The 72,089-nt window shown below is 37.6% G+C and overlaps 2 protein-coding genes and 1 long non-coding RNA gene across 4 annotated transcripts; 2 read left to right on the top strand and 1 right to left on the bottom strand.

Moving 5' to 3' along the window:
* Window positions 1-12,420: 12,420 nt before the first annotated feature.
* On the bottom strand, window positions 12,421-14,785 carry LOC130220064 (uncharacterized). Its single transcript, XR_008836115.1, has 6 exons — window positions 14,576-14,785; window positions 13,551-13,595; window positions 13,311-13,458; window positions 13,026-13,173; window positions 12,713-12,806; window positions 12,421-12,510 (listed from the first exon to the last, which is right to left on the bottom strand). It is a non-coding gene; the product is annotated as an uncharacterized LOC130220064 (long non-coding RNA).
* Window positions 14,786-30,816: 16,031 nt separating this feature from the next.
* On the top strand, window positions 30,817-41,611 carry LOC130221746 (uncharacterized). The gene is made up of 3 exons (XM_056454333.1): window positions 30,817-30,990; window positions 33,098-33,403; window positions 37,486-41,611. The coding sequence occupies exons 1-3, from the start codon at window positions 30,921-30,923 to the stop codon at window positions 37,878-37,880; spliced, it is 771 nt and encodes a 256-aa protein (XP_056310308.1). The 5' UTR covers window positions 30,817-30,920; the 3' UTR covers window positions 37,881-41,611.
* Window positions 41,612-45,591: 3,980 nt separating this feature from the next.
* LOC130221733 (protein NLRC3) lies at window positions 45,592-57,565 on the top strand. 2 transcript variants are annotated; one of them, XM_056454320.1, is made up of 7 exons: window positions 45,592-45,648; window positions 47,490-47,658; window positions 49,403-51,357; window positions 53,827-53,997; window positions 54,083-54,256; window positions 54,447-54,493; window positions 56,338-57,565. In XM_056454320.1, the coding sequence occupies exons 3-7, from the start codon at window positions 49,544-49,546 to the stop codon at window positions 56,865-56,867; spliced, it is 2,736 nt and encodes a 911-aa protein (XP_056310295.1). In that variant the 5' UTR covers window positions 45,592-45,648; window positions 47,490-47,658; window positions 49,403-49,543; the 3' UTR covers window positions 56,868-57,565. The 2 variants fall into 2 exon arrangements, with proteins under 2 accessions (XP_056310295.1, XP_056310294.1); XM_056454319.1 differs by having other exon boundaries at window positions 49,400-51,357.
* Window positions 57,566-72,089: the final 14,524 nt, after the last annotated feature.

The following is a 72,089-nucleotide window of genomic DNA, read 5'->3' as shown; positions in this document are numbered from 1 at the left end:
TGTAACGATGGTTTGTTCTGTAGACCAGTGTTTCCCAACCCTGTTCCTGAAGGCACACCAACAGTCCACATTTTCAACCTCTCCCTAATCAAACACACCTGAATCATCTTATAACATCAGAAGAGACTCCAAAACCTGAAGTTAATGGGTCAGATAATGGAGACATCCAAAATATGTACTGTTGGTGTGCCTCCAGGAACAGGGTTGGGAAACACTGCTGTAAACAATCGAGAATCAATCGAGAAAAATCAAAAAATGCTTAAGGGGCTAATAATATTGACCCTAAAATAGTTTTAAAATACTTAAAAACTGCTTTTATTCTAGCTGAAATAAAACAAATAAGGCTTCTTCAATCTGGCCACATACATTTAAAAAAAGATGAATGAATTAAAATAATAATCAAAAGGATACAAACAGTTAATGTTAAACCTCATGTAAGCCTGGTTCAGGATCCAAGATCACGTATTCACTTGCATATGTTTATTAATATGTTTGATCAGGACAGCAACATGTCTTTATCTTAATGTTTTTTGGTTTTTAAAGCTAACATTAGCAAAAAAGTGTTCTCATGACTTGTTTTTGACACTTGAGTGACCTCCTTCTTACACCTCAATCGCAGGTTCCTTCTTCCCAGATCAATAGAAAAAGAAAAAGTTATGATTTTTTCCCTCTTTCTGCTTTAATAATTCATGTATTAGAGGGTTGAAAGTACTCAACTGAAGCCAAGAAGCTTGATGATATGATCAGAGAAGAAAAGTATGGTCTGTTGTTGTAGATTCCTCCCAGCATGCCTGACATCAACCCAAACCCTACACATTTACATAATAGCTTACTGTTAAAATATCTATTTAACTACAGAAAAGGCTGGCTGTCGCTGCTCAGCATGAGATATAATATTTGTCACATTATTGTTTCCTTTCCTTAAGGGTTTGACTTGATAACAAATATGGACATTCTCCAGTGCATCATGTTAACAAACACTCTTGAAGGGATATACTGTGCAAAAGACTTAGGCCTCCAGTTAGATTTGTCCTTTAAGTGAGGGCATAACAACATTACATATTATTTCCTATTCTCTTTATTAAAATACAACCATAAAATACAGGTTTTAGTTGGAGATTTTGGATCTAATTGTTTAGGACATATGAAAGAAAGAGTTAGAGAAAGATGGGAGAATGAATGAAAAACACTGGAGTTTGTGTCTTGGTTTGATCTGCTTTTCTGCCAGAGCTGTTATCAATATTGCCTGAATTGATGGGATTGTGAATGCTGAAGTGTATAGACAGGTCTTAAATCATTCATACTGAAAGATTGTGTGCATTTTGGTTCAGGTGCATTTACATTGAATGAACTCTTATGTGATCAATTCTGTGTATGTTGGGGTGACATGTGCCTCAACCCCCCCAAACTGATAAGTGAACTAAATGACCCTTTTACGATAGGTGTGACCCTTTCAGAATCTCAGTGGGTATAAGCAAAACAACAGCTGAAACATCTGATAAGAGGGTCCTGCTGAGCCCCTTAAACACAGAATGGTTTGTTTGTTGCTAGTATAAAGTACTGTCTCACAGACAGTACATTGGGTTAAGTTACTTGAAGACCGACAGGTTAACATCACTGCTGAGGAACTGCACTATTGATTGTCTTCAATAAAGTCTTCTCCCCATAAGAATTTTGGTCAGCTTACTTATTTTACGTATTAGAGTAATCTAAAACATTGGCGAGCCACCCAAGAACGGTTAAGCCAAATACAGCAAAATCTAACAAAACATTTTCCTTCAGTTTAGTCCTTTTGTTCATCAAGGGTCACCATAGCGGAATGAACCGCCAACTTATGTTTTACACAAAGGATGCCCATTTAGCTGCAAACTAGTACTGAGAAACACCCATACACACTCTTACATTCACACTCATATGCTACAGCCAATTTAGTTCAATTCACCTATATGAGTTTAGATTGGGGGAAACAGGAGCACCCAGAGGGAACCCACAACATGCCACAGAAATGCCAACTTACCCAGCCGGGACTCGAATCACCGACCTTGTTGCTGTAAGATGACAGTCTCCTGCGGGTTTTAAATCATCATGTAATTCCTACACTCTTCAGAAATAAAGGTACGCGAGCTGTGACTGGGTTGATCCTTTTCAAAAAGAACACCTTTGTACTTAAAGAGTCCATATTGGTACCTAAAAGTATTTATTAGTACCTACAAATTTTAAGAGAAACACTTCTGTACTTTTAAGGTACTAATATGGACCCCTGAGGTATTAATATGAACCTTTTAGGTACGAATTTGAACCTTTTGAAAAGTTACCACCCCAGTGACAGATCACGTACCGTTATTTCTGAGAATGTACTAGATACTAGAAAGCACCTAATTTGTAGTTTTATTTTCAGGATGATAATTATGTTAAACACACTGCTAATGTGATGAAATCATATTTGGAGAGAAAAACTGCCGATGAAACAAAGACACTCATGAAATGGCCTCCACAGAGTCCAGATCTGAATATTATATAGAATATGTATAGGCAACAATATAGGATGAAGTATGAAGGAAATGAACAACAAGAAAGAAAAGATAGAACAAGATAATTCTAAGGAAGAACTTTTAGAAATGCTGAAGATATTAAATACCACATTATTTCAGAAAAGACTCAACAAAAAGTTCATGTTTCACGCTAAAGAGGTCACGCTAAACACAAACTTTTGATGTTGTAATGTAATTTGTATTTATACAGTATATGTCCATACACCCAAAGCACTTCACAATCATGAGGGGGACTCTCCACACCGCAGACGGCAGCCACAGGACAACATAACCAGTGCGCTCACCACGCACCAGGTATAGGTGGAGTGGATAGAGCCAATTCAGTGGATGAGGATGATTGGAAGCTCATGATTGGGAAGGGCCAATGGAGGGTATTTGGACAAGACACCGGGTTTACACCCTTACTCTTTACGGGAAGTGCCATGGGATTATTATTAATGACCACAGAGAGTCAGGACCTCAGGTTAACGTCTCATCCGAAAGACGGCGCCCACTGACAGTATAGTGTCCCTTTCACTATACTGGGGCATTAGGGCTCACACAGACCACAAGCTGAGCACCCCCCTGCTGGCCTCACTAACACCACTTCCAAAAGCAACCTAGTTTTCCCATGTGATCTCCCATCCAGGTACTGACCAGGCTCAGCCCTGCTTAGCTTCAGTGAGTAACTGGTCTTCAGTCCACTAGATCCTTTCAGAGGGGCACCCAGCTCTGTGAGTTCATAAACTCCTTCAGATGGAGCTTTCAGCGGTGCTTCAGATTGAGTCGAGCCCAGTTTGATGAACTGTTGTCCGGTGTCAGCAGGAGGATTTCTCCCCGGGACACTAACAACATGCGGTCCTACAAGAGCTCCTGATTGGTTAGTATGGCGCGAATGTCCACTGTAGTTCAGATTTTCCAACTCGAGCGAGTCATTCATGCCACAGGATCTCTATTCACGTCTTTGCATCGACTTAACATGTAAATCCCTCTCGCTCGACTCTTCTTCCGCGTCTGATGTGAACGCAGCATTAGGCTCCCAAAGCTTGTGCTGGCCTAAGACAAAAAATGTAAACAAATTAATTAATTAATCATAAGAGTTCTATTTACATTTTTAAGACACATTATTAGTGATATATAATATACATCACACATTGTCCGGTGTCAGCAGGAGGATTTCTCCCCGGGACACTAACAACATGCGGTCCTACAAGAGCTCCTGATTGGTTAGTATGGCGCGAATGTCCACTGCATCGACTTAACATGTAAATCACTCTCGCTCGACTCTTCTTCCGCGTCTGATGTGAACGCAGCATTAGGCTCCCAAAGCTTGTGCTGGCCTAAGACAAAAAATTTTGACTAATTAATTAAATAATCATAAGAGTTCTATTTACATTTTTTTAAGACACATTATTAGTGATATATAATAACACATGAACATTAAATACAGAGAAATTATAAGTAAGCAGTTTTATTTACAGGGCTGTATTGAAAAATAAGAGAAAAAATACAGTCTTACTATACACTTTGTGCACTTTTACAGGTATGGGTGTTGAACATCACAGGTGCCTTCAGCAAAAACAGAATTGTTGATGTTTTCAAGCCCTGAAGAGTGTGTTTTTATTATTTTATTTTTATTGTTCGGGGCTGTTTTTATTTATTCATTTCTTCTACAATGAAAAAAAAAAAAAAAAAAAACAGAACCTAGAAACAGTGTTTTACACCTCACACAATTACTTAGATATCCAAAAACAAATAAATAATTAATTTCAATTCAAGTTTATTTGTATAGTAATAATAATTATAATAATAATTATTGTTTCAAAGCAGCTTTACAAACGTAGCACATTAGTGCATTACAATCAAAGTTAAAAAAGTCAAGGTTATTAGGCAACATAACTTTAACTAATTAACTTAAAGTTACTATACGCTACCCAACAAAAGTCTTGTCACCTATCTATGTTTAAGGAACAACAAATAATAATTTGACTTCTAGTTGATCATTTGGTATCAGAAGTGACTAATATGAAAGGCAGAGGCCTCCAGATTACGCTTAATTTTCCAGAATAAAATATGATCATGCCTTGATTTTTAATGATTTCATTAGGACAGTAAGGTCAGACTTTGCTTAGACAAAAGTCTTGTCACTTAACAGAAATAATGTCCAGTATAGAATATAAAGTCATGGTGCAGTGGAAACAGAATGAATATTGTGTCTGACTCCATCATGAGCTTGGAGGACTGCATCCATACATCTCTGTAATGACTCAAATCACTGATTAATAAAGTCATCTGGAATGGCAAAGAAAGCCTTCTTGCAGGACTCCCAGAGTTCATCAAGATTCTTTGGATTCATCCTTCATTTCACCCTAGACATGCTCAATAATGTTCATGTCTGGTGATGGGGCTGGCCAGTCCTGGAGCACCTTGATCTCTTTGCTTTCAGGATCGTTGATGTGGAGGCTGAAGTATGAGAAGGAGCGCTATCCTGCTGAAGATTTTGCCCTCTCCTGTGGTTTGTAATGTAATGGGCAGCACAAATGTCTTGATACCTCAGGCTGTTGATGTTGCCATCCACTCTGCAGATCTCTTGCACGCCCCCATACTGAATGTAACCCCAAACCAGGATTTTTCCTTCACTAAACTTGACTGATTTCTATGAGAATCTTGGGTCTATGTGGGTTCCAGTAGGTCTTCTTCAGTATTTGGTGATGTTTGGGATGCAGTTCAACAGATGATTCATCTGAAAAAAATGTATCTTCTGCCACTTTTTATCAGATGATTCCAAATGGTCAACGGGAAGTCAAGTCATTATGTGTTGCTCTTACAACTGGGATCGACAACAAGCCTTTTGTCAGGTGGTGTATGTAAACATAGTTAATCTGCAGTAATATAGTATATAGGTAATGTCTATGTGTGCATGTTCAGTGAAGTTTATTTGTGTATAAAGTGCATGTACTAGATATTCAGGACACTGTAAAGTTACACAACTGACCTTAAATCCTTGCTTATAAATCATTTATATCTTAAATAATTTCTATGATAATGTGCCAAAACTATCAGAAAAGCTTTACAGTATCTCACTTCATTTGAGCCAGAAAAAATGTGTGAGATTTTTTATTGCATATAAATAATAGCTAAAAATCCACGAACAGAATGACTTCAGAATGGGAAAACAAAAGATTGAACACAACAAACACATGCACATATACAATTAAGTCTGGTAAGCTAATAGGATTTTCCCTGAATAGCCATTAGTAGCCATTATAGCCATGAATCCAGAACATATGTTGGACAGAATTAGTGAATATGTTCCTGATTAGAAACACAGAGATGTGTGGAAAATGAACTGCGGCTCTTATGAATAACACATACAGCACTAATGAAAAGCAAGATAGCAGAAGAAGGGCAAAAAAAAAACAAAAGAGATGTAGCTGGAAGCGCTTTATATGCAAGTATCGAGATGAGAGGCAAATGAGCATTTAATGAGCAAGAGCCAAGTGTTTTCCTGAGATCCCAAGATGGTTGTGTGAGAGCCTCATTCAGAAGCTTGTCATGACAGTGGTTCGCTTCTACACTGTAAAAAGCGATCAGTTAGATTACTATAGAAAAGTGAATAAACCTGACGCCTTAAAAATGCAGCAAGATTATTTTATTTTACTATTATTTTACTTAAAGTCCACATGAACTGGAAGTTTTTTTTGTATTATGATGCAGTTTCTAGAGAAACAGAATATTCAATGAGAAAACAGTGGGTGTGGCTTTTTTCTACTGCGAGTTGATTGGATGTAGTAAACCCTGCTGAAAAATCCAGCTTAAACCAGCCTAGACTGGTTGGCTGGTTTTAGTTGGTTGATTAGACTGGTTTTAGAGGGGTTTTGGCCATTTCCAGGCTGGTTTCCAGCCATTTCCAGCCTGGTCTTAGCTGGTCAGGCTGGAAAATAACAAGCTAAATCCAGCTAACACCAGCTTGACCAGCCTGGTTTAAGCTGGACATAGCTGGTTTTGGCTGGGCTCCCAGCCTGGCTAGGTGGTCAAGCTGGTTTTAGCTGGTCATTTTCCAGCCTGACCAGTCAGTAGGGAAGTAGGCCTTTCTTTCTGAAAGATCTGGACAAGGGTTTGGGGAGAGTTATTACAACCTAACAGACTCCTCCTCCTCCTCCCCGCCATTTATGTATGTTGTCGAAACTGACAGCTTGAAGGGCGTGGTTTATTATGTTAGCCACGCCCAATACCTCAGACAGATGTAATCTGAAAATTTAACTAAAAACAAACAGGAAGTGCATTTTCAGATTTCAATTAAAGATTACAAGGGCATTTTTTTTGCTTAATGACATGCACAGATAAAATGTTCACCACAAAACTAGCAATATGAGCTAACAAAATGAATATGGTTAGTTTTGATTTCATTTGTTTAAAAAAAAAAAAGCCAGTAAACCTATTGACTTTTATAATTATGCTCATAGTTTGTTTGCTAAATAATTATAACGTAACAAGCTTTCATTATTTTTTTAAGTAAGGTCAACCAATCGCTTTTTACAGTGTACTACATGTAGCCCCTACTGAAAAAAAAACTGCTTAAACCAGCCTAGGCTGGTTGGCTGGTTTTAGAGGGGTTTTGGCCATTTCCAGGCTGGTTTCCAGCCATTTCCAGTCTGGTCTTAGCTGGTCAGGCTGGAAAATGACCAGCTAAAACCAGCTTGACCAGCCTAGACAGGCTGGGAGCCCAGCCAAAACCACCCATGTCCAGCTTAAACCAGGCTGGTCAAGCTGGTTTTAGCTGGATTTAGCTGGTAATTTTCCAGCCTGGCCAGCTAAGATCAGGCTGGAAATGGCTGGAAACCAGCCTGGAAATGGCCAAAACCCCTCTAAAACCAGGCTGGTCAACCAGCTAAAACCAGCCAACCAGCCTAGAAAGGTTTAAGCTGGATTTTTCAGCAGGGGCAGCAATGAGCTAAATGCTAGCATGCTAACACACATGGGCGATTCTAGAATTGCAGGGACATTTTGCATCTCCAAGATTCATCTTTTGTTATTTTTCAAATAACAGTGATGAAACTTTTGAACAATAACTCAATCTATACTAAATAATACTCTCTAAAATGATGTTTGGATAAGTATTTAGAGACATTTTGTCTGGGAAACATTAGAAACATTTAGACCATCTCTGACATGCTGTATCATACATTGAGCTTCAATTATCATGAAATACATTCATTTGTTCATTGTCTTTCGGATTAATCAGGGGTCGCCACAGTGAAATGAACCACTAACTATTCCGGCATATGTTTTACACAGTGGATGTCCTTCCAGCTGCCACCCGGTACAGGGAAACATCCATACACTCTCACATTCAAACTCACACACATACACTAGTTACTTGGGAAAATGTAGTGATCTAAGCTATTAGTTACTCTATTTATAATGTAGCTAAACTACACTAAAAGTTACCCTCTGGGAAATGTAGCAAGCTAAGCTAAAAACTACTTGGCAAAAGTAGCGTATCTACATCTAAGCCTTCCCTGCTGAAAAATCCAGCTTAAACCAACCTAGGCTGGTTGGCTGGTTTTAGCTGGTTGACCAGCCTGGTTTTAGAGGGGTTTTGGCCATTTCCAGGCTGGTTTCCAGCCATTTCCAGCCTGGTCTTAGCTGGTCAGGCTGGAAAATGACCAGCTAAATCCAGCTAAAACCAGCTTGACCAGCCTGGTTTAAGCTGGACATAGCTGGTTTTGGCTGGGCTTCCAGCCTGGCAAGGTGGTCAAACTGGTTTTAGCTGGTCATTTTCCAGCCTGACCAGCTAAGACCAGGCTGGAAATGGCTGGAAACCAGCCTGAAAGTGGCCAAAACCCCTCTAAAACCAGGCTGGTCAACCAGCTAAAACCAGCCAACCAGCCTAGGCTGGTTTAAGCTGGTTTTTTCAGTAGGGTTTTTACTTTTAAATCAAAACAACTTCAGTCCGAGTCAATTCTGTCTTAGTGATCAACAAAATGGCCAATGCGGCAACATTGTTAAGTTCAGTTATTTACTGCAATTAATATACTGTTCAAAATTAAAAATTTACTAGAAAGCAAAAACAAAAATTCAAGAAAACCAGGAAGCAGGAGTTGCACATTTAACCTACTATAGTAATTTATAGTAAAGGGAAATATATAGGAAAGTGTTTTATATTATACAACTCTGCTAATGAATTCTACTACATAATATAGTATTATTAGTAACTATCATGAACTAATAGTATCTAATATAGTACACTTTAGCATATACTACAGTAAAAAATAAATAAATAAAACTGTAGATAATTACACATGTACAATATAAGATTATATATATAGGGTTACATTTACTATATTACTATAGTTGTTGTATTGCAACTATAAAAGGACCAAATTAATTCAAGTATTTTCCTATATTGTTTAAAATCCCTATAGTATTTAAAATATTTGATATACTGTATTTACAATAAATTACTATAGTATTTTTTTTCATGTAAGTGCATACTACATAATATACAGTAGTTGTATTATCATGAACTAATAGTAATTAACATAGTACACTTTAGCATATACTACAGTAAAAAATAAATAAATAAAACTGAAGATAATTACACATGTACAATATAGGATTATATATATATAGGGTTACATTTACTATATTACTATAGTTGTTGTATTGCAACTATAAAAGGACCAAATTAATTCAAGTATTTTCCTATATTGTTCAAAAACCCTATAGTATTTAAAATATTTGAAATACTGTATTTACAATAAATTACTATAGTATTTTTTCATGTAAGTGCACTTGGGCACATTTGCAGAACAAACAAAAGTGAATAAATGTAAATGGTCCAGCTTCAGAAATAATTACAGTAATCTAGTAAGTTTGTCATGTCACAGACCAGAGCGAGAGGTGGCAGTAATGCTCCAAAAAGTTTGTTGTCGACCACCATAAAACACGAAGAAGAAGAAATTACCACTCTATAGCGATGACATCACCTACTGATTTGTGTTTTGTAAAAGTAGCTTGTGTGGATGCTACTGCGCTACTTGCTTGAAATAATAGCTTCGCTACTGAAAAGCTATTTGATTTAGAAAGTAGCAATGCTATCGCCATGGTACTAAAAAATGTAGTTAAGATCATAGCGTCACTACTTGTCCTCACGCAAACTTGGGAAGAACATGCAAACTCCACATAGAAATGACAACTGGACCAGCTGGGGCTCGAATTTTGTGTGTTAAGTTAAATAAACATTAGCATTAAACATCAATTTCCTGTACGTTTATTTGTGATTTCAGTACTAAAAAACACATTTTATGTCTGTCCCTATGTTCAGGTCAACTCTGTTACATCGGTTATAAAAAGGCAAAAGTATCAGTAAAGCGCTAATAGAAAAAAGCATGTGACTTGCTGCAAGTGATGTTACTTTTTTTGGCGGGAAACTTTGGAAGGCATTGAGGCTTGTTATTTTTCTTCTCACATTAACTTGTACAAAACCTTATAAATCACTAGTTAATCTACACACCAATAGTAGATTAATCATATGTCAACTCTTTTATCATGTTTTTTTGGTATCATGGTCTTAAATATAATTAAAATACATAAAATTGTGTTATAAACATGCCATGTGGGAGCTGGTTTGAGGTTAGCGTCTTAAGCTAAAAAACAAAATGGTGGAAAATGTCATCTCTGTTAGTGGTTTAAAAAGTTAATAATAATCAATTAATAATCAAATGCTCCCTGTCACATTTAGGCATGTCACACTATTTTGCATCAACAATGTTTTCGGTGGTTCAGTGGTTAGCACTGTCGCCTCACAGCAAGAAGGTCACTGGTTCGAGTACCAGCTAGGCCAGTTGGCATTTCTGTGTGGAGTTTGCATGTCCTCCAGGTGCTGTGGTTTACCCCACAGCCTAAAAACAAGACATAAGCTGTAAGTGAGCTGGGTAAACAAAATTGGCTGTAGTGTGTGAATGCAAGAGTGTGTGGGTGTTTCCCAGTACTGGGTTGCGGCCGGAAGGGTAAAACATTTGCAGGAATAGTTGGTGGTTCATTCCGCTGTGGCGACCCATGATGAAATCAGAGACTAAGCCAAAGGAAAATGAATAAATGAATGTTTTTGGTTTATTGTAAATTATACATTTGTTGTGTATCATAAGATTTTTATAGAAAAATTAATCTAAAATGCCTAAATTGTTCCCATAACTCTGGATTGAGTCACATGCTTTCCTTTTGATTCTCTTGCCTGTATATTCTGGGAAAATCTTATGAAACCATTGCTCATTCCACACAATCTAACACTTTCCCATATCTGATTGTGGCCGAGTAAATAAATCATGTTTCTTTTGGGGAAATGCTCACCGTGTTTCATTTAAAAAACAAAAATCAATAGTTCTTGAAGCAGGTAAAGAAAAATCATTGAAAACTTGAAACAATCCAGGACTGTTTTGCTGAATGCCTTTGTTGTATTTCCTCAGGTCCAGGTTGAATAAATAAATGGACGGATGGATGGATGGATGAATGGATGACCACTACAGTAAACCATGTGAATTTTTATTTGTAATCTAACACTTTTGCATGTTGAACATGAATATATTTGTATGACCTGAAAAGATCATATAAGTAGCTGCACTCAAAAAAATAGCTCATTGGGTTAACTCAATTTAATTGTGTGCAGGTTTTCCATCCAATAAATATACGTAACCCTAACCTAAAGAAAGATCATTTACGTAATGAAATGTAATTGAGTTAGTCCACCTCAATTTTATCAAATATAGCTAAGCAAATAGAAATTCATTAAATTACTGTAATTGATTTACATTAGTTCAACTCAATATAAATTAATTACTTGGAAATAATTATTTTTCATTTCACCCCCATTACTACACACACACACAAGCCAAACAGATTGAGCTTTTTTTTTTTTATTGGAAAAAAAAAAAACTGTTAGAAACACTTCCACAGGTCTTGCACTTGGTGTGAACTAAATGTATCCCATGTCCCCCAAAGCCACAAACACATTAAGGGAGTAGAGGCACCAGCAAAGTATGCAAAATGAAAATATTCCAATAAATCTGAATGCTAGCTTGATCAACATTCAACTTAATTATAACCTGCATTAAAAGCACAATATATATATAGATATGTTGAACAATAGAGGCAGAAACTACTGCCTGTTTTACTTGACTAATTTAAATTGTAGTATGTCAGACCTTAAAACCAAGAGATGTAAAACCAGTCTTGCATGTTAATGCACAAAAAAAAAAAAAGAAAATCTACCTAAAACGGAGCACATTTAATGAAATGTAAAGCAGCAAACATTTTTGTAACATTTCTTAAACGGCATAACATGAGCACAGTAAGGAAATGAAAAATGTCTGGCTACTCAAGAGGTACAGCATATTCAATATGTGTAGTACAAATGGTCAATTCAAACAAAAACACAGTTAAAAAAAAAAAAAAAAACTGGCTGTGGGGACCAAATTTGGGCTATAGGAAGGTGAAAACAGACCAAGACAGTATACTTATAAGAAGGAGACCCATTGTCACCAAATCTTGTACAAACAATCTCTGAACATTTGACTAGCTGTGCGAGTATTGGTCTGGCCAGTCATAATTCAAAAATCTGTAGTGTGTTGAATCCGGTTTCAACATCAATTCAAGTCCATTTCAAAAAGTGTTGAGTCATGCAATCACCTGACAGGTACGAGAGTAATGGAGACACAATACTGTATTTGAATGAGCTATGACGTGCAGATGTTAGCATGGAAAGCTCAGGGCATTCTGGAAAGCTCAGGTCAAGGGCATAAATTAGCCCAAACAGCACGATGAAACCCATGATGACACTGCTTACGTTGGTCAGGACTTTAATGCCTTCAATCACAATTCACACATCCTCTGGCTCCCCATTGTCATAACTTCGAATAATGTAAATCCCCATGATTGTGCTTGAGATGTCCCTCTCCACATCCTCAGTGCCAGAGACCTGAAAAGACATATGGAATGATAAATAATTTGTGTGCATATGTGTAATTTATATAATAGTCACAACATTTGTGAATCTTTCTGTGTGCATCCATTTACATTCACAGTTATTCAGTTTCATAATCGTGTGCCATGGGAGAAATAACAGAGTTAAACTACAGAGTTACACTGTTAGAGACTACATTAGAAACAATCAAACTTACCAAATATGCCTTAAAAGAATAAGTCAGGATCTTCACTGAGGTAGATGACAAGGCTTCTCAGGAGGCACTCCCTTTTGGTGTTGATGTCATCACACTACAGAAGAAGGATCAATCAAGACAGGAATTTGTAAAAATGTAAGTGCACATGTAACAGAACAGAGGGTTGTGCCCATCAAAATGTCAGTCAGAGAAATGTAAAAGTTCACTACATAAGCATTATTTCCCAAAAGTGTTAAAATGAGCAGCTATGGACAAGAACCATACAATAACCACCCCAATACAGTGAAAAGATGTTTCAAGCACATCTACTTACCAAATCATTATTCGCCAGGACATCCTTGATCCTTTGCCCCTTCATTCCTCCTTTCTTCATGAAGATCTGTGTCAGAGAAGTGATCCAGCTGTGACAAGAACTTTGATTGTAGTGACTTGGTGGTGATTCGCAAGAACTCTGCATTCACCTGGAAATTAAACAAAAACAGCCATTTAAAAAGTTTATCATTTCTACCATATAGGGGTCCAGGATTATTGACAAATTAAAACTGCAATTATGTAGCTATTATTTGCAATGGACAACAAAAAAATGGTCAACACATACAGCACAAATCTACTTCATTCTCTTCAAACAGTGCAGGCCATCTGTTTTTGAACTCTTCTATCATTGGTCTCTGCTGCACAATTTTAAGACGTCTGAGAACTGCTATCTAGTTCCAAACTGCATTTTTTGCACTGCCACATACACTAACCTAAAAAGAAGATGAAATACATTTAGCATTCATTATATTAATAATAACAACAACAACAACATATAACAGCATAGAAAGACGACATTACTTACTATCACTAGGAGGTTGCCAGAAGGAACCCTGTAAAGCTGATCAAACTGCAAAGATAAAATAAATGCATTAGTAGTGTGTGTACAAGTGCAGAAATACTTAAAAGCTTACCAACAAGTCAAAATTGCATTTGAGAACCTGATAGATATATAAAAACTATAAAAAGTTAAAATTTTGACCGTTTCAGCAATTTTTAGTAGCAGTGAAGACTAACAAAATCATGAAATATTGTTTAATAAATTTTACAGTGCTATTTTAATTTAAATAAAAGCCAAATTAACAATATAATATTTTCAACTTTGTGTTTGAGGTCACACATGAAAAGCATTTTGAAATTGGTTCAAAGACCGGTCAGAAAATAACAAACATTGATTTACAGTTGAATTTTCATAGTAAATATCTTACGAGTCATCACATTTTTTTTGTGTTCAATCAACATTCACTCCGTGATCGCAACATCAGACCAATAACGTTAAATTGATTCATAGATAAAATATATTGACTCAAACAGTCTGACGTTGATTCAATTAAGGTAAAGTTGGTTTTATATTCGCACATTCCTTCATTTAACGTTCCCTATATTATCTACTATGCTAATTTGAATATTGGGTCTGAAATCACATGTAAATTTGACTTGAAAACAACATCAACACTATTTAATTAACTGTGAAAATTGATAGTCATTGGCTGATAATATTCACTATTTAGAGCTTGCAAATAATACTTTTCTGAAATGATATCAAGGAGAAAGTTTGAATGTGCAAATATAAAACCAACTTTACCTCAATGTTGATTCAACATCACCCCGAAGACCAAAAAATTATTAAATCAACGTCGGAAATATTATGATAAAAAGCGTTAACGTAACGTTTTCCCCTGCATGATGAGCGGCTGGCTAGCCAGCTAACGGTAGCCGCCAACTTTACTGAAAACCGAAGCAAAACTTATCACGCTTGTTGCACACGGTCGAGAATATAACATGCATTCATAGCAAGGTACTCGCTGAAAAAAATAAACGAATACTCACCAAAGAAATGACTTCTTGTTATCGGGGGCGTCTCATCAACTCGTCTTCAGCCACAGGTGGAAAATGGTGGATGGACAAACGGAATGCAGGTGGCAGTGAAAACGCGCGGTCTCACGCATGCGCAAAACGGGGTCACCTTATTGAACTCATTTGATTTGGTTTAATAAAGATTATAGGTGAAACGACTAATACATTTTACGTTACATCAAGTAAATGTAAATGAATATTTAAAAAATAGATATATTTAAATAAAGGGAACAGTATTTACTTGTGTCACATCTAAGAAGGGCTTGAATCATTTTTTTGAGTGTGTGCTGATATAGAGCCATATTGCACTGCTACAAATGTGATGCTGCATTTATTCAACAGTTCAATGGCAATGTTGCGAATGTGGCCAATCAGACACTTTTTTTTGCTTGATTCAACGAATAATACAGCATCCACCACTCCTACCCAGAAAAAGACTCGATGGTCAGTGTGTAATACGATTCCAAGGTATTTACAACATGAAAGGAATGCGCTCAGAAATGGACAGAAACATGGTCAAGCTCCCATATGTTCCTTGTTTAAGACTTATGCTTTTAATGTAAACCTTTATTCTCTATATGTAATCAGGTTTTTGCAACAAGTCCCTTGCTCATGTAATAATATTATGGTTTTAATCCTCCTGCAATCAATGTTTAAACACTGCCACAACAAAACAAGACTGTAGATCAGGGGTGCCCAAACTTGCTCCTGGAGGCCCGGTGTCCTGCAGAGTTTAGCTCCAACTTGCCTCAACACACCTGCACGGATGTTTCTAGAAAGCCTAGGAAGAGCTTGATTATAGCCCAGGTGTGTCTGATTGGGGATGGAACTAAACTTTTCAGGACACGAGTGTAGCCACCCCTGCTGTAGATAGTCCATGTTGGATGTCCCTGCAAAGCTTAGCTGGTGTACTGAACGATTGTTTTCATTTTATGTTTATACGAGTGCAACAAATTAACATTTTAAGAAACTTTAAATATATCAACTCACACCCAGAATGCATATGCAAATCACCAGGCTTCGGAACAAATAAAAAGCCCATAAAACTTCCCATGGGAAAATGGCTTTTCCATTGGTCAGCTCAGCTCTCGAGAGAGTTACAAGATCACTGTTATAAAACCTGGTGACTAAGGGAGAACCCCAGAGAACCCCAGAACAAGGACAGGCCCCAGGGAAAAGAGTTGTTCCCTTCCAGCTCAAGGCAGCTTCTTTTCAGCTCCAGGGAGCAGGCGGGGACCCTAACAAAAACGGGTTAACCGCACAGCTCAGAGATTCCCATCTCTGATACCTTTTTCTTTCTTTCTTTTCCGTCAAGAGTCTAGTTAAATGTAGTGCATTGCAAAACCAGAGGTTGACATAACTAATCATTTCGCCACCTCGAAAACTTCAAACAACAGACTCCACCCCACCCGACCACCAGCTGACCATGTGGGAACCCCCCGCTCGAGGGAGTACTTCACATCACACAAGGAACGCAAGTAACACATCCAGATTACCACTGAACTGGTATAAATGAAACGTTAAATAAATTATAAATAAATTAACCCTAACCCTCATAATCTTTAAACAAGTCCCATAACCCTACTTCCCCCATCAAATCGACTTTTTTTTTTCCACTTCTGGTCACATGGAATGTCTTTAGGGTGGAGCTATTCAACTTTTAGGGCGGGGCTATCAGTGCATGTCTCGTTTCTGCCCTGCTTTCACCAATCTTTCTACATTTTGTCAGTAACACCCATCTTCCAATGATCCAGTCGATTCTCAGTGGATGAAATAATGCACCACCCAACATTTTTTTTCACTTTCAGCACCATTTCAACCATATGTACATCACAATATGGCAAAAATAACAATCTTACCCTCTTTTTCATGCCAACTTTAAAAGATTCCATGTGGCCCTGAATGTTAATCATGTATTTCTAGGCTACTTCTAAGGGAAAGTATCCTAAATGTGCATTACTAGCACTTATCCGTATCAACAATTAAGAACCACATAGTTTTTTATTATTTAATTAAGGATAATCCAGAGGATGATTTGTTTAGCAAACATGCTAGGTTTGTTATCCTCGAAATATGTGGGTGTAAACAGCACTCAAACACAGTCTGAGGCCGTACGCTCCTGCTTAAGGAGGAGGATGAGTTTAAAGCTGGTGACAGGCCAAATCCTGAAGCACTTGCCAGTTTTTAAAGAAACGGTAAACAACAAGTGCTGAGCCATCAAACGCGGCACTTCTGTCAGGTCAATAAACTGCATTTTGCTGGACAGATTACCAAAGGGAATGATAATTACCCAAATACTGGATATTTTACAAAACTGTTTGTTAGATGTTTTGTTTGTTTTTTTATCAAAAACTCTAATAAAAAAAGAGTTTTGGCATGCTTGAATGAATGGATGTTTGTTTTGCTCATGAGTTTTAATTATGAAGCACTTTATTAATAAAATCCATCAAATAATAATGTTGCCAGATTTGACAAATGCCCCCTCAGTGACTAGAAAATGATCAGAAACTAAATTTGGGCCTGTTTGGGATTGATATAATACTGAAGACTCATTGTTATCCTGCATTGTCGTGTCATGTTTGTTTTCTGTGTCATACAGTATATTAGATAGCAAATAAATGGCATGAATTCAAGAAAAGAAAAATACTATTGCCCTTAGTAATGTTTTGCCTCATGTTACAGATCAGTCTGGACTCTAGGAATTATAAAATCCTCATTGCAACATGATGCAGAATCCATTATAATGAACAACCTGTTATACATTATGATAAAGACACTCTATTTCAACTTTAAAAGGCGCTCCATTTTGTTGCCAGTGCACAGAAACATAAAAACAGCAACAGTGTCATCTACTGGTTCACATATGGTATACTGGTATTTATTTTCAGTAGATTGTTAAGGCACGTTGCTGCACAAAGAATGAACTAAATAAGCTAAATAATCACAACTAGCAAAGACTTGTCAACACTAAAGTGATGCTCATAACAACAGATTGTCTCATACCTATAGAAAGCTTTAAATATTGAGCATGGGAAACATACTGTCTTGGTTTGAATGGCTGAAACGACTAACATACTGCTCTACATAACATTCTGCTCTACATGTATACAATTTTTATTATCAATTTGTACCATCAATCACATAACTAATCACTAACTTGCCTCACCTTGTAATCAATTGATTCCCCTTTAATGTTAAATTCTGTTCCGTACACAAACTTAACCCTTGTTGTTTTGAGAAAATGTAAAAAAAAAAAAAGTGTATCGTTAAATCAACGTAGGTTGATTGATTGGAAGACATCTGATACCAATAAAGTAGTGTGGTGTCATGATCTCATCCCCTTTAAGTGCACATGCGCATTAGCTTGGTCAACCTGAAAATATAAAAATAAATATACAATTAAAATTGGCATTATCTGTACATTTTAAAACAAACTTTACAAGCCGGTCATTGTTAATTTTCACTGGTAAATGTCGAATAGGAAATGTAACTGTAAGCACTGGAGTTTTGGAGAATTTGATGTTTCCTCATTCAAAGAGATGGGGGATCAAGAGGCATTTCAAAGATGCCGCAGAGCAGGGGCGATGCTAGACATAAAGCTCTACTGGGGCACGCACCCCCTTCCCCCATCTCCCCCACACACTATATATATATATATATATATATATATATATATATATATATATATATATATATATATATATATATATATATATATATAGATAGATAGATAGATAGATAGATAGATAGATAGATAGATAGATAGATAGATAGATAGATGGGGGATATATATATAGATGGGGGATCAAGAGGCATTTCAAAGATGCTGCAGAGCAGGGGCGTTTCTAGACATAAAGCTCTACTGGGGCACACACCCCCTTCCCCCATCTCCCCCACACACTATATATAATTTTTATATATACATATATATATATATATATAGTGTGTGTGTGTGTGTATATATATATATATATATATATATATATATATATATATATATAGATAGATAGATAGATAGATAGATAGATAGATAGATAGATAGATAGATAGATAGATAGATAGATAGATAGATAGATAGATAGATAGATAGATAGATAGATAGATTATATCTAGATAGGCTATATATAATATATAATAGATAGGCTATATATATAATATTTATTATAAATAAAAGTATTTTTATTATTATACAATTATTATTATAAATCATCTTAAATGTAACTTGAAAACAATGTTTAGACAACTAGAGTGATATGCTAAGATCATTTAAGAACTGATAAGATGATAAAATGATAAGAAATTGCATAAATATTAATTTCATTTAAATTAAATTCTATAGACAATTCAATAAAATACAAAATATGTTTTATAGGATTATCTGTTGTAGACTTGACACATGGCAGATAATTAGGTTTGTTAAGTCTTACCTCCCTGACTGATCCCTCCTTTTTTGCTTCAAACAAAAAAATCTATCAGGAGGCATGCTTATTAAGATCACCGTGATATTGTTTAAGCTTTAGTTTTGTCGACTCGCAAAACAAAAAAGGCTGTTACGCCAGTTTTACAATGCATGAGCAGTGCGTAACAAGCAAGTAGCCTTCCTTTTTTGATGCACACGTTAACTACCGGGACTCACACCGGCAGAAGAGCAGCGCATGCGAGACGAGGCGCACACGCAGAGATGCGTCAGTTTGCTTTTAGATTACACTGCTTTTACCAGCGTTGCTTCGGTTGCACATAGAGAATAGGGTCTTTATTTCGGAATTACCACTCTTAATTAATACACTTGCATATGAGGTAAATCATATCTCAAAGCATTTACTGGCGCACTGGAGATTTTTACTGGGGCACGTGCCCCAGTAAATTGGGTCTAGCGACACCCCTGCCGCAGAGTGAAATAATTTTGCTAACATCACACTTTGCACACATCACGGCAGAGCCAGAAAAGAAACAAAGAAGGGTTTTGTCTGAGGAAAGCAAAAAAAAAAGAAAGAGGGAAAGTGATCGAACACAAGCATGAACATGAATCGATAACAAACAGACTGACACTCAGAATAGTTTATGGCTGAACAGTTTTTCAAATAGAGAGGCTTCGTTACTCAGCATACTTATAAACTTATGACAGTTCCCGATGTATAAGGTATTACAGGGATGTCTAAACACAGTCCTGGAGGGCCAGTGTCCTGAAGAGTTTACCTCCAACCCCAATTAGACACATCTGAACAGCTAAGGTATGGTAGAAACATCATATGGACAATGCTGATAAAAGCCAATTGTAGTTTGACAATCATAAAATATTCATATTTTAGAAGCCCTATTTCTAGAATTTATAATATGAAATAATAAATCATATGTAAACGTACTGAATAAATGTACTGCCACATTTTCTGTTGTAAGTTCATGCCACAATTCATAACTCAACAAATTTCCTTTAAAATTTCCTCCCCCTTTTTTTATCAGATTTTTTTCAGATTTGAGGACAATTGAGGGGCTACACTGACGAATTTCACCTATATTTGACCCCTGACTGCTTTGAATAGTTCATTATCATCAGCAGTAGAGAGTCTGGCCTGGCAAACTTTGAATGTTGTCTTAGCAAATAATTGTCTGAAAGTTTTAACCAATTTTGAGCAAAGGCACTGGATTCTTGGAATGTTTGGGAAGAGATTAAAAGTTTTGTATTGACTATTATCACCTGTGTTTAACCCTAAGAGGCCACATAAAGAATGGTCTGAATGCTTAAATCTGCACCAGTGGACACTTAAAGTATGAATACATTCATAAGCAGTCAAACCTACACTCAAAATGTATGTATTTTTAATTTTATTACAAATTCATGTACAATTCATCTTTATTTCTATAGCGCTTTTTTTCAAAGCAGCTTAATATAGAAGTTCTAGTAAATTGAAACTGAGTCAGTCCAGTTTTCAGAGATTAAGTTCAGTTTAGTTCAGTTCAGTGTGGTTTAATTTTCACTGCTGAAAGTCTAAACACTGAAGAGCGAATCCATCGATGCGCAGCTCCACAAGTCCCAAACCAAGCAAGCCAATGGTGACAATGGCTAGGATAATGGCTCTACACTTATAGTTGTGCTCTAATGTTTGTAATGGGATACAATATATCCTTAATATGTCCCTCTGCAACTTATGAGTTATGTCATTTGTGTAGTGATATTTTGAATTCATCACAAATAATAACATTGATATCAGTATTCATATTAATATTGAATTTTCAGACTCACACGGGGTACCAATAAATGCGGTGGTAATTGCATTGGTTCATCTGAAATATTAATATTAATTACTACATTTGGGAGCTTGACAGGTAAATAAATAATGGTATTTTAGGGGTAGCACAATGGCTTAGTGGTTAGCACTGTCGCCTCATGGCAAGAAGGTCGCTGGTTCGAGTCCCGGCTGGGCCAGTTGGCATTTCTGTGTGGAGTTTGCATGTTCTCACCGTGTTAGCGTGGGTTTCCTCCATAGTCCAAACACATGTGCTATAGGTGAATTGAACAAACTAAATTGGCCATAGTGTATGAGTGTGAAAGAGTGTGTATGGGTGTTTCCCAGTGTTGGTAAAACGTATGCTGGAAAACGTATGCTGGATAAGTTGGCTGTTGGTGACCCTTGATCAATGAAGGGACTAAGCTGAAAAGAAAATGAATGAATGAATGAATAAAAGTGTTTTAGGGGTGGCACGGTGGCTCAGTGGTTAGCACCGTCACCTCATGGCAAGACGGTTGCTGGTTCGAGTGCCAGCTGGGCCAGTTGCCATTTCTGTGTGGAGTTTGCATGTTCTCCCCGTGTTGGTGTGGGTTTACTCCGAGTGCTCCGGGTTCCCCCACAGTCCAAAGACATGCGCTATGGATGAATTGAATAAACAGATATTGGCCGCATTGTTTGAGTATGGGTGTATGGGTGTTTTCCAGTACTGGGTTGCAGCTGGAAGGGCATCGGAGGGGAATGGAATAGCTGGTGGTTCATTCCACTTTGGCAACCCCTGATAAATAAGGGACTAAGCTAAAGGAACCTTAATAAATGAAAAGTATTTTAAATATAATTCCAAATACTGTTTTGTTGTTTGAAAGAATTGATTTGGAATGACATGAGGGTCAATAAATAATGGCATTGTCAGATTTATTCTTTCGACAAACAGTGTTTGAAGAAAATACCAAGAAACATCAAAGTCCGAGAATCTTCAAAGACCAAGACTTCAAAATAAAAGCTAACAAAGGACAATCTAAAAAAGCCAACATTGTTAGAAGGAAACCACACAGGCTCGTACAGTATGGAGTGACCCAGGATTACGTTTACCCAGCGTCTCTCATGCTCTCTGATCTGCCAGTTGCTTTAGTTCTTTTTTTGCAGGCTGTACAGAATAACATAACTAGATGAAAGGCATGTTAGAGCAGGGGGGGAAATAGTTTAGAACTAATCTATGCGTAGGATGAAAATGCTTTTCATTACAGCGATCTGTCTGCCTACTCTAAAATACCTGACCTCTTTTTTTGTTCGGCTGTATTATTTTGGAAATCCACAAGTTCTACAGTAGCATAAGATGATTTTGTTTTTGATTAGCCAGCAAATGGTTGAGTTTACTAAAGAAATAGCATAGAAACCCATTGCCTTTAAACACTGAAAGATTTTAGACATGTGAATTTAACGAGCCCCTATTATGCATTATTAAAGGTCATATTTTGTTTTGGGGGTCTCCAACAACAGGCTGATGCGCATGCAAGGTCAAAAAATATATATACATTTTCTTATAATATGCATTTATTTTTACAAGTCTATCTCAACGACTCCTATATGAGTTGTTCAGTGATTCATTTGTTCCAACCCCCTCCTTTGCGTGAGGCTAATCTGCCCTGATTGGTCCAATGACCCAGTTTGTTGTGATTGGTCGACAAGTGATGTTTTATAAACAGGAGGAGCACGCGCAGAAGTTTCAGTATCAAATACGTCATTGACAATTATTCTATTATCCAATCAGTTCTTGACCAAACCCCAATATATACCAAAGCTGTCTTACCTGCAGCATCTTACGACTTTAGCATCCCTCCACCACCCCGTCACCTCACCTCTTAAGCATTTCAATACCGGGGGGAGCGTTCTGGGGCCGGGCTAGATACTTCGCTCGAATCCCAATTCCTCTCTGTTTCCTGATAAGAGGAATAACTCGAGTTTGGGTGTCTTCCCCGAGCTCAGAGCCCTCTCCCCGGACAGCACGCCAGATACGCTTTATTCTGAAACTATTGCAAGTGTGAACTCGTGAATGTTCAGCATGAGATGGAGAGAAACGCTCACCATTGTTATGAAGTAGTCAGAGCACAGAGTATATGTGTGAGCCCAATACAGGAATGCAATAAACCAATGCAGTTAAACACTAGTATATTACTCTACTCTAAACTCTAACCTCAAGTAATAACAATGACACTCATTCAGTATTAATCCAAACAGTGGCAAAAGTTGAGCTATTTTGGAAATTGACTGTGTATAGGAACAGCAAATGGTGGCCAACGACAAACAGCAGGAGATCGCAAGCACAAAACACCTTTAAATAAGTCAAGGAAGAAGCCTGTCATGTTTTCAACGTGATTTTGGACGCAATATATGAATACCCCATACAGATTTAACCTGAGAAAAACCTTACAAGCACTGATCTACAATAGATATGATTTCAAGTCGTGCAGAGCGATTACAAGTTACAACACATATTAAATACATATTTTGCAAACTACAGAAAACGAGGCAACAATTTTAATCACACTTACATGTTCTGTAGGAAGGAGAAACACTTACAGGATCTGGAGGAAGAATAAACTGGTCCAAATAAACTGTGTAACAGTTATTTACAAAGTTCCATGCATTAGTAGTCCTTGCTGATCCTTCCTTTAATAACAATGGGAAAAAAAGATAGTGAACTTAATTGCAGAACAAAAAAAACATCTTTATTAAGTAGTGAGTCCCAGGGACAACACAAAACCTGCCTGAACAAAGAGGCATTTCAAAGGAGCCCCGGAGGAGAATCCAAGAAGTCCTAGTAAACACCCGGTTGGGTGAACACTGAGGCGGTCCTCGACACAAGTACAAGGTGAGTAACAAAACATCATGAACACAAATGATCAACAACACACTGATAAAAAAGTGGTATAAATAGAAGAAAAGGAAATAAGTGACAGGTAGAACTAATCAACCCAAATGACCTGTGCACCTGTGACTGAGAGCATCGGTGGCAGTGTTGCCAGATTGGGCGGTTTCCCGCCTAATTGGGCTGTTTTGAATTTGATTGTGTGTGTAAAAAATTACATAGGCAGGTAGAGAAAATTTGGGCGGTTTTGCAACGGCGCGCCCCCAGAACACCCATTCCCCAAGTGTACACTTATTACCTGCTTTCGTCCACCTCTACAGAACCAAGTCAATCCTCCTACCCTGGTCTTCACTTATAAACCACCGGTTATGATCTCCCAAAGAGATGCATCCCCCAGTCCTCAACTTTAGAGCGGGTTGTGATAGCATTCAGATTTCTGGGCGGCTGTTTTCACACTTCGACAGGTTTTGGAACGTTTTTGGGCTGTAATCTGGCAACACTGATCAGTGGTAATCTGTAACACAGCGAACAGTAGGAGAGAGGAGAAATGTGTTGTAACAACAAAACTGGGTCCTGAAGAGGATCCCAAACACAGCAAGTAAATCCACAACTTAACAGATGAAGAAGAAAATGCTAATAAAAAAAATCAAGGTGTTCAATAGTCCAAATATAGTCCAATAGTCAAAGTAGAGAGCTCATCTGGACTGAAATGAAAAAAACTTCAAAACTCCTACTGCCTATTGGCGTATCTCCAATTGAAATAACAAACTTGAGTGCACAAAAGATGTGATAGGTAAACGGCCCCTCATTACTTAGAGGTTGGCTCCTTGTGGGGTGCGGGATGTCTTTTGAAGAGCTGTATATTGACGTTTGAATATAGCAGTTGGATCAGGTAAAATAAAGAGAGATACATCACTATGCATTTCCTGTTCTCATTCTTCTGTCATTCTTACTTCTGGTAAAGTGATAAAGTCAATGGGTTGGTGACCAATGATCTACGGGATCTGTGCTACACCCATAGCTATTTTTGTTCAATAAATATACTAGAAAGGACATGCTGTGAGGTGTTAGTACGCTGTCCATACAACACCTGCATCTTTTTAACACCTGCCAAGGACCATAAAGTTTCTTTTATTATTATTATTGTGTCCTGATATGGAAAATAAACCTTGAAATTCAATAGGCTGTTCTAACTTTTACACATGACTTTATGATAATAGATAAGCCGCAGACTATTTGAAATACATTCTGCCGGTCGGACTTTGGACTTCCCTCATATAGTCATAACATTGCAGACTGTTTGTATGCAGTTGGTTCGTTTCTGCCCTTCAAATCTCCTGTTTCAATGTTCCAAATACCTCAAGGTTATGAGTAATGAATGCTTTGATTCAAGCACACCAGTTATGTCAGCTGGTAGCGGATTTCATCAAACTCTTCAGTGGGTTCCTTATGTCTGGTGTAGGTGGCGTTCTTTCATCCCCATTGAAATACTCCACGTAGTACATTTTTCTCTGTTGCCAAGGTCAATCTGGAAGCCAACATCAGTTAATCTAAATTAAACCTGCCTCTGGCTATTTATTCACTTACACTCATAGCTCTATCTGATCCTCCTTAGGGAAACTTGGTCTTATAAATCAAGATTAGGGAAAGTCGGTTTTCGGTTGCAAATAAAAAGTGTCACGCAACACCAAATCAGAAAAAAAGTTGGGTCAGTATGGAAAACACAAATAAGAAAAGAAAGAAGTCATTCCTGAATTGACTTTGACTTGTATTTAATTGCAGACAATACAACAAATATTATTTAATGTGTTCCTCATGATTTTTTATAGTTTTTCTTTTTTTAACACTTAAAATTATTCCAACTTTAGTTCTTTCAACACATTTCAAAAAAGTAGGGACAGTAACGCATTTACCACTCTGTAATGTTGCCATTCCTTTTCACAACACTTAAAAGACATTTCAAGAGTTCACACTGATGATGATCAATAAAGCGTATTTGGCATGCTGTCCCGGGAGAGAGCCCCGAGCTCGTAATATCCGCGAGCCCGGGGCTCCCTCCCGTTAGAAGGGCGAGAGCGGAGTTCGAGCTCAGGTAGGTCTCGAGGACTCCACTGCTTGTCGCCGCGTGAGAAGTGTAATCTAGTGTTGTTTTCGGTGATAATTTGGTTTAGTCGATTGGCTATTGTTTATGTTTTTGGACGGTGGAAGGAAACCGGGGTACCCGGAGGAAACCCACGCGGGGAGAACATGTAAACTCCGCACAGAAACACCAACCAGCCCGATAGGAGGTTGGACCAGCGGTGTTCTTGCTGTGAGGCCACAGTGCTAGCCACTGGGCCACCGTGTCGCCCTATCGGAAAAGGGGGAGGAAGTAGGGGTGGAAGGCGGGGAAGCTTCAAGACGAAGAGAACTGGAGTGAAAAACTCTGGTTATTTATAATGCTTCCGTAATTATCTAATGGGTCAGATTACGGAGCTAATGAGGAGCCAGCCGTGTTGATCATAAGCACGTGATCCTCTCGAAATTAGTTTATAAATAAACCACACTTAGGGACTGAAGACACCAAGTGATGAAGAGCTTCAGGTTTAATTTTGTCCCATTCTTCCTGCAAACAAGTCTTAAGGTGGACAACAGACGGGGTCTTCGTTGTCGCATTGTGTGCTTCAACATGCACCAAAAATTCTCTATTGGAGACAGGTCGGGACTGCAGGCAGGACAGTCAAGTTTCCTCTTCCTCCGCCGCCAGGACTTTGTAATGTGTTCAGAATATGGTTTTGCATTGTCTTGTTGAAATATGCATGGGTGTCCCTGGAAAAGAAGACAGCATATTGTGCTTCAAAATCTCTCTGTACTTTTCAGCATTAATGGTGCATCACAGAAGTGCAAGTTATTTTGCCAAGGGCACTGACACAACCCAAGACCATGACAGGATTCATTTGACCACAGTACACGTTTGCACTGTGTGATGGTCCATCCCAGATGCCTCCAAGCCCAGAGAAGTCGATGGCACTTCTGGACACTGTTAACATAGGGCTTTCCTATGGCACAGTTTTCTCTGGCATTTGTGGATGTAACTATGTATTGTGGTACTTGACAAAGGATTGCCAATGTAGTCCTGAGTCCATGTGGTGATATTGCTTATAGATTAATGAGTTGATGTAGTGCCGCCTGAGGGATCTTGTCTTTTATGCACTGAAATTCCTTCAGATTCCTTGAAACTTTTAATGATGTTATGCACTGTTGAAGGTGAAATATCCACATGTGTTCCTATCGTTCTTTGAGGAACATTGTTTTTGAACATTTCAATAATTTTCTCATGTATTTTTTGGCAAATTGGTGATCATCAGCCCATCTTTGCTCCTAAATGACTAGACCTTTCTTGGATGCTGCTTTTGTACCAAATCATAATTACAATCACCTGTCGACATCACCTGTGTCAAATCACATCATTATTTAACCAATTTGCCAGATTACTAGCCCTAGATAACTGCCCCTGGTCCAACTATTTTTGTAATGTGTTGCAAGAATCAAAATTGGAATATATAATTATTTTGAAAACAAAACAAAACAAAAAAAATTAAAATCATGAGAACAATTTAAATATTGTTTGTTGTATTGTCTCCAGCGAAATAAAAGTCAAAGTGAATTTAGAAATCACTACTTTCTTTTTTTTTTTTGCGTTTTCCATAAGGTCCCACCTTGTTTTGATTTGGGGTTGTACAATAACATATACAATATAGTAAACTCTGCTACAGTATGGTTCAAACAGTGGTGTAGTCCTAAAAAAAGGTGGTGTTCTATAACACCCAACCCAAATTTACATTTACATTTAGTCATTTAGCAGACGCTTTTATCCAAAGCGACTTACAAATGAGGACAAGGAAGCAATTTACACAACTATAAGAGCAACAGTGAATAAGGGCTTTAGGCAAGTTTCAGGTGTGTAAAGTCTAAGAAGCAAAGCATTAGTAATGTTTTTTTTTTCTTTTTTGAGAGAGAGAGAACAGTTAGTGGTATAGCCAGAGAGGCAGTTAAGATTAGGAAGGAAAGTGGAGACTAAATAGTTGAGTTTTTAGTCGTTTCTTGAAGACAGCAAGTGACTCTGCTGTTCTGATGTAGTTAGGGAGTTCATTCCACCAACTGGGCAGATTGAATGTGAGAGTTCGGGAAAGTGATTTCTTCCCTCTTAGGGATGGAACCACGAGGTGACGTTCATTCACAGAATGCAAGTTTCTGGAGGGCACATAAATCTGTAGAAGTGAGAGCAGATAAGAAGGAGCAAAGCCAGAGGTCGCTTTGTAAGCAAACATCAGAGCTTTGAATTTGATGCGAGCAGCAACTGGCAGCCAGTGCAAACGGGTGAGTAGCGGAGTGACATGTGCTCTTTTGGGTTCATCAAAGACCACTCGTGCTGCTGCGTTCTGAAGCAGCTGAAGAGGTTTGATAGAGTTAGCTGGAAGCCCGGCTAGTAGAGAGTTGCAATAATCCAGTTTGGAGAGAACAAGAGCTTGAACAATGAGTTGAGCTGCATGTTCAGATAGGAAGGGTCGGACCTTTCTGATGTTATAGAGTGCGAATCTGCAAGATCGAGCAGTTCTAGAAATGTGGTCAGAGAAGTTTAGTTGGTCATCAAATTTCAAATGAACGTACGCAAAGAAACAATGAAAGTCAGTTTCTTTGATTCATTCCTTATATATATATATATATATATACATAATATCAGCTACCTGTAACTATTAACTTCCACGAAAGAAAAAAGAAATACTTTGTCAATCTTGTCAATGTAAGTCTGTGGTTCCAGGTTAAGCCTAATCAGCAAGACAAGTGAGTATACCGAGGGTATACGCAATCATTGATCCTCAAAAGTCGTAGTACCCAAACAACTCATGGAAAAAAGTAAGCATACAGAGTATACTGTACGTGCGTATAGCCCCGACTACACCACTGAAATCAAAAACATTAAAGTATTTTGTCTCTTACTGTTTAGTTGATCAATGACTTTATGACAGTAATATAAGTATTTTCCCGCAGGGTTAAGATAGTATCCAGCTTGTGTATGCGTTGGGCTGTGTGTTTCTTTTTGACTAAGAGCCAAAAGACTGTGAGTTTCACAATTCCTCCTCTATACAGTGAAGACAATTTTTGGGTACTTTCCACTTTTTGTGACACAACAGTTCAAGCTTCGTTGGGGCATTATGACATCACTCGGATATAGTAAATCGACTGTGTACAGATATATTGATGTACTGAAATGTCTAGCTGTGCCGAAAGTTCATGAAGATCTGAAGGCAGCCACCGAGTGCCAAAACATTCCATCAAGGCTCATCAGCTTTATGCGCAGCTTTGCCTAGGCTCGCCAATACAGCACTTACGGTCTGTATAAAATATCCAAACAACATTTACAGGGCTATCAAGTCTCACCCATTCACAAATGACAGTTAGCAAGGTTACAAAAAACAATTCTCACTACATACATTTTTCTAAACTTGAGAGCTCTGGCTTTTAGGTATGGAATCACATTCACACCACTGAATAAAACAAATTAAACAGGTTGTAGGGACTTTTAATCTCAGAATTGCAAGTTTTTTATCAAATAAAGTCAGAATTCTGAGAATTAAAGCAGCAAATGTGAGATATAAAGCTGGAATTCTGAGATAAAAAGTCAGATTTACATATAAGAATTATGACTATATAGCTTGCAATTTGAAAAATAAGATCACAATAGCGTGATAGAAAGTCTGAATTCTGTGATAAAATGTTGGAATTCATGCAATTGTGACTTTCTCTTAGAATTGTGAAGTTAAAGTTTGAATAAAGTTAGAAATTCTGAGAAATGAAGTCACATTAGCTTGATATAAAGTCAGATTTGTAAGATAAAAAGTTGGAATTGTCAGAATTGTGATAAAAATTCACAACTGTGAGTCATGAAGTCAGAATTCTGACTTTATATCTCGCAATTTAGAGAAATAAGATTGCAGTTATGTGATATAAAGTCAGAATTCTGACTTAGTAACTCGCAATTTTAAGAAATCAAGTCTGAAATTGTAGATAAAATGTCAAATTTGCTTGATATAAATAAAAGTCAAAATACAGAGTTAATTCAGAATTCTGACTTTATAACTAATATAATATTGAGAAATAAAGTCACAATTTTATGCTATAAAGTCAAAATTGAGAAATAAACTGTTATATAAAGTAAGAATTGAGATAAAATTCACAATTACGAGTCTGAGATATGAATTCTGAGATAAAAAGTTGGAACTGCAAATTTTTTTAAGTCAGAATTTTGACTTCATAACTCATAAATCTCAGTTTTTAGAGTTTTTTTAGAGTTTTTATCTCAGAATTCTCACTTTATATCATACAATTGTGACTATTTCTCAAAATTCTGACTTTATATCTCGCAATTCTGAGAAATAAGATTGCAGTTACTGTATGTGATATAAAGTCAGAATTCTGACTTAGTAACTCGCAATTTTAAGAAATCAAGTCTGAAATTGTAGATAAAATGTCAAATTTGCTTGATATAAATAAAAGTCAAAATACAGAGTTAATTCAGAATTCTGACTTTATAACTAATATAATATTGAGAAATAAAGTCACAATTTGATGCTATAAAGTCAAAATTTGAGAAATAAACTTGCAATTGTGTGATATAAAGTAAGAATTGAGATAAAATTCACAATTACGAGTCATGAAGTCAGAATTCTGAGATAAAAAGTTGGAACTGCAGTCAGAATTTTGACTTCATAACTCATAAATCTCAGTTTTTAGAGTTTTTTTAGAGTTTTTATCTCAGAATTCTCACTTTATATCATGCAATTGTGACTATTTCTCAAAATTCTGACTTTATATCTCGCAATTCTGAGAAATAAAGTCTCAGTTGCTTAAAATATAAGGTCAGAATTCTGAGAAATAAAGTCAGAATTGTGTGATATAAAGTCAGATTTCTGAAATAAAAAGTTATATCCGCGTTTTATACTAGTAGTTTCGTGTTATGGAGACTGACTTTAAACTTGAAGAAATGGGGGTGAACAAAACCCACAGTGTGCTTTTCAGTGGGCAAGATACTACTCGTTCGCTTCAGGAAAAGTTTCCTCTTTTTATGGTTGAAGGGTTGGAGTCAGGAGGGGTGCAGCATGAGACTTTGCCCAACACTTTCTTCTTACACTCATGAAACATTCTTACGCTCATATACAGCAACTTCTCGAAGAAGAAGACGAAAATGAAGAGGGAAATAAAGATGTTAGTCATGGCTTTTTTAATCTTTCTCCTGAATTCAGGCAACATCAAAGGTAAGAGACAGAATTGTTAACAATTAGAATTGTTAACAAAAGAAATGCCTTAGAAGTGAAACCAGTGTATTTTAAGGGAAAACAAGTTGAAAGGGTACAGGAATATAAGTATCTTGGTACAATATTTGATACCACATTAAAGTTCCAGCAGAATTCAGAAGCTGTTGCTACGAAAGTGCATCAGAGAATGTATGTTTTTAGAAAACTGAACTCTTTCTGTGTAAAAAAAACGTATACAGAGAGCTTTTTATACCACCTATATCGAGAGTTTATTACGTTTTTCCTTTTCCGTTAAAGAGAAAAATCGACTTCAAAATTTAGTCAAGACTTGCTCCAAGATTATTGGTTTACCTCTGAGGAGTCTAGTGGAGTTACATGAACAGCAAGTATTAAGGAAAACTCAAAGTGTGATAAGAGATGACTCCCATCCTCTGAAGCCTTTTTTTGTTCTGTTAACCTTCTGGAAGAATGTTAAGAAGCATTAAATGCTCTTCCAACAGATATAAATGTACCTTTGTTCCTGAGGCAATAAGGCTTTACAACATTACACTTTAGCAAGTTTTAAATGTACATTTCTAATACATGTGTTTTTCCAAGGGTTTTTTTTTTTAAACTATTTATGAAGCTATACATGAAGCATGCTGGATTGGGATTGGATTGTTTGGATTTGGGTTTTTTTAACACTGTTTGTAAGTGATTTGTCTCTTTATGTGTTCGTTGTATCATGAAATGCTATTACCCTAATCTAATTGCACCTGGTGGGATTAATAAAGTTGTTAAACCTTAATTATTTATCAGAGCAAGGAAATTTTCACAGTCTGATAATATTTTTTCTTCTGGAGAAAGTCTTTTTTGTTTTATTTAGGCTAGAATAAAAGCAGTTTTTAATTTTTTTATAAGCCATTTTTAAGATGAAAATTATTAGCCCCTTTAAGCTATATATTTTTTCGATAGTCTACAGAACAAACCATCGTTATACAATAACTTGCCTAATTACCCTAACCTGCCTAGTTAACCTAATTAACCTAGTTAAGCCTTTAAATGTCACTTTAAGCTCTACAGAAGTGTCTTGAAGAATATCTAGTCTAATATTATTTACTGTCATCATGACAAAGATAAAATAAATCAGTTATTAGAGATGAGTTATTAAAACTATTATGTTTAGAAATGTGTTGAAAAAGTCTGCTCTACGTCAAACAGAAATTGGGGGAAAAAATAAATGGGGGGGGGGTTGGGGGCGAATAATTCTGACAAAAAAATTATATATATATGTATGTGTATATAAATATATATATATATATATATATATATATATATATATATATATATATATATATATATATATATATATATATATATATATATATAAATAAAAATAATAATAATACTATATATATGTATGTATATATATATATACATACATATATATAGTATTATTATTATTTTTATTATTTATATATATATATTTATATATATATAAATAGAGATATATATATATATATATATATATATATATATATACACATACATAAATATATATATATAGTATTATTATTTTTTTAATTAATTAATTTATTTTTGCCTCAACTACAATGAATCAAGCTGAATTTGTCATTAAAATGTCATTAAAATGATTTGACAGAGTAATGACACTTTTAACGAGACATTTTAATGACAAATACAGTTTTCAAGTATAGTACAGTTGTTCAACTGACAACGTGATCAGAAAAACATTCATGACACAATAATAATGCTTCATGGCAATCATGTTTATTACAGACAAGTTATGTTGTCTTGGTAATGTCAAGTTGTGATGACAAATATACAAACAGATTGTGATGTATTTGCTTATGTGAGGTTGTCGTAACAAACAATCTTTGTATTTAAAATGATATAACTGAACAAATAACACTTAATGACAGTTGTCATAAGCATGCATAAACTCTCATTCACATTCATGATGTGTCATATCATGATTATAAACGTTGCTTGACAGTCTTATGAACACCCCTTCAAGTACGTAGTGTTACCGAAAACGGTTATTTAAAATTGTATCCTATGTTAAGTTGTCCTAATGCATAGTAACATTGTTGTGTTACACATGCAGGTGAGATGGAGCTTCGCGCTTTTCCAACCCAGAAAACCAACTGCAATGAGAGGACAGTCTTACAGTGCAACATCAGCTCATCTGTGCCTCTGAACATTGATCAAATATACTGGACCAAACATGGAGAAAACGAGTTTAAATGCGACCCCAAATCCAGCAAGAGCCCTCCAGGATATGAATGCAGCTACACAAGGGAAGCACTAACATTAACCATCCTGCATTCTACACCAGCGCAAATGGGGCAATATTTTTGCTGTGTAATGGCAGACTCCTCACACGGATTTAAGGAAATCAACGTGTCAGTAGGTCAGTTCATTCATGCATTTAACAGCTAAATTTTGTGTTTTACGGTAACAATTGAACGTGATGTTCATGTGAATGAGAGTCTATGCATGCTTATGAAAACTGTTATTAAGTGTCATTTGCTCAGTTATGATATTTAAAATGCAAAGTTGACTTGTTTCAACAACTTGACATAAGCAAATACATCCCAACCGGTCTTTATCTTTGACGTGACAACTTGACATTATCAAGATAATGTAACCAGCCTGATCTCACGAGAAAACGTAAGTATTTTACGTTTTTGTCAGTTTAGTGGCTAATTCGTACGAATTCGTACAAGTTTATTCGTACGAAATTGTACGATTTTAAAAAGGAGGCGTGGCACCTAACCCCACCCCTAAACCCAACCGTCATTGGGGGATGAGCAAATCGTACTAAATCGTACGAATTAGATCGTACGAATTCATACGAATTAGCCACTAATCAAAAAGTTACGAATTGCCGTGAGATTGTGTTGATGTAACTTGTCATAAATCCGTCATCAACATGACTGTCATGAGGCCACTATAATTGTGTCGTGAATATTTTTCTGATCAGGTTTTCAGTGGAATAAGCTGTATTTGTAATTAAAATGTCTCATTAAAAGTGTTATTACCCTTATAAATCATCTTTAAGATCGTCATTAATATTTAATGACATTTTAATGACAAATTCAGCTTCTATCACTGTAGTTGAGGACGAAATATATTAATGACATATTTATAATGGCTTTGTGACAATCATGTTTATGACAGAGTTATGACAAATTTTGTAGTCTTGTCAAGTTGTCATGACACAGACAAAAACAAGTCGTGATGTATTTGATTGTTATGACAATTTGACAGAAACAATGTCATCATTGCATTGAAAATGTCATAACTGAGCCGATGACACAATGATACATTCATGACATGATTATAAAGGTTTCATAACAGTCTTATGAACACCCCTTCAAGTAAAGCGTAACCCAGTTTTTAATGAATAAATTAGTGTTCAGTTAATGAATGAATCACTCAGAGTGTTGAAACAAATGTTGTACTTAGCCTACAAGAAGCTGCGTGAAATCAATTGTCTCGATTTACATTACATTTCTTTAGACTACTTGAAGGGGTGTTCATAAGACTGTCACAAAACCTTTATAATCATGACATGACACATGCCATGAATGTGAATTTTATGCATGCTTATAACAACTGTCATTAGGTGTCATTAGCACAGTTATGACATTTTTATCGTTTGTTATGACAACTTGAAATTATCAAGATAATGTAACTTGTCATAAATCTGTCATCAACATGACTGTCGTGAGGCCACTATAATTGTGTCGTGAATATTTTTCTGATCAGGTTTTCAGTGGAACAAGCTGTATTTGTAATTAAAATGTCTCATTAAAAGTGTTATTGCCCTTTCAAATCATTTTTAAGAGCGTCATTAATATTTAATGACATATTAATGTCAAATTCAGCTTCTATTATTGTAGTTGAGGTCAAAATATATTAATGACATATTTATAATGGCTTCGTGACAATCATGTTTATGACAGAGTTATGACACATTTTGTAGTCTTGTCAAGTTGTCATGACAAAGACAAAAACAGGTCGTGATGTATTTGATTGTTATGACAACTTGACAGAAACAATGTCATCATTGCATTGAAAATGTCATAACTGAGCCGATGACACAATGATACATTCATGACATGATTATAAAGGTTTCATAACAGTCTTATGAACACCCCTTCAAGTAAAGTGTAACCCAGTTTTTAATGAATAAATTAGTGTTCAGTTAATGAATGAATGAATCACTCAGAGTGTTGAAACAAATGTTGTACTTAGCCTACAAGAAGCTGTGTGAAATCAGTTGTCTCGATTTATATCACATTTCTTTAGACTACTTGAAGGGGTGTTCATAAGACTGTCACAAAACCTTTATAATCATGACATGACACATGCCATGAATATGAATTTTATGCATGCTTATAACAACTGTCATTAGGTGTCATTAGCACAGTTATGACATTTTTATCGTTTGTTATGACAACTTGAAATTATCAAGATAATGTAACTTGTCATAAATCTGTCATCAACATGACTGTCGTGAGGCCACTATAATTGTGTCGTGAATATTTTTCTGATCAGGTTTTCAGTGGAACAAGCTGTATTTGTAATTAAAATGTCTCATTAAAAGTGTTATTGCCCTTTCAAATCATTTTTAAGAGCGTCATTAATATTTAATGACATATTAATGTCAAATTCAGCTTCTATTATTGTAGTTGAGGTCAAAATATATTAATGACATATTTATAATGGCTTCGTGACAATCATGTTTATGACAGAGTTATGACACATTTTGTAGTCTTGTCAAGTTGTCATGACACAGACAAAAACAAGTCGTGATGTATTTGATTGTTATGACAACTTGACAGAAACAATGTCATCATTGCATTGAAAATGTCATAACTGAGCCGATGACACAATGATACATTCATGACATGATTATAAAGGTTTCATAACAGTCTTATGAACACCCCTTCAAGTAAAGTGTAACCCAGTTTTTAATGAATAAATTAGTGTTCAGTTAATGAATGAATGAATCACTCAGAGTGTTGAAACAAATGTTGTACTTAGCCTACAAGAAGCTGCGTGAAATCAATTGTCTCGATTTACATTACATTTCTTTAGACTACTTGAAGGGGTGTTCATAAGACTGTCACAAAACCTTTATAATCATGACATGACACATGCCATGAATATGAATTTTATGCATGCTTATAACAACTGTCATTAGGTGTCATTAGCACAGTTATGACATTTTTATCGTTTGTTATGACAACTTGAAATTATCAAGATAATGTAACTTGTCATAAATCTGTCATCAACATGACTGTCGTGAGGCCACTATAATTGTGTCGTGAATATTTTTCTGATCAGGTTTTCAGTGGAACAAGCTGTATTTGTAATTAAAATGTCTCATTAAAAGTGTTATTGCCCTTTCAAATCATTTTTAAGAGCGTCATTAATATTTAATGACATATTAATGTCAAATTCAGCTTCTATTATTGTAGTTGAGGTCAAAATATATTAATGACATATTTATAATGGCTTCGTGACAATCATGTTTATGACAGAGTTATGACACATTTTGTAGTCTTGTCAAGTTGTCATGACACAGACAAAAACAAGTCGTGATGTATTTGATTGTTATGACAACTTGACAGAAACAATGTCATCATTGCATTGAAAATGTCATAACTGAGCCGATGATACAATGATACATTCATGACATGATTATAAAGGTTTCATAACAGTCTTATGAACACCCCTTCAAGTAAAGTGTAACCCAGTTTTTAATGAATAAATTAGTGTTCAGTTAATGAATGAATCATTCAGAGTGTTGAAACAAATGTTGTACTTAGCCTACAAGAAGCATGAATGTGAATTTTATGCATGCTTATAACAACTGTCATTAAGTGTCATTAGCACAGTTATGACATTTTTATCGTTTGTTATGACAACTTGACATAAATAAATACAACACATCACTGTCTTTGTCTTTGTCATCACAACTTGACTTTACCAAGACAACAAAACTTGTCATAAATCTGTCATAAACATATCATGTAGTGTATAACAGCGTCATTAATATTGTACAGTGGTACAAGCTTAATTAGTCATTAAAATGTAATTAACTATTAATGACGCTCTTAAAAATTAATTGACAGAGTAATGGCACTTTTAATGAGCCATTTTAATGACATACACAGCTTGTTCCACTGAAAACTTGATCAGAAAAATATTCATGACACAATTATGAGGGCCTTGTGACGATCATGTTTATGACAGATTTATGACAAGTTATGCTTACATCTTCAATCTTTGTACTGATGAAAACAAGTACCCTATATCTTTAATGGCCTGAGGGTCTGTTAATTAATATTTTTTGGTGAACTGTTCCTTTAACGAGCTAATTTAATGTTTTCACACATTTAATTGCATGATTTGTTTTAAATGCAGAAATAAATAGATCTGAAAGAATATTAATCAGTTGTTGTACATGTATTTACACAGAGCATTGCACTGGAGACTTCTCCTACGAGATGCCTGGACCTCAGCAACTGAAGTGTAGCTTTACAGGTCTGTACCCAGAGGGCACAATACACTGGTTTCAACATGACAGGAATGTGACTTCCATCGCTACACTCTCAATCCTGAAAAACCCAGATGGAACCTTCAACATCACAAGTGTTATAGACCAACAAGATGATCACGACAGATATATGTGCTCATTGTGGTCACTAAAACAGGGACGATACCTTAAAAAACAAGAGTTCAAAGTGCCCGTTGATGCTCAAAAGGCTCGTTTAAACAGGATCAGCTCACAACACTGTTTCTCATGGACTCTTCTGCTTCTGGGCCTCTTGTTTGTGTCTATAAGATCCATAAGTCAACTGAACTCCTATTAAAATATCACAATACGTGATAAGAGAACTTTTGGCAGGTTAAGTTATAGGTTAAGCAGGTTAAGGATACGTTTTTAATGAATAGCCAAATCCAGGGGTGTCCAAACGCGATCATGGAGGGCCGGTGTTCTGCATATTTTAGTTCCAACCCAATTAAACACACCTGAACCAGCTAATCGAGCTCTTAGGAATACTAGAAACTTCCAGGCAGGTGTGTTGAAGCAAGTTGGAGCTAAACTGTGCAATAAACGTTCTTCACCGGACTCAAGTCCATCAGTACCTGGTGAGCTACTGGGCAAACTAATAACACTGGATAAGTCGCCCATATAAAGGTAAGCAGGCAAAAGCAACAGAAGCGGTCTGTGGCTTCATATTGCCCCATATTGTTCATTTCCCACACAAAATGCAGCCATGCGTAGCCCCAGGTACATATTTGTGGTTTACCAGAAATGTAGACCGAGGTATGCATCCACAATGAGCCTGTGTTGGCCTAATAATACTAATTCATTCAATCCCTTTATTAATCTGGGGTCACCACGGAGGAATGAACCGCCAACTTATCCAACATATACCACATGTCTTTGGACTTGTGGGGGAAACCGGAGCACCCGGAGAAAATACACGCAAACATGGGGAGAACATGCAAACTTCACACAGAAACGCCAACTGACCCAGCCGGGGCTCGAACCAGCGACCTTCTTGCTGTGAGGGGATTGTGCTACCCACTGCGCCACCGTGCTGCCTTAATATTAATTCATCAAATAGAAAATCCCTAATACTTTCAGGGGTAGAATTTTTGCCTGCCATGCAGGATTTCTAACCTGATCTCAGAGAAAAAGTTCCCTGCGGGCACAAGACATCAACATGACGTCAGTTTGACGTTGTACCCCAACGTCGTGGGGACCTTGGATTTTGTTTGTAAATGAAAATCAGGTTGACGTCAGAACCCAATGTCAGGCCGACATCAATGTCCAACCTAAAATCAACCAATTATCAACATCTAATCATGTGGACGTTACCACTGTGACATCTTTCAGACGTAGGATTTTCGTCGCTTTCCAACACAACCTAAAATCAACCAAATATCAATGTAATTTGACATCAAAATAATGTTGTTCTTAGACGCTGGCTAGACATTGAATTTTGGTCACATGACGTCATGACCTAAATCTAACCTAATATTAATGTCTTTTGATGTTGTGTGCCTGCTGGGTTTATACAGGGATAGTTGTTTGAAAATGTATGACTTTTGGATAAAATCTATAATTTTAGTTTTGACAAATTCACGCTGGACTGAAGGACACAGCAGAACTTGGACTGTTCACAAATCAGCAAACACTTGTCTCATACCTTCAATCAGCAAAAACAAACTGATAAAGAATGCAGATGGTCACCAAATTACAATATATCAGTTGTTAGACTTTCCAAGACCCAAAAAAATACAGATTAAGGCACAATCCCATTTCAAACCCTTAGCCCTTCCTTTTCCACTCCCTTTAACTTGTCTCGATTCTCTCTTGGTTGGTGGCGTCGGGTTAAGGGAAAGTGCCAGACAGATTTTTCAGACCCACCTTACAATTACAAGTTACACAACATGGCTGCCCAAACAAACAAGGAGAGTCACCAACGTAAAAAATGGGCATGAATAAGAATCACTACATACAATCATAGTCTTGATGTTCACAGAAACATTTTGGGTTTTTTTATAATTAAATGTTGCTAACGAGAGTCCCTTATAGTAACACTGCAAAATATTCTACAACATATTTTATATTCTGATACCTACAGTAGTGGCAGGGAATAAGCTTTAATATTATACCGGAGGTGCTGTATAATTGTTTTCATGTGGTTACATCCATTGATATCAACATAAAATGTTGTGCTTGTTGCAACATGATCCACCAGTCATAACAGAGACTGAAAATGAACAGTTTCAAGTCCAAATACAGCACAAAATAACTGTGCGAGTGAGTTATCTGTTAAGCAATACTGTGTTTGTACTCTCTGGATTGACAACCACAGACGACATATTGTGTGACAAGTGAGCTAGCGACAGAATGTATTCGTTATTTCGTTTAATGATAAAGTGGAGACAATAAACATTACATTTTTTTAAGATAAATGGAGAACAGAAATTATAAAACGACACTTTAACCCTTTAACTGTCCCACCGAGAAAAAAACATTTTAGATTTCATTTCTTAACTTCTAATGTTGCTAGTTAACACACTCAATGCCCTTTCTTTCAACACATAATAATTTGTAAATTATCAGCCTCTACCAAATGGTTGATATGTCGCTTTTTGGTAAAAGTACCAGAATGAATACATATACTATGCAGTGTTTCCTCTAGGACTTTTTCCAGCTGTGGCAGCAGGCCTTTTTTTGCGTAGATCTACCAACTACCTATGGCGTTATTTCATTAACAAAGGTCGTGAGCGCAGTATTACAAATCGAGATCGCAACTATCTTCGTCTTGAAGAACCTCACTACTGATTGGTATCGAATTCCAGCATTGTGACAACCCTAATTAACAGTTGAGGTCAAGTTTAGGGGTATGGATTACATGTTCGAACAGAATTGAGGTATCAGGATCAACATTGATGTTAATCTACAATAGTTTCGCATCCTACTTGGCAAAATCACATCCACCCTCTTCACACTCACTTCAATGGTCAAAGGTAAGGTGTGGATGTAGCGGTAGGCTTATAAAATATAATTAGGATTAGGCCTAAACATGTTCATTCAATAAAAACAGACACATGGCCAATGTAAACAGATGAAAACAGTCAGCACACATTAATACACATCACTTAACTTTCAGCATGTTCAAAAACAAGCTTTAACAGATGACACCAGTTACAAAATTCCTGTACATTACTCCTCAATTCCTGCAAGTCCTGACAATTGCTAGTTCAGTTTATGTGTTCAGTTTATTTAATTCGTACTGATCAGTTCCAGCAGGGTCACTGGCTGATGAACATGAGTGAACAAACAAGAGTGAATATGTGTGTAGGCCAATGTGTCAGTGAAGAGCAACCTTGATCCAGGTCTTCTCTTTTATTAAACTGTGAGTGTTTTATCTTTAAAAATGAACTAATTTGCTGGTATAACAACATTTTTTTTTCAAACAGCATTTGATGAATTGCTCTTCATGTTCTCAAATTATCCTGAATGTAAAACATGCAGACTATAAATGATGACAAGCCACAATACCTAAGGAATATGTTGTATGCATTCATATAGTTTCAAAGATGTTGATTGAAATTAAGTAAATAAACAACCATGTCCACCTTATACATTACTTACCCAAGTACCCAACATAGGCTCATTCTGAAAGCGTAGCCCTATATACATTTCTGGAGATCGTGAATTATGTAGCCAGAAGTACGTATGGTTGCATTTAATTCTTTAAATGAACACTACAGGGCAGTATGTCGCCGTTCCCTTTCGCGCTTAGCAGCTAACCGCTTACCTCTGTATAGACGGCTTTGTCCAGTTAGCTCACCATGTACGTCGGTTGACTTGAGAGGCAGAGAGGAGTTGACCATGATGATGGGGTTTGAGTTTGGTGAAGAACAGCGGGTAAGACAAAAACAGAAGCCAAAAAAATAAAATAAACAAGTAAATAACAGGGTGAGAATGTGGTAAAAATCAGACGATGGCTCTTCTTTTTCTGAATTGCTTTTTAAATTTGTCGGTTGGGTTTAGGGAAGTGGGTGGGCGGGTCAATCTGTGCTTTTTAAAATACTATTGGTTGGGTTTAGGGAAGTGGGAGGGTGGGTCAGCGGATCGGTCAGTGAGTCAGTCAGTCAGTAAGTCGACAGCGGCCTCTGATGGATTTACGAGAGAAGAGCAGCCGCGAATGGCACTCGTGAGAGAAATTTGAGATCTGTAAAACCTTACACAGCAGCCTCTCGTGGATTCGTGAAAACAAAACCTACAAAAAACATATCTCCTGGGATGCATTTGATGGTCTCCAGAAATGTATATAGAGGTACGTTTTCAGAATGAGCCTGGGTTGCAAGTACCTCCGTGTGACCAGTGCTGTAGGTTAATAACTGTGACAAAAATGTGGTCTTCTTCCTTAAGGTGGCACTTGTGGCCTTAAGTTGCTTTCAGATATTAGTTACTGAAAGATGCACTAGCTGTTTAGAATTGTAAATATTAGTTTTTTTCCCCTAGATCCATTCTGCTTTGTTTTGTTACTAGCTCGATACGTGAGCTTACACTCAAAATATATATATTTTTTAACTTGTTCAAACTACTTAATTAAAATGAGCCGAAACAACACAATTCTTGAGATTTCATTTGGACAACTTAATTATTTATGTTCAATCCACATAAATTTGTTAAAAGTGTTAAGTTAATTTAATCAATTTGTGTTGGGACAACATGAATGAATTGTGTGGAACCCTGCATTTTTACAGTGTATTTGTACATTCCTTTGATCAAGCTTTTTGTTTCCCTCAATATAAGCCACTTTGAATAAAGGTCTGCTAAATGCATGATTGTAAATGTTTTACCAATCAGCTAATAATAAATTTGTATTTTTGTCAGTCTTGTTTTATTCATTTTCCTTCAGCTTAGTCCCTTATTTAGCAGGGATCGCCACAGCGGAATGAACCGCCAACTATTCCAGCATATGTGTTTTTATGCAGTGGATGCCCTTTCAACTGCAACCCAGTACTGGGAAACACCCAAACACTCTCATTCACACATACACTACAGTTTATCCAATTCACCTATAGCGCATGTGTTTGGACTGTGAGGGAAAGCGGAGGGACCCGGAGGAAACCCACGCAAACACAGGGAGAACATGCAAACTCCACACAGAAATGCCAACTGAGCCAGACAGGACTCAAACCAGTGACCTTCTTTCTGTGATGCAACAGTGCTAACCACTGAGCCACCGTGCCACCCCTTTTTAAAATTAAGAAGGGAGCAAAATACACCCTGTCAAACTACAAAATAGCAGCACACTGTAAATAATAACAATAATAACAACAACAATACGGTAGTCAACATTTGAAGTGGTTAAAAAGCTTTATTAAAGTTGTCCTAAAACTATTAAACAACACCCATTCTAGTCTTGAAATGTTGAAAATGTTAATCCACTTCAAATGTTGACAAATGAAGATTTGCTGTAAGATATCGTTATCTTAGCACACCAATAGAGTGATAAGTACATTATCCAAACACTAAACATATGTCCTCAATACATAATGAACAAGCATAAACCGTTTCAATGTGGTGATGTCATTGGCCCATGAACATTTCCTGCCTGTTGTCAAACTATTTCAAAACTGTACCAAGGGGCGATTAAATCATAACATTAGCGACAGAAGTTCAGATTAAAACAGCTGTCATAACACTATTTATAAGTATGTGGACCTTTTGGGATTCTAGGAAGCTATAGAAATTAAAAATGTAAAATAGGAAATATGTTAGGACCAAGCGGCAACCTCTAGCTCTTCTTCGTGAAGCAAATACGGAAGTAACTGAAACTGCAATTCATGGAAATTCTGCTAGTCCTGCCTCCATATGGAGCAGATTTCTATTGAGCCCACTGTTAGAATGGACAACTTTACAGCAGAAAAAAAGGTGTTTACAGCCTGGTACAAAGAACGATTTTGGTTCAAATAGATATGACAACTGTGATGGGTGTGAATTTTTTATAACATCCGTTTCCTTTATATTAGGTTATATTAAGTTTGCATAATTAAGGGCGTGGCCACTTGAGTGACAGCTAGATCTTGCTGGTCGCCGTCACGTCACCTCAGCTTATTCCGGCTGATTAACTGCTGAACTCGGCATATTCATCGTATTTTTGTGTTGTTTTATGTGGCTTTACACAGTCAGTTACCTTTTGGAAATATTTCCTACAATTATCAGGTGATATGGCATGCTGTGTGCATTTAATTGTGCTCACAAAGCATTAACGTGTCCTCCATTTCCCAGGTGAGTGAAATTATATACTTATATACCAGCTCTATAAATAAATTTGTTTTATTTAAGATCATTTTTCATTTATATTTTTCTTTAGAGCTGTAATGCACTCCAGAATCTGACAGAGTGATTAGCTGTAGGCTCTAGAACAGTCAATTGAAATGTTTTCATACAGTGTTATGCCTGGAGTTCATAAGTAGTCTTGCATTTACTAACACAGTCTATATTTAAAGTATTTGGAAGTAATTTGGGTTTTCCTCCTATAGTGAATGAGGGTATAGGGGTGATTTTTAGATACATTCAATCCCTGAATATAAAATGTCTCTTTTCAGGTGGTGTCAGTTAATCTTAATTGCAAATGAGTCACGCAACAAAACATACAGTAGATTGAAACTCTCCCATATAACAGAGAATCAGTTTACAGAAGTGTGACCAGCTCCCGGTGTTACAGTTACCAGAAGTGTCCTGCATTTTTATCTACATCCCCTAGGAGGCAGACTCACACTGCACTAAATCACTGGCAGTGGTTCTCAACTGGTTTCTCAGCCAAGGACACAGATCAACTGTGATTCAAGCCAGTAATCATAACTTGATCTCAATGTCAACAACAAAACACATGAGAAGAGATCCTAATTATGCACAATCAATTATATAATGTGCAATATAAAGAACCTTTGCTTTAAAGATAAAAAGTTTGATGTGCTAGATCAGTATTTCCCAATCAAGTTCCTAAAGGCACACCAACAGTACACATTTTCAACCTCTCCCTAATTAAACACAGCTGAATCAACTCATCAGAACATTAGAAGAGACTCCAAAACTTGAAGTTAATAGGCCAGATAAGGGACACATCTAAATATACTGTTGGTGTGCCTCCAGGAACAGGGTTGGGAAACACTGTGCTAAATACTGCACATGCTTGCCCTTTAATTATGCTAATTTATAAAGGCCTGAATTTCTAAAATTCACCTCATAGATGCAATTTGGCACTTCTGGTCCTTGACATGTGATGTGCATATTAACTCTTTATCTGTTCAGTGGGATTGCAGAAAGGTGCAGTGAAAAAAAGAGTGACTCTTTAGCCTTGTGTTCAACAGAACTGACCTAAACAGGCTTGAAAAAGGTCAGCCAAACAAAGAAAGCTATTTGGAAAATGAAAAATATATATATACAATGTGGATGAAGTGATTTTAATCGCTTCAGTTGGTACGGAAATGCCAACAGGCCCAGCCGGGACACGAACCAGTGACCTTCTTACTTTGAAGCAACAGTGCTAACCACTGAGCCACTGTGCTGCCACAAACACAAGCAACCGTATGAAATTAAAATTAAGATGTTTAAACCTTAATGTCAAAGACCACAGTGTTTCTTCTTCACTTTACAGTTCATCACAAGCCCTGCTTCAACACACGTGTCTCTTATATTGCTCCTGACGAATTTAGCTTCTTCAGGTTGTTTAACTGTCGTCAGAGATAAACTTTGCATTACAGCCTCTGCTTCAGGTCATCTACACAGTTTTGCGCTGTTTAGGCCATTACAGTGTTAATAGTAATACATTAATAATATTAGTCACCTCAGAAACGTAATACATTTTCAATTTGTAAAATCTCAGTTACATAATTTCAATACTAATACACAGTTAGTATCCATAATATGGCTCCACACGGTGATCAAAAGGATCAAAAACCACTGCTGATTTAAAAATGATGATGTTCTGTGTCAATACAGGAAGTGGGATTCTGTTTCATATGACTTAAAGGAAAAGTACCCAACACAGCTTTAAATCTGTCAACACTGGATTGCCAGTGGCTGCATATTTTCTGGTAAGTTAAGAACTTATTTTTCATATTTCACAATTTGTGTAGTCAAATAAAGATTAATAGCTAATTTTAGCTTTTTTTTTTTTCTTACATGAACGTTCAGACCTGAATACTCAGACCTGATAGCAGTTTTTATTTACCATTTATACATTAATATAACAGGAATATTAGTTTAACAGCTTTAACAAAAACTAAAGAATCTTAATTGAGACTAAAACCTATTGTGTAGCATTGATTTTATGTCTATACTTGAATGATTTGACCTGTAATAGAAGTGTAAATGTCCAAATGAAGTGCTAGAGAGTGCATACATGTGCGCAGAAAACTTAAAATATTAAAAACCTTTAATATTATTATATATATATATAATATACCTAGTAATATTATTTTATTTTTAGTGTCAGTCTAGGAATATCACTCTACTTAAAGTTTCTTTAGCTTATAATCATAGGAGAACCGATTTAAGTACATAGAGTTCTATTCATGTCACCAAATGTACATCAAGGAATTTGGAAGGAAAGATACGGTTTAGTTTTATATGGAAAATTTGGTGGATCTCTTGGCCACCCCACCAAAAAATAACATAAAGGTGAATTTGCTGATGACTGGTTATTTAAAATAAATAAATGTAAAGATAAATGAAAGGTTAGACATTTAAAAAGTCATCGACTGTGTCTTTGAAATCAGCCTTTAAGCATGTGAAAGTCAGTTCCTCTTAGCATCTGATGTGGTTTTGACATGTGACTCTTTCTGCCTAGAAATGTTGCAACAGTGTCTTTCATTTACGTAAAATCAAATAAAGAGGATATGATCCTACGTAGAACTTTAGTACAAATACATTGCAAAACGTCTTGTCATTGATTCCAGTTGTAAGAGCAAGAAATAATAACTTGACTTCTAGTTGATCGTTTGGAAAAGTGGCAGAAGGTGGACTTTTCAGATGAATCATCTGTTGAGCTGCATACTGATCATCACTAATACTGCAGAAGACCTATTGGAACCCACATGGACCCAAAATGCTCATAGAAATGAGTCAAGTAAAGTGAAGGAAAAATCATGGTTTGGGGTTACATTCAGAATTGTGTCTTGCGACAGATCTGCAGAGTGCATGGCAACATCAACAGCCTGAGGTATCAAGACATTTGTGCTGCCCATTACATTACAAACCGCAGGAGAGGGCAAATTCTTCAGCAGGATAGCGCTCCTTCTCATACTTCAGCCTCCACATCAAAGCTCCTGAAAGCAAAGAAGGTCAAGGTGCTCCAGGATTGGCCAGCCCCGTCACCAGACATCAACATTATTGAGCATGTCGGGTAAGATGAAGGAGGAGGCATTGAAGATGAATCCAAAGAATCTTGATGAACTCTGGGAGTCCTGCAAGAACGCTTTCTTTGCCATTCCAGATGACTTTATATTCTATATAGTACATTATTTCTGTTAAGTGACATGACTTTTGGTTAAGCAGAGTCTGACCTTACTGTCCTAATGAAATCATTAAAAATCAAGGCATGATCATATTTTATTTTGGTAAAATAAGCGTCATCTAGAGGCCTTTGCCTTTCATATTAGCCACTTCTGTTACCAAATGATCAACTAGAAGTCAAGTGATTATTTGTTGTTCCTTAAACTTGGATAGGCGACTTTTGTCAGGACTGTATTCTTGTATGTAGTAAAGAAAACACTAACAACAAAATATATAGATTTACTTGATCATATTATGGGTAAAATGCTTCATTTAAGACTTGGCTATACTGTATTTCATAATTAATAATAAAGACTGAGGCATTTTATATTCAATAGAGTAAAAGCTAACAGTTTAAACCCCACTGTTTCCACATGTGAAGTCAGTCCCTCAGAACAAATGAAGATGGACAGAGACTTTAACATGACTCTCAGTGTCAAGACCGAAGACAAGGACTTAAATGAGTTTTGCTTCTCCTGGATTAAGCTGTGTGCCTGAACAAGAATCTTCATACCTCCAAGATGAAGTGATGCAATGACATCTGACCTCAGGTAACACACTTTCCATTAACAAATGGAATCAGAGGGATTCGTCTTAAGTAAAGTCAGAATTCTGTTAATGCAGATCTTGCCTAGCTTTAACACATTGTAAATGTCTCTTTTTATCTTTTCATTCTACTGGTTTCAAATCTATCTGAATTCATGTCTGTACAATGCTGTTTTAGCTTGGTGTTACAGCCTGACTGAATGAGTTTGTTGTGTTCCTAATAGTTTGCTAATAGTTAATGTATAAATTATAATTAAAGTTAACAAACACCTGCGGTCACACTTTATTTTGATGGTCCGTTTGTTTAATTTAGGTTGCATTGCATCTACATGCCAACTAATTCTCATTAGATTCTAAGGAGACTGTTAGGGTTGGGATAGGGTTAGTGTAAGTTGACATGTAGTTGCAAAGTTTCTTATAGTCAGTTAAATGTTTGTTGAAGGAGCAATATCAACAGATATTAAGCAGACAGTCTACTAATACTTAACTGTAGAACCGCCATGGGGTCAATTTTACCCATTACTGTTAATCAAATGTACATAACAGACCATCAATAACGCATTCAAGCCTCCCAGTCATCGACTTTTACTAAAATTGGCTTATTTACAATTCCCAGATATTAAAAATTGTTTAGATAAAAATAGATTCAAAAGTGGGACATTTTTACCTATAAGCGCGAGCCTGGGTCAAATTTACCCACTATAAAAAATGCTTGTATTTATACACCGCTTATGTTTGAAATTACTCTTACTGACTTTTACTTTCAATCTCACTCACTGAATTAGTGGTTATAACAAATAAATAAAGTCACAATGACTAAAATTTGGCGATTTGTATAGCTATTAAAAACTCAAAATACAATGAACGATAGAGAGTCTGGAGAAATAAGATATGCATCAGAGTATGATGGCTCAAATTTAGATATTTCAACCTACTCATGAGTGTTCAAACTTTATTGGTGTTGTTATCCTAAAATAATGTTGTTATCCTGAAATAATAATTTCATAAGTCTAGACCTGGGGTGCCTAAACTCGTGCCTGGAGGGCAGGTGTCTTGCAAAGTTTTGTTCCAACGCCAATCAGACACACCTGGGCTAGCTAATCAAGCTCTTATGCTGCACTAGAGTTTGTGTGTGTGAAATTCGTACAGTATTGCAAAAAAGGGGCGGGATTAAACAAGATGATTAGACATTTTAACAAAGCTAGCGATTGGTCCATATTTAAAATTGGTCCAGAGAGGTCCTGTTTTGATCTTCGATCGGTCTCACGCAGTCAAGTGATGCGATTTTGCAGGTCAGAGTTCACCAAGCTTGAACTTTGCAATGCAGAGACCTGCGAAACTTGACGCACGAGCTTGCGTTTCCGGTCTGACGCATTTGGCGTTCGTATGAATGGAAGTCTATGGGGAGAAAAGTGCAGTGTGATCACAGCTTTACCATGCTTTCTAGAAACATCCTTGCAGGTGTGTTCAGGCAAGTTGGATCTAAATCTGCAGGACACCAGCCCTCCAGGACCGAGTTTGGACACCCCTGGTCTAGACACTTTTTGTTAACAGTGGTGAAAAACCACTATCTAGCAATAACTAAACAAAATTTGTGTGCACTGGCGATTTTAGGTATACAGCGACCTCCGGCAGTTTTAGTGTTAAATAGACCATCAAAATAAAGTGTTACCATAAATGTAAATTGGTATTGTACTCAAGCTTTTTACAGTAATTTCTTTTCCATTTGCTTTCTGTATGCATCAGCAGGAGAAAGAGATCAGAGCTTTCACAACCCAGCTGTGTATCTGTAAAACGTAACATCCATGATTCCAGGAACCAACTTTTAGATTAGATTAGATTAGATTCAACTTTATTGTCATTACACATGTACAAGTACAAGGCAACGAAATGCCAGTGACCTCTGACTTCAGGATGAGTAACGCACAGAGACAAACTGGAGACGAAACAGAGGATGGTAAACTACAGAGCATCAAAGACCAACACAAAACCTGCATGAAGAAAAAATATGAGCGATTATTCGAGGGAATCAAACTCCAAGAGAACCATGCCCTACTAAATAGGATTTACACTCAGCTGTACATCATAGAGGGAGAGAGTGAAGGAGTGAATGAAGAACATGAGGTTTCACAGATGGAGAAAACAGCCAGAACAAAACACTCACAACACTCTTCAATCTACTGCAATGACGTCTTTAAAGAGGAGAAAGAGCAGATCAAGACTGTTCTCACCAAAGGCATCGCTGGAATTGGAAAAACCGTCTCTGTGCAGAAGTTCATTCTGGACTGGGCCGAGGGAAAAGCCAATCAGGATGTAGATTTCATGTTTGTGCTTCCATTTCGAGAGCTGAACTTGATTAAAGATCATCAGTACAGTCTTCACAGACTTCTGCTGGACTTTCATCCTGAACTTCAAGATCTGGAGCCTAAGATTTACGAGGAGTGTAAAGTTGTGTTCATCTTTGACGGTCTGGATGAAAGCAGAATCACACTAAAGTTTTCAGATGCTCAAAAAGTTTGTGATGTGACTGAGACTTCATCAGTGGCAATGCTGATGTCAAAGCTGATGAAAGGAGAGCTGCTTCCCTCTGCTCTCATCTGGATCACCACCAGACCAGCAGCAGCCAATCAGATCCCCTTCAAATTCGTCAATCGTCTGACAGAAATTCAAGGATTCACTGAGCCTCAGAAAGAGGAATATTTCAGGAAGAGAATCCGAGATGAAGATCAAGCCAGCAGAATCATCTCCCACATCAGAAGAGCAAGAAGCCTCCACATCATGTGCCACATACCCGTCTTCTGCTGGATCTCATCCACTGTGCTTCTGAAGCTCCTGGAAGAAGATCTGAGTGCAGAAATCCCTCAAACTCTGACTGAGATGTACATCCACTTCTTGCTGATTCAGATCAGCATGAGGAACCAGAAGTATGAGGAGAGGGATCCAGAGAAACTCCTCCAGTCCAACAGAGAGGTGATTGTCAAACTTGCTGAAGTGGCTTTCAAACAGCTGATTAAGGGCAATGTGATGTTCTATGAGGAGGACCTGATTGAGAGCAGCATAGATGTCTCTGACACATCACTGTATTCTGGGATTTGCACTGAGATCTTTAAGGAAGAATCTGTGATTCATCAGAGGAAAGTCTACAGCTTCATCCATCTAAGCATTCAGGAGTTTCTTGCAGCTTTACATGTGTTTTACAACCACATAAGCAACACTACAAAAGCTTGTTTTGATTCACTGCATAATCTCCATGAAAGAGTAGTAGATAAAACCATTGAGAGTGCGAATGGGCGACTGGATCTGTTCCTGCGGTTCCTGCTGGGCATCTCATTGGAGTCCAATCAGAGCCTCTTACAGGACCTACTGACACACACAGAGAAGAGCTCAGAGAGCATCCGGAGGAGCACACAGTACATTAAAAAGAAGATCAAAGATGGACATCAACTCTCCACTGAAAGATCCATCAATCTGTTCCTCTGTCTGCTGGAAGTGAAAGATCAAACTCTATCCAGAGAGATTCAGGAGTTTGTGAAATCAGACAAACACTCGGAGAAGAAGCTCTCTCCTGCTCACTGCTCATCAATCGCCTACATGCTTCAGATATCAGAGGAGGTGCTGGATGAGCTGGAGCTCAAGAAGTACAACACGTCAGATGAGGGCAGAAGAAGACTGATACCAGCTATCAGCAACTACAGAAGAGCACTGTGAGTGTTTAATCAAATGTTAAAGTGAAGAGATAATTCTGAATGGAATTTCTAGTGTTGTATTGATAGATCTAGAGCTCAACCCTGTTCCTGAATATCTACTTTCCAGCAGAGTTGAGCTCCAACCTTGATCAAACAAAATTAAGCCAACTTAGAAGGATCTGAAGAAGCACTTGGTACAGTAGGTGACACTTTAATATGGCCATTAATGACGCGCCTTGTATCGTCACCACTCTAAAGGATTAAGAACGTGTTATTTAGGTATGACCGCAGTTTGCTACTATGCTGTTAGGGGGCACAAAGGGACAGGATGCGAACGGACTGAAATATCCTATACAGTAGCTGTAAATACTTTTCTACTTGTAAATAAAGATAAACATGAGGATTCACTTTGGAAAGTAGAAATAAAGAAGACAACTAAAATGAAAGTACAAGCATAAATACAAATAAGTAGGCATAAATAAATAAATAAATAAATAAATAAATAAATAAATAAATAAATAAATAAATAAAGCAGTGTTTTAGCCTAAATATCAAGAGATGTACAGTGTTTGTTATTTTAAAGTGGTATGACTCAGTCAATAAATAAGCTTTTTTTATTTACGTTTTCCTATACAGATTTAATTTACATTTTCGCTGTTGGTTATATTATACTATCTTATTTTATGTCTTAATTACTGTACATAAATAATAAATGAATAATTAAAAAGGCCTAATTGTATATTTAAAGACAATTCCAGCGAAACACTAAGAAGCAGTCCGGTGTTTTTTTTATATATACAGGCCTACTATAATTGAAAAGAAAACTGCAAAGTCTGCTATATTATTTTAATTCCAGCCTATATTGTTTTAAATTATTTCCTCTGTATCTGTTACTTGCGATTCAATGTGGACGCACTGAACGAGAGGAGAAACAACAAGTCAATATTGACCATTTTTTAGGCTATAGGCTACTATAGTATATAATAATTTAGTTTTTACTTATAGTATTGCATTAATTTGCATTGAAGTTTTATAATTTATACAGGCCTAAAATGAACGCCTTGATTCGGAGTTACTGTTTAAAACAAAAAACCTGAGTTTTTAATGACGATGTGGGTGTCACAAAATACTTTTTAAATCAATGTTTTTTATTATTATTATTATTATTATTTAATGTGAACAACCCTTAATAAAAATATTAATGTATTTATTACACCACCTTATTGAAAAAAAAACTATCAATTACAGTGCTTCCCGCCGGTTTGAAATATAGGACTTGTAATGGGGTTGCACAGTGGCGCAATGGGTAGCACGTTCGCCTCACAGCAAGAAGGTTGCTGGTTTGTGTGTGAATGTTACCCAGTGATGATTTGCAGCTGGAAGGGCATCCGATGCTTACAACATATGCTGTATAAAGCTGCGGTCACACTTGACTTTTCTTCCCCTAGACTTCCATTCATACGCACGCGAATGCGTCAGACCGGAAACGCAAGGTCGTGCGTCAAGTTTCGCAGGTTGCTGCGGTGCAAAGTTCAAGCTTGGTGAACTCTGACCTGCGAAATCGCATCGCTTGACTGCGTGAGACCAATCAAGGATCAAAACAGGACCTCTCTGGGCAGAAATATAAAACTTGAAGCAATCGCTCGCTTTTTTTTAATGTCTAATCATCTTGTTTAATCCCGCCCCATTTCGCAGCGCCGTACGACAGAATTTCGCACACACAAAGCCCAGTGTGACCGCAGCTTCAGTTGGTGGTTCATTCCATTGTGGCGACCGCAGATTAATAAAGGGACTAAGCTGAAATGAAAATGAATGAATGAATGACTTGCGGTGGTAGCCGGATTGAACCACACCGTTTACCCACATTACATAAATAGTTAACTATATGCGACGAACAAAACATTTTTAATTTTTAATAATAATTGTATTTATTATGACACGTTTCTTTTTAATGGGTTAAAGTAAAAAGACTGAAATAAAAAGAAATGCTTTATGCTATTCAGGAGCAATGTGCACCCACTGACAGGTCAAATCTGCTTCTCTCTCTCTCTCTCTTTCAAGTTCAAAGCAAATATGAATGCCAAAGGCTTTTAGATATGTATGTAAAATAGCCTATGTAATATATTAACATCATCAAATTAATAAAATAATTAGCAAATGAGAAATAAAGGATAGAAAAGTGAATGAAAACTGACATTATCTCTAAAAATCAATTATAATTGCAATATTTAAATGAGTAGATGTTTTAAATAAGGCAAATGCATTGATAAACCATTACTTATGGTGTATATATTTTGCAGCCAGTTTAGATGTCATTTCGGCAGAGGAAACATTTAGTGTTGACATCTGTAATTAAAGACTTATGCGTTTGAACATGGTTGCAGCTGAACTCTGCGGGAAGGAAGATCTCCAGGAGCAGGATCTCCCCTGATCTATGTTTTAAATAAAACCAAATGATCTGAATTCAATGTTTTACCTTTTTTCTAGTCTTGCTGGCTGTGATCTCTTTGCTCAGGATTGTGAAATTGTATCATCAGTTCTTCAATCCACCTGTGTCCTGAGAGAGCTGGACCTGAGTAACAATGACCTGCAGGATTCAGGAGTGAAGCTGCTCTCTGATGGACTGAAGAGTCAAAACTGTCAGCTGGAGATACTGAGGTCTGACTTTCATGTTGAGTCGTGATTATTTAAAGCTCAAGATTCTTTACTTTCTCTAAAATTGCACCCCGGTCTGTGTCCGTAGGTTGTCCGGCTGTATGGTGACAGAGGAAGGCTGTGGTTTTGTGTCTTCAGCTCTGAGTTCAAACCCCTCACACCTGAGGGAGCTGGATTTGAGCTACAATCACCCAGGACAATCAGGAGTCCAGCTGCTCAAACATAAACTGGAGGATCCACACTATAAACTGCAGAAGCTTGAGTATGTGGGACAATATGAGTATTATATGTCCAATTGGTGGGATGAAAACCACTGCTATAATAACCTTAATGATAATTTTTACTTAAAATAAAGATTTCTTAAAACCATTTATATTTATACAACTGTTAAACAGTTTTATTGCACATTAGATATCAGTTCAATAAACAGCCTGTGTTTTGGTTTTGTTTAGTTTGCACCATGGAGGACATTTCAGGATCACATCTGGACTGAGAAAATGTATGTCCACACACACACACATACATGCATATTTAAAGGGCCATTATTAGGGCCATTTGCCTTAATCTGAATTTACATGAGTTGCTTTTGAATGTTCCTTTCATGATTCCGTTTTACACGTTATAACACATAATTCGATTACCGTCATTGCGTCACCGCGCTATCCACATTTCCTCCAGAGTTTCATGTAATTTCGGGTGTTTCATTCTTAATTTGTCGACTTAAACTGCAGTTTGGCACTTTCACTTTCATTTAGGAACATTTCATGCATGCCCCTTGACAAATGAGATATCGGATGCGAGGAATTGCTGAAAGAGTGTAGTTTTGATTGGAATTTTATACCACACGCTAAATGGAAGAAAACAAAAAACCTCTGCATTTCTCAGTAGATGCAGAGACTCAATAGGTGCAGAGAATAGTATCAAACAGCAGTATGTGTATAGACTATCCTGTCATAAAATTTAGCGAAAATCCTACACGACGGTAATAGTTTGGTTAAGGTGTTTACATGTTTACATTCAGAGAGCAGCATTTACAGCGGATCTTTCAGTCCATAATATTGTAGTGATATTAACGTACTGTAAACTTAGTAACTTAATAAAATAATAATAATAATAATAATAATAATTACTAATGCTTAGCTTCTTAGACTTTACACACCTGAAACTTGTCTATAGCACTTATTCACTGCTGCTCTTATAGTTGTGTAAATTGCTTCCTTGTCCTCATTTGTAAGTCGCTTTGGATAAAAGCGTCTGCTAAATGACTAAATGTAAATGTAAATCGTTTTGACTAAGGTATGTCTTTAAAAACTGAAATAGTACTGCTGACGATGCTAACAAACTTTGCCATCAGAATAAACATAAACAGCAAATCTGTAGAGACAGGACAATCAACACCAACTGGAACCACGGCTGCGTCCGAATCTGCATTCTTCCATACTATACAGTTCACTAAAATCAGTATGCGAGCCGAGTAGTATGTCCGAATTCATAGAATTAGAAAATCAGTATACGAGAAGTACCCGAATGACCAACTACTTCCGACAAGATTCTGAAGTGCACATCCCATTCCCCCTGCGCTATCCCATGATGCCCCTCGAGAGAATTCAAAATGGCGGATGTAGTACATCCGAATTCCATTCATACTGCTCACATTCATACTGTACAGAACGTACTTTTCGAACGGCTGAGTAGTACATTTAAATTCAAATGCAGTACCTACTGAGTAGTTGGCGGTTTCGGACGAGTGGCTTTTAAAGACAAGTGGCTAATTCGGATTCCATCATTTCCAGATGCGAAAAGCTCTCGGGTAAAAAAAGAAATTCTTACAAACATATTATTGTTGCGTGTTAGCAGACCACTGTAATCCACAAATGTGGGTCCACACGTGAGCGGTGCTCTCATGACAGGGAAACCACATCACCAACAACTGTTGCAGCACATTTATGAGTGCAACACTGATGACCCATATCTCTGAACAATTCTTCTTCCACTTGTTTTAATTACGGTTGGCAACACAAATGGCATTTCTCTGCCGTCAGAACACTGTAACGAGTAAAAACAGTCTTCAAATCTATATCATGCATATTAATGAAGTTGCATCTCATTTACAATAGAGCATGCTAATTGGTTCGGACCAAGTCTTTCCCATGAATTAATGCTGAAACTCAAAGACATCACGTTGTACTAGCCAGTACAAACAGCAAGCCTCTGGAATTTACACAATGATCTCATGGCCGTGACGCAGCTTCAAAATTTCTTTGCAAACCAGAACGAATTTGCATGAAAAAACCCCAAAACAACCCGTTAATAATTAGACGATGTTTGTGCTCTTGTGTACAGATGCCTGTGATCTCACACTGGATCCAAACACCGCACACAATCAACTGGTATTGTCTGAGGAGAACAGAAAGGCAACAAATGTGAAAGATCCTCAGCCGTATCCTGATCATCCAGAGAGATTTGAGCAACAGGAACAGGTTCTATGTAAACAGACTCTGACTGGACGCTGTTACTGGGAGGTGAAATGCAGCGGCTCATGTCAAGTGGGAGTGGTTTACAGGGGAATCAACAGAAAAATTGGGAGTAACTGTCGGTTTGGACGCAATGAAAACTCCTGGACTGTGTACTGTTATGATGAGGTTTACACAGTCTGGCACAATAATAAGAGCACAGAAATCATTGCTCCTTCAGCTCGTACCAATAGAGTAGGAGTGTATGTGGACGTGTCGTCCGGCTCTCTGACCTTCTACAGCGTCTCTGACACACACACACTCACGCACATACACACATTCGACACCACATTCACTGAAGAACTCTATGCTGGATTTAGCGTTTATCCTGAATCTTCTGTGTCTCTTTGTGAGATATAATGCCACTGAAGCTTTGTTATTATCTGCATTATCTTTGTCTTCATTCAGCTGCACCACTTTGAGACTGTGTTTATCTGCACTTATTCTCATCTACAGCAGTATCTGTGAAGAATAAAGAAATCAAGCATTCTCCGTTAGTTCAGGCAGGCCTCGTAGTCGTTGCTTTCAGCTGCCCCATCAGCTAATTCAATTTTCATTACGTTGATTGGGAAACACTTAACAACCCAGCTCAATTTCCAACACAATTTTGACCCCTACCCCAGGGATCCTCAACCCTATAGACTGGTTTCACGTGACCGCCATTTTAAACAGCGAAATCGAGGCTGCAGTGGGGAAAAAACCCGATAGTAGTCACACAGGAATGTTGTATACCTGGCTGAATATCTTATCAGTGAAGAGAAAGTGACACAAATGAATAATTTCACCATCTTCCAAGTGACCCAAAGGTCCGTTCTGAATGAATAGTGAAAATAAAAAGGGATATCAGACCTAATTTTCGGCTAAGTTAAGGGAAATGGCACTAGTTAGCTAAAGTTTTCTTTCCCTAACAGATGTTTTAGATGCCATTTATCAAACTCAAGTTACTGAACTGATTCTTTCACTATATTAGACTTGTCACGACACAAAATTTCGGTACTGAAATTAAAAAAACGCCCATTTCCCATTAACGTTTAAGGCACTGTTGAGCGAATTCTGACCCTGCTGAAAAATCCAGCTTAAACCAGCCTAGGCTGGTTGGCTGGTTTTAGCTGGTTGATTAGCCTGGTTTTAGAGGGGTTTTGGCCATTTCCAGGCTGGTTTCCAGCCATTTCCAGCCTGGTCCTAGCTGGTCTGTCTGGTAAATCACCAGCTAAATCCAACTGAAACCAGCTTGACCAGCCTGTTTTAAGCTGGACATAGCTGGTTTTGGCTGGGCTCCCAGCCTGGCTAGGCTGGTCAAGCTGGTTTAAGCTGGTCATCTCCCAGCCTGACCAGCTAAGACCAGGCTGGAAATAGCTGCAAACCAGCCTGGAAGTGGCCAAAACCCCTCTAAAACCAGGCTGGTCGACCAGCTAAAACCAGCTAACCAGCCTAGGCTGGTTTAAGCTGTTTTTTTCAGTAGGGGAATCATTGCTGATTTGCCATTGTGTTCACATGCTCAACAGAAATGACTGTGATTGGCCGTGAAGGTCATCACTTCACCGCACTTCACTGATGTTTACCGAGCGCAAACACAGACGAGCGATCCGCTGATGAATCGACTGATCTTCACAGCTTTAAAGTGCTCCAATGTGTATCTGTGTTTGCAATCTGTGAAGAGCGGTGAACTGATGACCTTTACGGCCAATCACAGTCATTTCTGTTGAGAACTGGTGAATACTATGGCAAATCAGCTGTTTAAGCGCTCAGTGGGGCTTAAATGTTAATGGGAAATAGACGTTTTTAAAACTTCAGTACCAGGACAACACTATTACAGACAACAGGAGGGTGCACTACAGAGGACTGCATTGTTTTATCGCTCACCGGGTTACATCGGCTAAGGCAGAGAAGCGTCCTCAAAGTGTTTACCTGATGCCATGGACTGAAGCCACTTAATGGACGTATTACTCTGAAAGAGATTGTGATTTAGATTGATGCCTTATATGCTTTCAATTGTTTAAATTAAACTTTACTGAATGATATTAAAGTGATGTTAACATCATTTTGAAATCGCAGCAATGGCTGGAGGTTTGTAGTATACAGCATGTTGTTGCAATGTTTGCAGTGCTGATCCTATACTTCTAGGTTTCTCCCACCACAGCCTCGCTTTCGTTCTTCAAAATGGCCGTCACGTGAAATAAACATATCCCTGGAAGTCTACCTTCCTCCAGAGTTCAACCCTGATCAAACACACCTGCAGCAATTAATTAGGACCTGAACAGCACTTGATAATTTCAGGCAGGTGTGTTTTGATATGGGTTTGAAATCTGCAGGAAGGTAGATCTCCCCTGCTGAAAAATTCAGCTTAAACCAGCCTAGGCTGGTTTTAGCTGGTTGACCAGCCTGGTTTTAGAGGGGTTTTGGCCATTTCCAGGCTGGTTTCCAACCATATCCACCCTGGTCTTAGCTGGTCAGGCTGCAAAATGACCAGCTAAAACCAGCTAAAACCAGCTTGAAATGTGCAGAAAGGTAGATCTCCAGGAACAAAGTTGAGGATCCCTTCCCTACACCCTTCTTCCCTTCAAAGCTGCCACTCTGGAGGATAAACCCTTTGAAGGGATTATGCCATAGGGATGAGTCCTTCCAAATGGAACGCAGTGCGAGATTACAATGAGCCAGAAGTGTCTTGCACTTTTATCTACATCCACTTGGAGGCAGACTCACGCTGCACTAAATCCATCACTGGCAGTGATTCTCAACTGGTTTCTCAGCCAAGGACACAGATCAACTGTGACTCAGGCCAGTAATCATGACTGTTGATCTTAATGTCAACAATAAAACATGAGATGAGCTCCTGACTATGCACATTTGAATTACATATATTAAACTATATAAAATATGAAGAGCCAATGCTTTAAAATAAATTATTGATGGTTGTCCTATGTTAATTTATGAAGGCCTAAATTTCTAAAATTCACCTCAGAGATGCCATTTGGCACTTCTGGTCCTTGACATGTTTGGTGCGCATATTAATCACACTTTACAGTTACAATGGGATTGCAGAAAGGGGCAATGAAAAATGCAATGACTCTTTAGCCTTATGTACAACAGAACTGAGCTGAAAAGGCTGGAGAAAGGTCGAGCAAACAAAGGGAGTCTTGTACAGAAAATCATCAGATGTGGATGAAGCATTTCTGCTGAAATACAATACAAAAGACAGGAACCATTCAAATATGATCTTATTGTGGTGGTGTTATTTAATGTATTGTTTCAGTTAAATGTTGATTGATTCATTTTCGTTTGGCTTAATGGAATGAATCGCCAACTTATGCAGCATATGTTTTACACATTTAATGCTTTTCCAGATGCCACCCTTTACTGGAAAACACCCATATGCTAACACACACACACACACTCATCCTATACGGCCAATTTAATTTATTCAATTCACCTATAGCACATGTCTTTGGACTGTGGGGGAAACTGGAGCACCCAGAGGAAACCCACGCTAAAATGGGGAGTACATGCAAACTCAGCACAGAAATGCTACCTGACCCAGACGGGAATCGAATCAGCAACCTTCTTGCTGTAAGTCGACAGTTCTAACCACTGAGCCATGTGCCGCCCTTAAATGTTGATATTAACATTAATTTTAAGTAGAAATATTTGGCAGAATTAACAACTGATTAAAAACAATCAGTTGATTCAGTTATTAAATGACTTATAAAAAAGTAATAAAAATATAATAAATAAATACAATCAATTAATCAAACAATACTAATAACTAATATTCAAGAGTTCACACTTAGCTCACGATTTATACATAGCTTGTTTGGCGTGCTGTCCCGGGAGAGAGCCCTGAGCTCAAGGTATCCTTGAGCCCAGGGCTCCCTCCTTTCACAGGGCGAGGGGAGACTGAGCTCAGGTCGATCTGAAACTCCCCCGCTGCTGAGGCCAAGGTGAACTTCCTGAGAGTAAGACATTAGAAAAAAGATTTAGGCTTATTTTATCAATAATATAGAGCACATTTGGATGGTGGGAGGAAACCAGGGAACCCGGGGGAAACCCACACGGAGAACATGCAAACTCTGCACAGGAACACCAGATGGCCCGGTGAAGACCCAACGCCATTGGTATTCTTGCTGTGAGGCAAACGTGCTAGTCACTGGGCCACCGTGCCGCCCATTCTTGATAAAGGTGGAAGGGGAGGAGGGGGGTTTCTTCCAGACGAAGATAGTTGTAGAGAGGAAATGAGGATATATATAGTGACTTGGGATCCTTTGATTGGAGGATCATGATTAGCTAATGTCGACCAGCTGGGTCAATCATGAGCACATGCTCCTCCTGAAATTAGTTTAAAATTTAAACTTCACAAAATATTAGTTTTTTTTTTTGTTCTTTGATGTTTTTTAATGATTGTTGAATGAATGACAGAGACTGACTTAATTAAAAGCAGTATCATGTCGCCACCTACTGGCAAAAAAATACAATTAATTATTCCAAATATATAGTCTAATTGAAATGCATGAATTTACATATTGTATTAGTACCTAAAATAACAAAAGTGTACCTTATAAAAAAAAAAAAGTACTGCCCCAGTGAGTTTAATCTTTTAAAATTGTAATTATTTTTCATATATTTCCCAAGGGCTGTTTAACAGATTTTTTAACCCATTTTTAAACATACTTCAATTCATTTATTCATACTCTTCTGCTTTTCCGGGGCCGGGTCGCAGGGGAACTCCAGACTTCCCTTTCCCGAGACACTTCCTCCAGCTCCTTTGATGGATCCCGAGGTGTTCCCAGGCCAGCTAAGAGACAGTACCTCCAGCATGTCATGAGTCTTCCCCGAGGTCTCCTTCCGATGGGACATGCCTGGAACACCTCCCTAGGTAGGCATCCAGGAAGCATCCGAAAAAGATGCCCGAGCCACCTCAGCCGGCTTCTCTCGATGTGAAGGAGAGGGGCTCTATTCCAGGCTCCTCCCGAGTGACAGAGCTCCTCACCCTATCTATAAGTGTGCACCCTGCCACGGAAAGTCATTTCGGCCGCTTGTATCCGTGATCTATCCTTTCAGTCATGACCCAATGCTCATGACCATAGGTGAAAGTAGGAACGTAGATTGACCGGTAAATCGAGAGCTTTGCCTTTCGGCTCAGCTCCTTCTTTACCACAACGGAATCCCACGAAACATAATACTTGTAATAAATAATTTGAAGTACCTGATTTCTTTTCTCGACCGCCATGATGATAGTACATATTGTTTTACAAGATATTCAGCATTAAGCACCATTTAAAGTTTTAACTAGGTAAATCGGCCTAAGTACTGTAGGTTAATTAGGTTTACTAGGCAATTTAAGTTAGGTAAATCCTTGGACAAGTGTTTTGATCTGTGGTCAACCAAAAAAAAAAAGGTTTTAAAGGAACTAATAATATAGATCTTAGCAGTTTTTACATTTTAATTTTTTTTTTCTAGCTAAACAAAATATAAGACTTTCTGCAGAAGAAAAAATATAATAGGAAATACCAACACAATCTCACGGCAATTCGTAACTTTTTGATTTAGTGGCTAATTCGTACGAATTCGTACGATCTAATTCGTACAATTTAGTACGATTTGCTCATCCCCCAATGACGGTTGGGTTTAGGGGCGGGGTTAGGTGCCACGCCTCCTTTTTAAAATCGTACAACTTTGTATGACTGAACTCGTATGAATTCGTACGAATTAGCCACTAAACGGACAAAACGTAAAATACTTACGTTTTCTCGTGAGATCAGACTGGAAATACTGTCAAAAAATGTCTTTGCTCTGTTAAACAGAAATGGAAATTGTACAGGAGGGCTAATAAATCTAACTGGACATACATTTTACCAAATTATCAAAGTAACTCACGAGCCAGAAAAAAGCACATCCATATGGTTTATTGATAACACAACACATAACCAAGTGTCAAAACAGCTCACTGTTACTGATGTTCACCTTCCTCACATTTAGCTTTTACCACAGACGACTCTCTGAACTCAATGACACCATATTGATTTATCAGAAGAAGCCATGACCTATGTATTGTGATGATCCATTTACTTGTTAACACACAACGCAGTTCAATAGAGATGATGAGAAACAGCAGCCTTGAAACAATCAAGAAGAATAGATTTGTCTGATCATGGCGGCTCTCAGGGATCATTTCACTCAGCCTGGAGCTCCTGTCACGGATCTCAAGAAGACGACAGGCAGATAGTCAGAAATAGACAGAGCAAGACGAGCATGACGGTGTCCTAAGAATGCTTTGCTGACATTCCCATTACATTCGAAAAGATAGTTTCTGAATGCTTTCTGAAACGTCCAAAATGTTCAGCTTTTAAAAATGTGTTGTGGTGATACAAGACAGAACATGCGAATAAAAAAAAAACACTAACAAACTGAGAAAGCGTCTTCAATTTAACACAGATTCTCACAACACAATCAAACACAGAAATGCTCTGCAAATGGAGCAAACCACAGTAGAAATGTGTCTAGAAATGTGGACCCTAAAATGTGACAAACCCAACTCTGTCTGTTTTGAGTCAATGGTGTTGTTGGTGACCTGAGAGGTGAGTTTTGGTTGTTGTTTGTTTAATTTAACATCCTGGGGTCCATTCTTCATACCTCGCTTAAATGATCTAAGGGTGCTTGCATTAATTAGTTCAGTTGAATCGCACTAGATTCGTTTTCCCTCTTGGTTTTGTTCGTTTGGGCAGGTGTGAATGTAGTAATCGAACTCGAGTGCGCACCAAAAGCGGACCAACATGCGTATCGAGACCTACTTGAAGAGATGGTCTTGGTACACTTACAAATGAACTCTGGAGCGGTTCGTTTGTGGTGAGAACATGATCCGCACTAAAACAGACCCAACTGCAAAAAGTACTGGCCTTTTGGACTAATCCAGCTGCCGTAGTCCGATGCGCTGTCGGTGTGGAGGAAAAATTAGTTGACAGCACTTTACCAACCGTTTTAATCCTTTTAAAGAAACAGTGGCAGGGAAATGAACCCAAGTATCATGTTGCCATATGGTTACACTGTGCAGTAGAGGGTTAAGACCCTTTTGTAAGTGTACCTATAGTAGCACACAGTGCAGGACCAAAAGGTTGGAGCTAGACTCACGGCTCAATGCTGATTGGTTTATTGAAAACTGTCAGTTGCACATGCAACAAGGGGAATGGGGTATATGCTGAGCTAGTGTGTTTCCCATACTGATAAGCTTCCGGTGACACGACCACGACCGTCAGAATCAGCAGGCTAGCACAGAAGCTCCATTAAATATACTGGGGTAAAATAAATGCTCATATTATGAAGACATGGCAGGGGAAAAGGTAATTTAATGCAGTGGTTCTTGTACAATCTGAGACCTACTTCATATTGGATATCACTCAGCCAGTGGAGATTGCTGATTTTTAAAGAAAACAGACCTTAAACGTACCGATTTTGCATTGGCATACACTTCACCGGAAACGATTAACCCGGGTTACTGGCAAAATAAAAGTCCTATTAGCATGCTTCGGCATATACCCCATAGCACAAGCATTCAGTAAAACTGTCAATCATGCACATACAGTATTAGTTCTTTTGGTGCAGTTAGCCTTTCACGCACAACTGCACAACTTTAAAGCAATCAACACAAATTCTGCTGTTAAACATGTATATAAGCTGGAATAATTCTGGAATAATTCTGGCTGATGGGCTCAGCCGATTGATTAACAGCCTTGTATCCCACAGCCGGTCTCTTTAAATGTTTAATAAGTCTTTAGAGTTTATTTCAGTTGCACTTTATAAATGATGAAGAAAGCTGGGTCAAGTCTTTTCATTTCATATTACGAGTAAAACAGGTAAGTGATGTGAAACTGAGTAAATGAAATGGATTCTGGTCCCTGTTGTCAGTAGCTTCCCTGCAGCGAGATTCATGGATTGCTCTTGAATCTCAGTATCACACAGATATATACACACACACACACACACACACACACAACTGAACTCATGACAGCAGAGTCACTGTTGCCATGGTGATCTCAGGTTTACAATGAAGAAACATTTCTGAGCGGCTGCCGCACAACAGCAACTGATTTCATTCTCTCCAATTAGCCAAAGACGCCTCAGAAAAACAGCACACAAACCTGTCCTGCATTGTTCGCTGAAGAATATTAGGTAATCAGTCTCTCCGGGATTTTGAGAGTCCCTTCTTGAGATAAAAAAAGAGAAGTGTTTTGTGTAATTTTAAAGCAAAACGCAATAAAAAAACACAATAGGTCTTTTGAGGATGCAGAATTCTTGGTAACACTTTATAATAACTACACACTATGAACCATTTATTAAGCATTAGCGAATAGTGAAATCATTATCTGTTAAGCATTTACTCTACATGAATAAAAAGTTTAAAACTGCAGCTATAAATGCTGCATTCTTGACTTATAACCACATGTATAATGATTGTACTTTCATCATTTGTTAATGATTTATTTCTCATTACTAAATTAAGTATTGCATTATTTACAAACCAGTTATTTAATCATAGTTGGTGTTTTGGTAACACTTTATAATAACTACACACTATGAATCATTTACTAAGCATTAGCATCTAGTAACTTCATTATTTGTTAAGCATTAACTCTACATTAATAAGCGTTAGGAAGCAGTTTATAACTGCAGCTACAAATGCTGTACTCTTGACTTATAAGCACCAATATAATGTGCTTAATACCTGTACTTCATAATTAGTTAATGATTTATTTTTCATTACTAAATTAAGTATCGCATTATTTACAAACCATTTGTTTTTAAGAGTAGTTAAGGGTTTTTAGGATAATTCAAAGTGAGTTGGTAAATGATTAATAACCTATTAAAATCAACATTTACATGTCTTATTATTCAGGCATATATTAATAGTTAACTAATATGTTAATAAATGCTTAATAACTCAACTTCATCCAGTTTTGTGACCTAATCTAAAGTGAGGACTATTTATGCTTTATAAATCCCTTGTAAAGACAATTAAAGGCTCAGAATCAAATTAACAATAATCTTTACAATCTTTTCTAAAAAGTAAAATTACTGTAAAGTTTAAACATTGACAAATAACAGAGTGTCAAAGTACGACATAAAACTGGATAAAACTACAACAACAATATAATAATTTAACAATATAATAAGATGCAATGTTTAAACTCTACAGTAATTTTATTTTAGATAAGGTTGCAAAGATTTATTTTTCATTTGAAGTACAGTTTTATTTGTGTATCTTTAAATGAAAAGGAATGAATAATGTCATTATTCCTGTTTAGAATTTAACTGAGCCTTTATTTGTCATTTATAAGGGATTTATAAAGCATAACTTTAGATTAGGTCACAAAACTGGATGAACAGAAGAGAGCTAATAATTTTGACTGTACAACTGTACATCCAAAACCTTCTTGCGGTCTTTGACCTGAATTCACTATGTAGTTTTCGGGGTTAAACAGCCTCTAATTGCATTGAAATCCAAGGTGTGTCAATAGAAAAAGCAGTACTGATGGCTATTATGTTCTGTTTACCCGATTGCATAAGGCTGTAAAAGTCAACACGGCAGGCAATGCGAACGGCCATTAGATCTGTCCATCTGAGACCGTCTGTGCTCTCTGTGCTGGAGGTTTTATAAGCAGCACAATTACATCATGTGAAGACTGTCATTACTCCGAACCTCCTCAGATGAATAGCGTCGTGAGGAGTTCAGTGGATTAGACCTGTTTAATTCACCGCACATTAAGCTGAAACAATGCAAGACACGCTGATTGAACACACTGGAGACAAGAAGCGCTGGAGAAATGTAACAAAAGCCCAAAATACGAGACCTGACTATCAATGCGTGCTACATGAATGGGCTTTTCTTGGTTTATAATTCAATTTATTATAAAAAACATTAGCAGAGAAAGCTATTACATAAGCATGACAAGCAATTGGTACAGTGAGCAGTGTCTGGAACACATTATTACTTGATTTGAGGATGTCTTCATGATCTGAGCATGAATCTCACTTGGACCATTGGGATGTAAAGCTTCTATCCGAACTCACCAACCCAGGCTCATTCCGAAAACGTAGTCCCGAGGACGTTTCTGGAGACCACGAATTATGTAGCCGGAGGTACGTATGGCTGCATTTTGTTTTTAAGCGAACCTGTTGGGCGGTATGACGCCGTTCCTTTTAACGCTCGCCGGCTGACCGCTTGCCTTCGTGTGTAGGGCTTTCCCGCCGCAATCAGTTTGTCCGGTTAGCTCGTCCTGTGCGTCGGCGGACTCGAGACGCAAAAGAGGAGCTGACCACGACGAGCGGGTTCGAGACCGGGGAAGAGCGGTTTCAGAAATCAGGTAAGACTAAAACAGAATCCAAGAAATAAAGCGAAGAGGTTCATAACAGGGTGAGAATGTGGTGAAATCCGAAAAACGTGGTTAAAAAAAATAAAAAAAACGGACGAGGGCTTTTTTTTTTTCGGACGGCTTTTGTAAATCGTTGGTTGGGTTTAGGGTGGGCGGGTCGATTGGTAAAATCGGTTGGGTTCGGGGAAGGAGGAGGGTGGGTCGCCCAGTCAATCATTCAGCCAGTCGGACAGACAGACGTTTGTTTGACAGCGGCCTCTGGTGGGTTCACGCGAGAACAGCGCGGGAGCGAACGGCACTCGCGGGAGACGTCCGAGAAGCCAAAAAGGCGTACACAGCGGCCTCTCTCAAAAACTGCAAAAATACGTACCTCCCGGGACGTATTTCGCGGACTCCAGAAACGTCCTCGGGACTACGTTTTCGGAATGAGCCTGGGTTGCAACTCACAGTAATAGTCTGCAAACACTCTTTTTGCTTTTCTCTGCTCTGCTAAACTGCATTTGTTTTGAAGCATAATCTCACTCAGCAACTGAAACGAAGAGGTTTGGGTTCTTGTGTATTTGAGAAGTCTTATTGTTGAGTCTGTTAGAAAGCATTTAGAAATACCAAAATGTAAACTACCCAGCAGACACACAACACCATGAGATGTTAATATTAGATTAGATTTAGGTCTCCAGCGTCTAAGGACAGTGAGTATGTTTACATGGACACCAATAATTCGATTTTAATGCAATTAAGACAATACTCTGATTAAGAGTCTACCATGTTAACAGCGATTTTAGATTAATTTAATCTGATTAAGGTCATAATCGAACTAAACCCTACTGAGAATACCAGCTTAAACCAGCCTAAACTGGTTGGCTGGTTTTAGCTGGTCGACCAGCCTGGTTTTAGAGGGGTTTTGACCATTTCCAGCCTGGTTTCCAGCCATTTTCAGCCTGGTCTTAGCTGGTCAGGCTGGGAGATGACCAGCTAAAACCAGCTTGACCAGCCTAGGCAGGCTGGGAGCCCAGCCAAAACCAGCTATGTCCAGCTTAAACCAGGCTGGTCAGGCTGGTTTTAGCTGGTCATTTTCCAGCCTGACCAGCTAAGACCAGGCTGGAAATAGCTGGAAACCAGCCTGGAAATGGCCAAAACCCCTCTAAAACCAGGCTGGTCAACCAGCTAAAACCAGCCAACCTAGGCTAGGCAGCCTAGGCTAGTTTAAGATGGATTTTTCAGCAGGGAAGAGAAATTGAATTAAGACATGTGGAGCATGCCGATTTTAGTCGCATTATTGAAGTGCAGTACAGACATGTAAACACCTTAATCAAACTATTACCGTCATGTAGGAATACTTTTTGCGGCAGGATAGTCCATAAACACACTCATATACCCACACAGCTGTTTGACACTCTCTGCACCTACAGAGTTAGTGCAGACCACAGACACCTGCGTCATGAAATGCAAAGTTTTTTTTTTTTCGTCTATTCAACGTACAGTATGAAATTCCATTAAAACTACACTCTTTTGTTGGTGCCTATGGTGTAGTGGAAAGTGCACTGACACGTGCACTCTGGTGTTTGTAGCGACCTGAGTTCGATTCCCGCCTCAAGGTCCTATGCTGATCCCTCCCCTCTCTCTGCTCCCCACACCTTCCTGTCAATTCTCTTTACTGTCCTGTCAAAATAAAGGTGAAAACCCAACACAATCTCACGGCAATTCGTAACTTTTTGATTTAGTGGCTAATTCGTATGAATTCATACGATCTAATTCGTACGATTTAGTACGATTTGCTCATGTCTAGCCAACATCTTAAAACCAACATCATATTGACGTCAAATACTGACAAAATTCCAACATATAGTAGACGTCATATTGGTAACGTCCAGACAACATCAAGCTGTAACATCATTAGACGTTGAAATGTTGTTTTTAGGTTGCGTTGGAAAGTGACCAAAATGTTTTCGCGAATCCGCCAGAGGTCGCTGCGTACGCTTTTTGAGATCTCAAATTTCCCTCGCGAGTGCCATTCAGGCCTGCTGTTCTCACGTAATCCCACCAGAGGCCGATGTCGACTCACTTTCTGACTGACTGAGGGAACGATCGGCTGACCCACCCTCCCCCTTCCCTAAACCTAACCAATTTTAGCGATTGACCCGCCCACCCACTTCCCTAAACCCAACCAACACGTTTCAAAAGCAATAAAAAAAATAAAAGTTCTTGTCTGATTTTTTTTTACCACGTTTTTAGATTTTATTACATTCTCACCCTACTACTCACTTGTTTGTTTTATTTTTTGGATCCTGTTTTTGTCCTACCTGCTTTCTGGAACCACTCTTCACCGAACTCGAACCCCCGTCTTCGTGGTCAACTCCTCTCTGCATCCCAAATCCGCCGACGGACATGGTGCGCTAACGGGACAAACCGGTTGCAGCTGGAATGCTGTCCATACGGTGGTAAGCGGTCAGCTGGTAAGGGCGAAAAGGAACGGCGTCACACCACCCCGTAGCGTTCGTTTAAAGAAATGAAATGCAACCATACGTACCTCCGCCTACGTAATTCGCTGTCTCCAGAAACATCTGCAGGGCTACGTTTTCACAATAAGCCTGTGTTGCAAAATTAAGTTTTTCCTTAAAGCAATCAAAATAACTTGCCAATGGGGTAAAGCGAAAGAGTCTTGCTTTTACTTTGAAAATGAAGCAGAGGTGGTATCACTGTGGAAGAAAATAAACCACAAAACAGAGAAATTAAATTGAATTCACAGGGAAATTAAACATGTTAGAGAAACATACATGAGATATTAAGAGTCAAAGTGTTGAAATAAAGAAAGCATGGGTCTCCACAATGGTGAATTTTGATGTCAGAATGAGTATTTTCAGCAAATCTTACTTCGCGCTTTTGTAGATGTCAATAAAATCAAACAGGCTAGTAACAGGTGAAGCTGCTGAATCTGTTTGCGGAGTGGATTAATGATCCTCTGCTGAGGTTTTAACATATTTAATGTGTTTTATTTCAGTTGATTTCATCTTAAGACTGTGACTGAAGTCGGTTGCAGCTTTGTGTTTCACTTCAGTGATTCTGCTTGTTAACAGCAGTTTTGCATCATTAAAGCTCAACCAACACTTCATTAATCACTTAATTATCTCATTAACTTCAATACTGCGGTGGTGTGGTAACTGCAGATGATTTAAAAATTAGGCCTCTTGATTACGCTTATTTGACCACAATAAAATATGATCATGCCTTGATTTTTAATTGTTTAATTAAGACAGTAAGGTCTGACTTTGCTTAGACAAAAGTCTTGTCACCTAACAGAAATAATGTACAGTATAGAATATAAAGTCAAGATGAGCTTGGAGGACTGCATCCATACATCTCTAGCCGCCCGCGTCTCATCTCTCCAACTCTCCCATCTATCTGTTCAAACATCTTGTGTCCCATTTGTTGTCTGTAATTTCAATATGTTCTTGTAAATATTTAATGTTCTTTCTATATACATATTTTGGCATTTATTATTATCACTATCTTTGTAAATAAACTCACTTTATTGCAATTAGTTAGTGTTGGTATTTTGTTCCTCACTTGTTGATATTTGGTGTTTGCTTATGTGTTTCACCCAAAATTAATGTTATTCTCCTTCCCCTTTACTCACCATCTTTAAAAACGTAACAGTAATGATTTACAAATTTACTTTGACTTGTATTTAATTGCAGACAATACAACAAACATTATTGAATGTGTTGCCTGTGATTCTTATTGCTTTTTTTTTTAAATGATCACGTATTCCAATTTTGGTTCTTGCAACACATTTCAAAAAAACGTTGCTCAGGAGCAATTTAGGGATAGTAATCAGGTAAACTGGTTAAATAATGACTTTGATTTGATTTAATAATGGTGTGATTTGAAACCGGTGATGTCAACAGGTGATTGAAATTATGATTTGGTACAAAAGCAGCATCCAAGAAAGGTCTAGTCCTTTAGGAGCAAAGATGGGCTGATGATCACCAGTTTGCCAACAAATACGTGAGAAAATTATTGAAATGTTTGAAAACAATATTCCTCAAAAACGATAGGAACACATGTGGATATTTCCCCTTCAACAGTGCATAACATCAAGATTTTAAAAATCTGGAGGAATTTCAGTGCGTAAATGACAAGGGCGCAAGCCTAAGTTGAACAATTGTGATCTCTGATCCCTCAGGCGGCATCTTCATTTACCTATAAGCAACATCACCACATGGGCTCAGGACTACTTTGGCAAATCTTTGTACCTCAATATGTTGCTACATCCATAAATGCCAGTGAAAACTGTACTGTGCTAAAAGGAAGCCCTATGTTAACAGTGTCCACAAGCGCATCGACTTTTTGTCATGTGCTCCAGACCAAAGAAGAAGACTGTTAACAGGAACAAGTCCAAAAGCCAGGGTCTGTCATGGCATAGGGTTGTGTCAGTGCCCTTGGGAAACGTAACCTGCACTTCTGTGATGCACCATTAATGCTGAAAAGTACAGAGAGATTTTGGAGCACAATATGCTGCTTTCTTTTCCAAGGACAACCCATGCATATTTCAACAAGACAATGCAAAACCATATTCTGAACACATTACAAACTCCTGGCTGTGGAGGAAGAGGATACAGGTACTTAACTGGCCTGCCTGCAGTCCCGACCTGTCTCCATTAGAGAATGTGATACGCATTTTGAAGCGCAAAATGCGACGACAAAGACCTCGTAATGTTGCCCACCTTAAGACTTGTTTGCAGGAAGAATGGGACAAAATTACACCTGAAGCACTTCATCACTTGGTGTCTTCAGTCCCTAAACGTATTTTAAGTGTTTTGAAAAAAAAATGGCAGCATTACAAAGTGGTAAATGCTTTACTCTTCCAACTTTTTTTAAATGTGTTGCAAGAACCAAAACTAGAATATGTGTTTATTTTGAACTGGGGATTTTGCCAGGAATCGAACTTGGGTCACCGCAGGCACCTTAATGCACTTAATGCACTTATCCAATGATAATTTTCTATTTTATTTAAAAATTCAAGCTGCATCGTCACAAAAGCATTGCGTTAAATATCAAATGGCCATTTCTTGAAAACAAATGACAGTAAATAACCAAGGCTGACAAAAAGTGATCAATTCAATAGCAGAGTGATGTTTTTCATCCAGACTCTTTCAGTAGCACAATATGATAAATTGCACCCATGCCTGAATAGCGTCCTCGTGCCCTGTGAAGGACACGC

Source organism: Danio aesculapii, chromosome 3 (assembly GCF_903798145.1).
Source record: "Danio aesculapii chromosome 3, fDanAes4.1, whole genome shotgun sequence".
In the NCBI taxonomy this organism is placed as follows: Eukaryota; Metazoa; Chordata; class Actinopteri; order Cypriniformes; family Danionidae; genus Danio; species Danio aesculapii.
This window is presented reverse-complemented; position numbering and strand designations above follow the sequence as displayed.

What these genes read in the sequence shown, in the direction of transcription:
- LOC130221746 (XM_056454333.1), top strand. Translation starts at nt 30,921, where the DNA reads ATGAAGAGGGAAATAAAGATGTTAGTCATGGCTTTTTTAATCTTTCTC. An exon ending in GAATTCAGGCAACATCAAAG is followed by an intron (nt 30,991 to 33,097) that starts GTAAGAGACAGA and finishes TTACACATGCAG; the next exon opens with GTGAGATGGAGCTTCGCGCT. An exon ending in GGAAATCAACGTGTCAGTAG is followed by an intron (nt 33,404 to 37,485) that starts GTCAGTTCATTC and finishes GTATTTACACAG; the next exon opens with AGCATTGCACTGGAGACTTC.
- LOC130221733 (XM_056454320.1), top strand. Translation starts at nt 49,544, where the DNA reads ATGCCAGTGACCTCTGACTTCAGGATGAGTAACGCACAGAGACAAACT. An exon ending in TGTCAGCTGGAGATACTGAG is followed by an intron (nt 53,998 to 54,082) that starts GTCTGACTTTCA and finishes CTGTGTCCGTAG; the next exon opens with GTTGTCCGGCTGTATGGTGA. An exon ending in CACATCTGGACTGAGAAAAT is followed by an intron (nt 54,494 to 56,337) that starts GTATGTCCACAC and finishes TCTTGTGTACAG; the next exon opens with ATGCCTGTGATCTCACACTG.